Here is a 70,232-nt window from a genome sequence, read left to right as displayed (position 1 = left end):
AGCCCTGGGCTGACTCATTGACCAGTGATGTCATCTGCTGGCCATTAAGTACCTGCTTGAATGCCCATGGGAAGGAGTTGAGTTTCCCAGCTGAAAGACTTTGACTGAAAGTTCTCTGATAATGGGCCCGCAGCTGCCCCTCCCTCTGCTGGTTGATGTTCCCAGCTGTTCCTCCTCATTATCTGGCCAATGACTCATCCCAGGTGCTGTTCCCATGCCCACAGCTGGTTCCCTGGGCAGCAATCTCCTCTTATCACTCATCTGCTTCCCTGTCTTGGACAGAATGTGTTTGGCAATGAGTTTACTGATGGTTTTGTTTCCCCAAAACTGAGCCTTCAACCTTATCAGCAGATGCTCTTCCTCCTTAGACCAACACCTTTTGTGGGCGAAACATAGATTTAAAAGAAACATAAAGAGTTTAGTTATAGGCTAGCTGTGTTGCAATTAGTTAGAAGAGGAAGGAATTTGGGCCCAGCTAGAGTTAATTAAAATGGTTAAGAGAGCTGGACCTGAAACAGTTTTCAAGATGTTAGGAATTGCTTATGGAATAATTGCTGATCTGTCATTTGTATGTTTGCTTAGCTGTGCTTAGAATGAGGAACAGAAACATTGATAAGTTGGTCTGGGGAACAAGGGCAATTACCAGTTTCCTCCCTCTGTGGGAACCTATTCAAAAGTCACGCAAGAGGAAACTTAGAGATGTGGGTGGGGATGTTGCTGGCAGGTTGTTCTCCAGCTCAGGAGGCAATGTTTCCAATATTCCTTCCCTCTCCTTGCTGCTTTTTCCCCCTGTTGTTTAGTAAAAAAGTCTCGGGAGACAGCTGTCTTCTCCCACACTTGGTTGAGGTTTAAGATGTTCTTACACCTCCCATAGCCTGGGAAAACCCTCCCAAACCGTAGGAAAACAAACACACTCCTTAGTGTCAAACACACCCGATGTGTAAAACTCCAGTGTCACCAGTTCAAATGCATTTTCTGCTAAGTTAGGGAGGCCAGATGGTAAATTTAGAGAACACAGGTAGGCCCTGTTTTTACACAAGGAATCTAGATTAAAAGTTTTAGATGCCAGGTGCAGCCAATCAAAACGGGAAGTTTGGGTGCCGGTCAATGCCTGGTACAGGTTTATCGATGGACACATTTTAGGGATCCGGATAGTTAAAGTGTCCAAAATTTTCAGAGAGGAGGAATAAGATCGGCAGTAGACCCCTCAATAAATTACCGGATCTTGCCAGGCACAAATCCCTGGGCCAGAATTCGGGTAAAAAGCTGCACGGTCCTTACATAAAATTTGTTTTACAGTTTAGCAGGAGATTGTTGACTGGAGATTCCAATGATATCATGCTGGGGCAGAAGTCGGCTTCGTTACACTTCAAAGGGCATACAGTGGTACCATGAAGAGGAGTGACCTTTGCAGCAGTGCCCACTTCGTAACAGGTATCTCCTCAGAAGATGGTAGTTACGCTGGCCGCTTACCCGCGCTTCATTGAATTTCTTCACTTTGGCATTCAGAGCACTGGGCAGAAATCACATGGCGTCAACACCCGCCTCGGGCCTTCGCGATGCTTTGTTTTAATTAAACAGTCGGATTCCCCTGGTCCACACCAGTTCTAAGCTGGCTGCTTGGCGCCGGCCGAGGCGGGGCGCCGGCCCGGGGACCCCATCCGGGGACCCTCTGCTGCGCAATTGGACCAGGTGGGGAAAACCATGTCCTGTCCCTCTCCAGTGGCATGAGGAGATGATGATCATCCCTGGAGGAATTGCCTGATCCCCTGTGAGCCCTGGGCCTTTTTCCTCAAATGCTCAATAAACCCCTTCAGCAAATTTACACTCCGTGTCCATGTAACTGTATCCGTGTGTGCTTTCCAAAGGAAATTCCCCCAAATCTCCAAGAAGTTGATCCCAGAAGTGTTGTCCTGTCCCCGTGACCATCTGCACACCCCATCACTGTCTCACTGTCACATCCACACATCTCTGAGCCTGCTGGCACCTCCCAGGTTTGCTCTGAACTCCTCCCTCCTGCTCCCCACCACCAGGAATGACCATGGGAGCTCAGACCAGGAGCACCCAGGCTAGGGATGGATAAGAAGCACCTGGCAGAGGCGGGAGGAATCCCCCATTTCAGGGGGGTTGTGGGGTGCAGGGGGAGCAGCTGAGTCCTCTCCCAGATCCAAGGCTACAAACCGGGGACAAGATGCCTCAAGTGCCTCAGCTGAATCGTTTCCCTCAGCCCTTGGCCCGGCAAGTCTCTGGCTGCAGCACAACCTGTGCAGGAGACTTTGCAATGGGAAGACAAAAGGAAGGAATTGGTCCTTCCCTCTCCCTCAGCCTTCCTCCTTGTGCTGATCTTCTTGTCATCCCTTAGCAAAACCAACCAAAACTCATCTGCAGTGAGGTGTTTCCGAGGGTCCGTTCCCAAACAGGGCCACAGGAGGGTTTTCTGCCAGGGCAGAAGTGGGATTTGGTCAGACAGTTTAAAACATGACCATTTCTAAATGCTGGAAATCCAGAGGCTCCAAAAAGGAAGTCTGCAGTGGGAATGGTCCATTACCCTCCTGCTTCCCGCTGCTCAGCTGGCCAAGCCCAACTCCAGAGGAGCAGATCATGGAAAGCACAGCCGCAGGGAGTGTTGGAGACTCATTCCCAGAGAGAGAGGGAGAAAGAGTGAAATAGGGACAAGAATTCCAATTGTTTTCTTGATCACAACCACCACAAACAGCTCTGTACTCAGTGTGCAACATCCCAATGCTGAGGCACGTTCCTGGTTTTTCACCACAAATTGCATCATTTTGGAAACTGTCCCTGGATTACAACAAAACCACAGGCCAAAAATTGACTCCGTTTGCTTCCTACATCAGAAATCATTAAACCTCTACCAAGATGTGTTTCCCTGCAGTAGCAAAGGCCGTTTGATTCCTTTTGTGCTGACTTTCTCCTGAGTTCACGACTTCAGATCAACTGAAAGTGTCCCGCTACCACCAAAGGTGGCTGCCAACAACCAGGATCCAACCCCTGAGTCACCATCAAACGCGCTGGATCCGCGCCTTCCGCAGCCCAGCAGCAATTCCTGCCACTGCCCCCTGCTCTGGGTCAGCCTGACGGGCATGGTTCTGGTGTGTGGGGCTGGTTCCCACAGGACACAGCGCTCAGACCCGCTCTGTGTCCCGCAGCTTGGCCATCTCAGGCACTGCTCCACAGCTGCGGGGCCTTTCCCACTCTTTTTCCACCAAGGTTCCACCACTGCTGCACTGAATCACAGAATCCCAGAATTAACCAGCTTGGAAAAGATCTGTGAGATCATCCAGTCCCACCTATGACCCAACACCACCTTGTCACCAGACCATGGCAGTGAGTGCCACATCCAGTCTTTCCTTAAATACCTCCAGGGACGGCAACTCCACCACCTCCCTGGGCAGCCCATTCCAATGCCCAATCACCCTTGCTGTGAAGAAACTCTTTCTAATCTCCAGCCTAAACCTCCTCTGCTGCAGCTCAAGGCTGTGTCCTCTTGTCCTGTCTGTGTTCCCTGGGAGAAGAGACCGAGCCCCACCTGGCTGCCCCCTCCTGTCTGGGACTTGTAGAGAGTGAGAAGGTCCCCCCTCAGCCTCCTCTTCTCCAGGATAAACAACCCCAGCTCCCTCAGCCGCTGCTCACGGGACTTGCATTCCACCGCTGTTCCACTGTTGCTCCGTGGCTGCTGCTGCTGCCGCTGCTGTTCCAGCGCAGCTGCAAAACCTCCCCTGGTGCTGCTCCCACTCCAGTGCTGCTCGTCTGTGACACTGCGGGGCCTCCTGGAACCGTGGGGACATTGTGACACCGCGGGGACACGTGGAAGCAAAGGAACCCTGTGCCACTCCAGGATCTTGTGGAATCCACAGGCCCTGGGGCACTGTGGGGCCTCCTGGAACCAAGGATCCATTGTGATCCCTGAGGGCCTCGTGGTTCCCAGGGATCCTTGTGACACTGTGGGGCCTCATGGAACCAAAGAGACCCCGGGACAATGTGAGACCTGATGGCAGAAAGGGGGGAACCTGTGACAATGTGGGGCCTCATGGAGCCAAGGCGACCCTGAGACAATGTGGGACATCACAGCAGAAAGGGGACTCTGTAACAATGTGGGGCCTCGTGGAACCAAGGACCATTGTGACACCACAAGGGCTCATGGCACCAGAGGGATCCTGTGACACCATGCGACCTCGTGGCCCAAAGGAGAACCTGTGACACTGTGGGGCCTCAGGGAATCAAGGGGACTCAGAGACAAGGTGGGGGCTCCTGGTTCTCAGTCTCTTCTGACACTTGTCTCCATCTACACAGAAGCCAAACAGGGCAGCCTGAGCCTCTGCATCCAGAATATTCCCGTCTCCATGGCAGGATGCTCCTGCTCCCAGTGGTGCTGTGTGTTCCCTCTGCTCCCTGGGGGAATTGCATCCTACAAGAGACACAGCGAGCACTCCGGTACCCGACACCATAGGGCAGGGCCTCCTTCTGGGTGGCAGCAGAGACATCTTTCACTCCATCAGAATGCTCAGAGCCCCGTCCAATGTGGTCTGGAATGTTTCCAGGCACGGGGCATCCACCAGCTCGCTGGGAAATCTGTGCCAGTGTTTCACCACTCTCAGCATCAAGAATTTTCCCTTATCTCTGCTCTGAACCCACTCTCTCTTAGTTGAAAACAATCTCCCCTTGTCCCCTTGACAAAGGCCCCACGGAAACATTTCTCCACATGTTTCCGAGGAGGTGCTTTGAAGTCTGAAAGGTCACACTGGGGTGTCCCCACGGCCTTTTCTGCTCCAGGCTGAACATGTCCAACTGTCCCAGCCTGTCTCTGTCACAGAGCTGCTCCAGTCCCCTGAGCATCTTGGTGGCCTCCTCTGGAAGTGCTCCACGAGCTCCGAGTCTTTCCAGTGCTGAGGACTCTCTTGTCAATTGTCTTTACAGAAGACGCAGTCGCTAGGAGAGGGGAAACTCATCCTTCCTGAAATGCTGGCACAAGAGCAGGGACAGTTTCTGCAGGGCTGAGACACAGCCCCGAGGGAGGCAGGGACATTCCCTTGGCATCCCTGCAGCTGGGGGCCAATCTGCCGGCACTGGGAGCCTCTGTGTGTGTCCAGCTCATTCTCCCACGGCCGTTGGCACGTGGTCAGCGGCCGTCCAATGCCATCCCCCTGATTGGCACTGATCTCCAAGGCAGCCTGGAGCCCTCCTGGGCCAACGTTCCCTAATTAGGACCCTGCGGACACTTCCTCAATTCTTGTCCAAACCAACTTCAGCACACCAAAGACGTCACAGCACTTGTCCATGAGGACAAGTATCCCCCATGGGGACGCTCTGCTCTCTCCTCCATGGGGCACAAAGCAGCAACACTCCCAAGGAAAATCTTCCCCTGTGGGCCCTGCGGCTCCTTGGGAAGTTCCAGAGCAAACAGTCAAGGCAGGCGCCTGAAATGCTTTCCCAGCTGGCCCACAACACATCTCAAACGGATCCACAGTGTCCCTGGGAAAGACAGATGCAGAACCCTTCACTAATGCCCTGGAACGTCCAACAGGAACCACAGCCATGAACAGCTCTCAGGAACCACTTCTCAGAGGATTTTAACTTCTTGGAAGCCCAAGGAGTCGGAATGTCTTCCTGGTGCCTCGGGCCCTGGGCAAACAGGGCTTATCAGAGATGCTGGCAGGGGACCATCATCCCTCCTCCTCCCAGGACACCTCTCTTTGCCCAATTAGCTCCAAGTGGCTGCCTGGGGACAAGCTCCTCTTTCTCCACTTCCCCTTGGATGGGCACTTCCTGCTCAGGTCCAGCGCTGGCCTGGGCCCAGGGCCAGGACATTGCAGAGACCCTCTGTGGGGACAAGGGCCTTGGGGAGCTGTGGGCATGTCCCAGGCAGGGACAGTGCTGGCGTCTGAGCCTTGTTGGGGATGGGTATTACAGGTGGGCATATCCCACAGATGGGGTCCTGGAAGCACACATGTGTGGGGCAGCTGTGCAGAGCGGGCCCCAGGTGCTCTGGTGTGCCCAGGTGTGACAGTGTGAGGGTCTGGGTAGGGCATCTTCCCCTCTGGACTCTGCTCTGGGGCTGGAGATGGGACCGGTTTGAGGCCTGCAATGCAAGAAAACGAGGTGGTGTGAATTTAGGAACTGCCACACCTGAGTCATTCCCCAAGCCTCAGCATTGTATGCAGCTGATCACCACCCCCAGTGCTCCCCAGTGCTCGCCAGTGTCTCCAGTGACTGGAGATCCCAGTTATGGGGTTGATCACATTGCCCATGACACTGTTCTTCTCCCACATATTGGGTCTGGGGCTGGGCTCAGCTCTGGGATGTCCCACAGGGAAAGCTCAGGGAGGGAAGGGGCAGTGGGAGATGGGGGATCTGGCTGTGGGGGCTGCAGGAGGATGGATTGTGGTGGAGTGGGGGTTGTCCCCACAGGGTCCCCAGCTGCCTTTGGCTCCCTGCCCCCCCCAGGGCCTTGGCCCCCGCAGGTGCCTGGGCCATTCCAGGGGCAGCTGCCCTGTGCAGGAAGCTGGAGGGATGCCAGGCAAGGGGGCTGGATGCGTGCCGCAGGTGGGATGGACTCTGTGCCAGGGCCGGGCTTGTGGCCAGGGCTGGGGGCTGTGCCAAGCCGGGCTTTGGCCTGGGGGCTGTCGGGGAGGGTGCAGGGAGGAGTCCTGGCAGGGATAAAGGTGCTCCTGGCCCGGTGCAGCCTCAGCCAGCGCTGCCCAGTGCGAGAGGAAGATGAAGGTGGCTGTGCTCAGCGTGGCCCTGCTCTTCTCCATCCTGCTGTGCCTCCCAGCACAGGCCAAGGTGAGGCACCAGCCAAACATGTCCCCACACCCTGCCCTTTCTGGCCTCTCATCCCACCCTTTTGGTGTCCCTTCAGGAATTTCCTCCCGGCTCTCTCCTCTATGTCCTAGTCAGCCTCCCCAAACGCCCTCCCACTGACCATTCCCAAGCCCTTTCCTTCCATGCCCCCCCCCCAGTCCTTTGCCTTTCTTCCTGGCCACTGCAGTGCTGTCTCCTGATACCATTCCTGGACTCACCCCCAGCTCCCAAACCCTCTCTCAGTCCTGTCGCTTTTGTCCTCGCCCATCCCCGTTCTTCTTTCCCCACCAAGCCCCTCCCTTGCACTGCCATGTCCCTACACCACAATTCCTTTCTCCTGCCCTGTACCTTACACCGGGCCCCTTCCACGGCCCCAGCCACGTCCCTTGGCTCCTCAATTTACCCCAGGTCAGTGTCTTTGGGTCTCCCCCAGCTCCAAACAGATCTCCTTGGAGGCCCTGAATTCCCATCCCTTTGCCTCCGCCCTGCTCCCTGCACCCGTGTTCCCCCCTCAGCCCCACAAGGTCCAATCCAGACCAAGCCTTTGTTGTCCTTTCCCAGGCACTCCTGGAAGGAACCCAAGATGATCTCCAGGAGGTGAGTGGGGGGCTGGGACTGGAGGGCATCCCCTCTGGTAATTGGGGGGCACTTTGGTTCCCCCCATCCCTTGCTGGCACCGGGGACACCCCAGTGACCAGCGAGATCACCTGGTCTCTCTGCAGGTGGATGTAGTCAATGTCGACATCCTGAAGACACCTCAGGTGGGTACCAGGAGTTCTGCCGGTGTCAGACCCTCCCCTCGCACGCCCACCACACCCCAGGCCATCCCATGCTGCCCCAGCACAGCCCAGTGCAGCCCTGCTGACACCCCAGACACCTCCCCTGCCCCACGGATCCTTCCCAGGGAACCCCTTGCCCAGGGCCCCTGTTGCATTCCCATCCCAGGCCCCCCAGCACCCTCTGCAAGGCCCAGGCCGCAGCCCCTGCCCCAGCTGTGCCTCTTGGCCAGGACCCCACTGCCTCTGGGCAGGAGCCCAGCAGCTCCTGCACCCCATTGCTGCCCGCAGGCCCCTTCCCCAAGGACCCCTTTGCTTTCCCTTTTCCTCCCAGTGCAGCCCAGTGCCCCCAGTGTGTCTCTAACGCTGCCTTTGTCCCCAGCCTGCTCTGCATAAAAAGCTGGAGGAAGTTCTGCGGGTGAAGCTCCTGGCTGCCTCTCTGGATGCCTAGGTGAGCAGTGCCTGCAGGGAGAGGGCTGGGGCCAAGGCCCCTCTCATGTCCCAGTGGGCACCAGAGGTCACCTTCTGCGAATGTCTTTTAGGATTGCAAGTTGTGGGGACAACCGTGTCCTTTTCCCACCACTGGAATGAGGAGATGATCATCCCTGGAGGAATCCTCTGAACCCTTTGAGCCCAGGGCCATTTCCCCTGACTAATCAATACACCCTTTTGGCAAAGCTACGCTCTGTGTCCGTGTGTCTGTGTCCGTGTGTGCTTTCCAAAGCAAATTCCCCCAAATCTCCAAGAAGTTGATCCCCGAGGTGTTGTCCTGTCCCCGTGACCATCTGCACATCCCGTCACTGTCTGACTGTCACCTCCACACATCTCTGAGCCTGCTGGCACCTCCCAGGTTTGCTCTGAACTCCTCCCTCCTGCTCCCCACCACCAGAATGACCATGGGAGCTCAGACCAGGAGCACCCAGGCTAGGGATGGATAAGAAGCACCTGGCAGAGGCGGGAGGAATCCCCCATTTCAGGGGGGTTGTGGAGTACAGGGGGGGCAGCTGAGTCCCCTCCCAGATCCAGGGCTACAAACCGGGGACAAGATGCCTCAAGTGCCTCAGCTGAATCGTTTCCTTCAGCCCTTGGCCCGGCAAGTCTCTGGCTGCAGCACAACCTGTGCAGGAGATTTTCCAATGGGAAGACAAAAGGAAGGAATTGGTCCTTCCCTCTCCCTCAGCCTTCCTCCTTGTGCTGATCTTCTTGTCATCCCTTAGCAAAACCAACTAAAAATCATCTGCAGTGAGGTGTTTCCGAGGGTCCGTTCCCAAATAGGGCCACAGGAGGGTTTTCTGCCAGGGCAGAAGTGAGACCTGTGGGATTTGGTCAGACAGTTTAAAACATGACCATTTCTAAGCGCTGGAAATCCAGAGGCTACAAAAAGGAAGTCTGCAGTTGGAATGGTCCATTATCCTCTCTCTCCCCGCTGCTCAGCTGGCCAAGCCCAACTCCAGAGGAGCAGATCATGGAAAGCAGAGCTGCAGGGAGTGTTGGAGACTCATTCCCAGAGAGAGAGAGGGAGAAAGAGTGAAATAGGGACAAGAATTCCAATTGTTTTCTTGATCATAACCACCACAAACAGCTCTGTACTCAGTGTGCAACATCCCGATGCTGAGGCACACTCCTGGTTTTTCACCACAAATTGCATCATTTTGGAAACTGTCCCTGGATTACAACAAAACCACAGGCCAAAAATTGACTCTGTTTGCTTCCTACATCAGAAATCATTAAACCTCTACCAAGATGCGTTTCCCTGCAGCAGAAAAGGCCACTTGATTCCTTTTGTGCTGACTTTCTCCTGAGTTCACGACGTCAGATCAACTGAAAGTGTCCCGCTACCACCAAAGGTGGCCACCAACAACCAGGATCCAACCCCCGAGTCACCATCAAATGCGCTGGATCCGCGCCTTCCGCAGCCCAGCAGCAATTCCTGCCGCTGCCCTCTGCTCTGGGTCAGCCTGACGGGCATGGTTCTGGTGTGTGGGGCTGGTTCCCACAGGACACAGCGCTCAGACCCGCTCTGTGTCCCGCAGCTTGGGCATCTCAGGCGCTGCTCCACAGCTGTGGGGTCATTTCCCACTCTTTTTCCACCAAGGTTCCACCGCTGCTGCACTGAATCACAGAATCCCAGAATTACCCAGGTTGGAAAAGACCTGTGAGATCATCCAGTCCAACCTATGACCCAACACCACCTTGTCACCAGACCATGGCAGCGAGTGCCACATCCAGTCTTTCCTTAAATACCTCCAGGGACGGCAACTCCACCACCTCCCTGGGCAGCCGAATTCCAGTGCCCAATCACCCTTGCTGTGAAGAAACTCTTTCTAATCTCCAGCCTAAACCTCCTCTGCTGCAGCTCAAGGCTGTGTCCTCTTGTCCTGTCTGTGGTCCCTGGGAGAAGAGACCGAGCCCCACCTGGCTGCCCCCTCCTGTCAGGGAGTTGTAGAGAGTGAGAAGGTCCCCCCTGAGCCTCCTCTTCTCCAGGATAAACAACCCCAGCTCCCTCAGCCGCTGCTCACGGGACTTGCATTCCACCGCTGTTCCACTGTTGCTCCGTGGCTGCTGCTGCTGCTGCTGCTGTTCCAGCGCAGCTGCAAAACCTCCCCTGGTGCTGCTCCCACTCCAGTGCTGCTCGTCTGTGACACTGCGGGGCCTCCTGGAACCGTGGGGACATTGTGACACCGCGGGGACACGTGGAAGCAAAGGAACCCTGTGCCACTCCAGGATCTTGTGGAATCCACAGGCCCTGGGGCACTGTGGGGCCTCCTGGAACCAAGGATCCATTGTGATCCCTGAGGGCCTCGTGGTTCCCAGGGATCCTTGTGACAATGCGGGGCCTCAAGGAACCAAAGATCCATTGTGACACTGCAGGGCCTCAAGGAACCAAAGGGACCCTGGGACAATGTGAGACCTGATGGCAGAAAGGGGGGAACCTGTGACAATGTGGGGCCTCATGGAGCCAAGGCAACCCTGAGACAATGTGGGACCTCACAGCAGGAAGGGGACTCTGTAACAATGTGGGGCCTCGCTGAACCAAGGACCATTGTGACACCACAAGGGCTCATGGCACCAGAGGGATCCTGTGACACTGCAGGGCCTCAAGGAACCAAAGGGACCCTGGGACAATGTGAGACCTGATGGCAGAAAGGGGAGAACCTGTGACACTGTGGGGCCTCATGGAGCCAAGGCAACCCTGAGACAATGTGGGACCTCACAGCAGAAAGGGGACTCTGTAAAATTGTGGGGCCTCGTGGAACCAAGGACCATTGTGACACCACAAGGGCTCATGGCACCAGAGGGATCCTGTGACACCGGGGGACCTCGTGGCCCAAAGGAGAACCTGTGACACTGTGGGGCCTCAGGGAATCAAGGGGACTCAGAGACACAGTGGGGGCTCCTGGTTCTCAGTCTCTTCTGACACTTGTCTCCATCTACACAGAAGCCAAACAGGGCAGCCTGAGCCTCTGCATCCAGAATATTCCCGTCTCCATGGCAGGATGCTCCTGCTCCCAGTGGTGCTGTGTGTTCCCTCTGCTCCCTGGGGGAATTGCATCCTACAAGGGACACCGAGCACTCCAATACCCGACACCACAGGGCAGGGCCTCCTTCTGGATGGGAGCAGAGACATCTTTCACTCCATCAGAATGCTCAGAGCCCCGTCCAATGTGGTCTGGAATGTTTCCAGGCACGGGGCATCCATCAGCTCGCTGGGAAATCTGTGCCAGTGTTTCACCACTCTCAGCATCAAGAATTTTCCCTTATCTCTGCTCTGAACCCACTCTCTTTCAGTTGAAAACAATCTCCCCTTGTCAGTTTGACACAGGCCCCACGGAAACATTCCTCCACATGTTTCCGAGGAGGTGCTTTGAAGTCTGAAAGGTCACACTGGGGTGTCCCCACGGCCTTTTCTGCTCCAGGCTGAACAGGTCCAACTGTCCCAGCCTGTCTCTGTCACAGAGCTGCTCCAGTCCCCCGAGCATCTTGGTGGCCTCCTCTGGAAGTGCTCCACGAGCTCCGAGTCTTTCCTGTGCTGAGGACCCTCTTGTCAGTTGTTTTTACAGAAGACGCAGTCGCTAGGAGAGGGGAAACTCATCCTTCCTGAAATGCTGGCACAAGAGCAGGGACAGTTTCTGCAGGGCTGAGACACAGCCCCGAGGGAGGCAGGGACATTCCCTTGGCATCCCTGCAGCTGGGGGCCAATCTGCTGGCACTGGGAGCCTCTGTGTGTGTCCAGCTCATTCTCCCACGGCCGTTGGCACGTGGTCAGCGGCCATCCAATGCCATCCCCCTGATTGGCACTGATCTCCAAGGCAGCCTGGAGCCCTCCTGGGCCAACGTTCCCTAATTAGGACCCTGCGGACACTTCCTCAATTCTTGTCCAAACCAATGTCAGCACACCAAAGACATCACAGCACTTGTCCATGAGGTCAAGAATCCCCCATGGGGGCACTCTGCTCTCTCCTCCATGGGGCACAAAGCAGCAACACTCCCAAGGAGAATCTTCTCCCATGGGCCCTGCGGCTCCTTGGGAAGTTCCAGAGCAAAGAGTCAAGGCAGGCGCCTGAAATGCTTTCCCAGCATGCCCACAACACATCTCGGATGGATCCACAGTGTCCCTGGGAAAGACAAAAGCAGAACCCTTCACTAATGCCCTGGAACGTCCAACAGGAATCACAGCCATGAACAGCTCTCAGGAACCACTTCTCAGAGGATTTTAACAGCTTGGAAGCCCAAAATGTCTGAATATCTTCCTGGAGCCTTGGGCCCTGGGCAAACAGGGCTTATCAGAGATGCTGGCAGGGGACCATCATCCCTCCTCCTCCCAGGACACCTCTCTTTGCCCAATTAGCTCCAAGTGGCTGCCTGGGGACAAGCCCCTCTTTCTCCACGTCCCTTTGGATGGGCACATCCTACTCAGGTCCAGCGCTGGCCTGGGCCCAGGGCCAGGGTACTGCAGAGACTCTCTGTGTGGACAAGGGCCTTTGGGGAGCTGCAGCAAATTGCATCCAGGCACAGTGCTGGAGTTTGAGCCTTACTGGGGATGGGGTCCCTGGCACCCTGCATGTGGAGCAGCTGTGCAGAGCTGGAGCCAGGTGCTCTGTGTGGGCACGGTGGCTGTGGGTGGGACAAGGTGAGGGTCAGGGCAGGACATTTTCCCCTCTGAACTCTGCTCTGGGGCTGCAGGTGGAACTGTTTTGGGGCCTGTGAGGAAAGGGAATGGAGTGGTTTGGCTGTGGGAAGAAGCACACCTGAGCCATTTCCCAAGCCTCAGCCTTGTCTTGGGGTGATCAACATTGCCCAGTGCTCCCCAGTGTCTCCAGTGACTGCAGATCCCAATCACCTGCCTACCCTTGACTCAAAGTCCTCCCACATTCCTGTTTTCCCTGATTCCGGGGTCCTGGAAGAGGGGTCAGTGCCCAGCCCTGTTTTCTCAAAGTGCCTGAGTGGGAATAGGGGCAACTGTGCTGGGACCCAAGAGAGTTTGGGATGGGCTCAGCTCTGGGCTGTCCCACAGGGAAAGCTCTGGGAGGGAAGGGGCAGCAGGAGATGGGGGATCTGGCTGTGGGGGCTGCAGGAGGATGGATTGTGGTGGAGTGGGCGCTGTTCTCACATTGGGATCCAGCTGCCTTTGGCTCCCTGCCCTGCAGGCTGAGAGTTGCCCCTGGCAGCTGGCAGATCCCCTGTCCTGGCAAAGACAGGGATGCAGGACGGCTCTGCAGGACAGCTCTGGGCACCCCTGGCTGCACCCCCACCTTCACACCCTGCAGCCATCCCTGGGAGAGGAGGCATTTGGGCTTTTCACAGGGAGAGGGCTGCATTGGAGGGGATCCTATGGATGTCACCCCAAGACAGGAGACCTCTCAACTCTCCTGACACAACATTTCTGGGTTTCATTTTCTGTCATTCCCTGATCTTATCTCTGCTTCCTGGAGATTTTCCTCCTGGACTTGTTTGCCTGGGCCTTATCTGTCCCTGCCACCACTCACAGACCCCAAATCTCTGTGCACTCTCCTTGACCCTGCAGGAACCTGCCTCTTTGCAGGGCACTGGCTGGGGGCAGTTTCTGTTTGTGGGTTGGAAAAACAACAGGCCAAACTAAGACTGATCACTAAAAGTAAGACTTCAGATGTCTCAGGGACTTGTCAAAATTCATCATACCTTTTATTGATATCCCCTCCCTGCCATTCTCCACTAGTAGGAAACTGAAAACAAAGTCTCAGGAAATGTCCTCATTTTTATCAAAATCCTTGCCTTGGAAATATTCTGGGACAGATCAGAAACCCTCAGCATTGTCAGAGCTTCATGAGCATTTCACTCCCCCTGCACTCGAGATGTTCTGAGCTGTACTCACAGAATCTGTAGACACTGGGATGTTCCAGCTTCAGGAGATCCCTCCAGGAGCTGCAGCTGCCTTGTCCTGCAGCCAGAGGCTTCCTGAGTCAAGAGCTGGCAATGATTCTGCTCCAGCAACTTCTCAGCACCTTTGCAGCCTTGGCTGAGTTTAAGCCCTGTGTGCCTGTGTGCTGTGCCCGGGCTGGCTGCAGGCAGTGCCCCAGCCCTGCTGGGCTGGGCCCAGGAGCTGCTCCTGGCCACAGCTGTCTCTCTGCAGCGCTGCCGCTTGTCAGGAGCCGCCTCTGTGCCAGGAGCCCGGCCCAGCTCAGCAGCACAGACACAGCACAAGGACTCTGATGACCCTCTTGGGGCTTGGTGCTGAGGCCCTGAACATCAGTCCCTGAGAGGGAGCTGAAGCAATCTCTCAAGAATTCAAAGTCAATATCAATCTCCAAAGTTTCCTGAAGTTTTCATGGGTCCCACTGAGGAACACTGAGGATGAGAAAGTGTCCCCAGGTTCCAGTTAGAGCAGAACACTGGAGGCAGTGATGGCAGGTGGGGACAAGCAAAGGAAGGTGTCTGTGAGGCTGAGGAAACCTGGATGTGTTCCATGACTCCAAAGGGCCAAGGCCTGAGCCCCAGCCCCTGGCAAGGCAGATCCTGTCCCTCCCTCAGTGCGCAGGGCTCTTCCCGGGGCACTGGGATGTGGGGATGTGCAGTGCCAAGGGCAGCACCATGGGGCGGCCCCTGCCAGGCCGCTGAGCAGGGACAAGGAGGCGCTGAGGACGCAGGGCTGCAAGGGTCACTTGTCTCCTGCTGGCCTCAGGGCCAGGGCCAGCAGCCGTGGCCCAAGTGCTGCACAAGTTGGCTCTGTCAGGGCCTTGCAGCTGCTGCCCATCCCTCTGCCCTCTGCAGCCCAGGCTGTCCCACGCTGTCCCTGCCCTGCGCCTCTGTCCCTGCAGGCTGTCCTCATCCCCCCGGCTGCCCCACCTTGCCGGCCCCTTCCTTTGCTGGCAGCTCTGTGTCCTGCCTGCCTCTGCCTGGGCACACAAAGCCTTGGGCTGCTCCAGACTCCTTCTGGGGGACGTGTTGCAGCACAGCACTTCCCTGGGAGGGAAAGACCTTTCTCCTGGTGTCCAGTCTGGAGCTGCCCAGCTGCCCTTGGTGCCATTATTTCTTTGTCAGGCTGTTTTATACAATGAAGAAAAGCTCCTCCATCTTTGAAACCTCCCTTCAAGCCCTCCCAGGCTACTTCTCTTCTGTCCTCAGTCTCCACAGAACTGAGCCCAGGGCCCTCAGCTTCCACCTGCTGGTTTTGTGATGAGGCCTCCAAAGCCCATCTTGGGAGATTTTTGGGTTCTCTCGAAGGTCTTTGAAAATGGAAACATAGTGATCGAGGTCCAAGAAAAATGGAGTGTTATTTTTTCCCAAACCTTGCAGTGACAGAACAAGGGGCAATAGCTTTAAACTGAATGAGAGGGAATTTAGATTTGATCTAAGGAGGAAATATCTTACAGTGAGAGAGGCACAGAACTGCAGCTGTGCAAGGCAGAGAGCGATGCTCCATCCCAAAATTCTTCAAGGTCAGGAGGTTTGTGCCAACCCCTCCACTCCCCAAGGATGGAATTCCTGTTGTGGGGGTTCTCTGATGTGCTGCGTGACCTCACAAAGCTTCTGGCCAGAATGTCTGCTGGGGGCCAGCCAGGCTGCTGCAGTGGCAGTGACCTCACAGCCATCACCATTCCAGCCCTGTCCCCTGGGCGTGGCTCTCCCCTTTCCTCTGTCCTGGTCTTGTCTCTGCAGGGATGGGTGGTTTTGTGATGAACACCTTGTCCCCAAGATATTCCTGAGACCAATCATTTGTCAGTCAGGCCCATGTCACAGCAGTGACCTCATATTCAACTCGCTCAACTCCTCATCTCTGCTGGAGCCCACATTGAGCAGCCAAAGCCAGCCCCTGCTCTGGCCTTTCCCTCTGCCCTGCCCCAGGGCCTGACAGAGCCACGCTGCCGCAGGTGACCTTGAGGTTGTGCAGGGCTCAGGCACAAGGGCTGTGCCAGACTCAGTGCCCAGCTCACACTCTGTGGGGTGGAGCAGAGCCCAGCCAGAATCACCCCCTGAAGCAGCAGCTCTGCCGTGCTGGCCACTGGGCCGGCTTGGCCAGGGAGGCTTCTGGCCATGCCCTGCAAGGAGCTGCTGCTGCCAAGGTGCCTTTGGTGGCTCAGGCTCTCCCTGGCACAGCTCCCACTCCGGCACTCTGCACTGAGGCCTTCAATGTCTTGGGCTGGCCTGGGGCTTCTCCTGCAGCAGGGTCTGCCCTGGTCATGGCACAGGAAAGGCAGTTCCTGCTGGAGCAGGAGGCTCTGCCCTGGAATGGGCTCAAACAGCTCCAACAAGGCCCTGTTGGCAAAGCCCCCAGTGGGGAATGCAGAAGGGAGGTCCCGCTGCTTTTGGGGTGAAGAATGCAGAACCCAACCTGACTCCTCCATTTCAAAGTTCAACATCCTGAGAGGGAGCTGCAGCTGTGGCAGAGCTGGTAAAATCCCTGAAGAAAGGAACAACCAACCAAGCGACGCCACTGAGAGCTTCTCCAGAGCTCTGGAGTTGGCACAGCCTGGGCACATCTGACTGACAGGGCAGCACGTCAGACTAGAAAAGCCCCGTCCCAAATTTTAATGGCAATGTCTTCTGACATTTCCCTTCTTGGGGGTGGTGGAGATTCCTCCCTGGAGTGGGGACACTCCTCAAGGTCACTGCTCAAGGCCGAGTCACAGAGATTTGCCTACGGTCATTGATCTGGGTGAGTGACATCAATCTCTGCTTAAGGACTGGTTTTGCTTTAATACAAGTGCTTCAAAATTGCGTCCTAGAGCACTAGATTGTAATAGTTGTTATAGCTCCTATACTGTGCAGTAAATAATTCTGATTAAGATCTTTTTCTCTAATCATGAGGGTAATCAATTAGATCTGTATTTATATAAATAGATCAAGTTTGCTATTACTCATCCTGTGGGACAATTTACACAAAGCTTCAATTCCACCTGTCCAATCCTTGCCAAATAAACCATAAACCCTTGCCAAAATCTGGGGCTGGGATTGGATCCGGCCGTTCCCAGGCTCCCCTCACTGAAGGAGTTTAGAAAGCCTGGGGGTCCTGGAGGGATTTGGGGATCTATGGGGAGTGTTTGGGGGTCCCTGCTGCACCTCATGACCCAGTGGCAGCTTCTCTAATAAACATCGCCTGAAGCTCCCACTCTGCCCATGACAGGCACGCTGTGAGTGTCTGTGACATCCCGGCTCTAGGGCAGCCTGGGGACTCCTGGATGTCACCATGGAACCCCTGGGAGTGTCCGTCACCTCACGGTTCTTTAGGAGCACGGGGATTTCACCACTGGACTCCTGCCACTGACTGTGACATCCCGGCTCCTTGTCAGCATACAGACACGTCTGTTGTCACCATGGAGCCCCTGTGAGTATGTGTGAGCTCATGGCCCTTTGGAAGAAGACACCCTTTGCATTTCACATGAAACCCCTGTGACCGGGTCTTTAGCAGCCCAGAGACCCCTGAGATGTCACTGTGGAGCCCCTGCGCTTGTCTGTGAGCTCTCAGCTTCAGAGCAGGCTGAAGACAACTGTGATGTCACCGTGGAGTCCCTGTGGCTGTGTGTGACTAATGCATCTTTAGGAGCCTAGAGACCCCTGGGATATCACCGTGGAGCCTCTGTCACTGCCAGTGACCTCGTGGCTCTTTAGCAGCCTGGGGACACTTGGAATGTCACCGTGGAGCCCTTGTGAGTACCTGTGACAGATCAATGCCCCAGCAACATGAAGTCCCCTGGGATGTCACCATGCAATGGCTTTGACTGCCTCTGACCCCACGGCTTTTTATCATCCCAGGAAAAGCCTGGGATGTCACCACGGAACCCCTTTGACTGCTTGTGCCGTGGTTTAGGAATGATATTCCCCCATTTCATGCTCCTACTAAAACCGCGGCGCCTCTCACTCCCCTACTGCCTCCCATGGAAAGCACAAAAGACAAAGATCCTGGGCTGGGATAAGAACAATTTACTGGGAACAGCAATGAGATAAGGAACAAACAGGAACAGCAACAATATTGATAACAGAAGGGATAAGACAAAGAAGTTACTTACAGGGAAAACTGCAACACCACCAACCCTGCCCCTGTGTTCACCCAGGTGCCTGTGGAAAACCAGAATAAGGAGATCACCATCCAGGTGTCTTCCCAACGTGGATCACCAGGAATGTGGGTCACCAGGTCTCTTTGCAAAGTGGGTCCTCTGATGGAGGATGATGATGGGGCAGCGGACAAAGCTTTTCCTGCAGTTGGGGCGGTCCCAGGGCTTCCTTTACCGGTGGCTCTGCCGGTGATTAGTCAAGTAAGAACTCCGAGTGAAGCTCTTCCCACACTCAGGACACTTGTAGGGCCTCTCCCCAGTGTGGATGCGCTGATGGGGGACGAGGCTAGAGTTGCGGCAGAAGCCCTTCCCACAGTCGGGGCAGCGGAAGGGCCTCTCGTCTGTGTGAATCCGCTGATGCAGGAGGAGAGTGGAGCTGTCCCGACACCTCTTGCCACACTCGGGACACTCGTAGGGCTTCTCCCCGGTGTGGATCCTCTGGTGGTGAATCAGGGCCAAGCTCCTGCTGAACCTCTTCCCACATTCCCCACACTTGTAGGGCCGTTCCCCTGTGTGGGTCATCTGGTGGCGGATCAGGCTGGAGCTGACATTGAAGTCCTTCCCACATTCCAAGCACTTGTAGGGCCGTTCCCCGGTATGGATCCTCTCATGGCGGATCAGGTCAGGACTTCCAGCGGAAGCTCTTCCCACATTCACCACACTTCATAGGGCTTCTCCCTATCATGAAGCTGCTCATGGACCACTAGGTCTGAGCTCTGGCTGGAGCTCCAGCTGCCATCCCGGCACACAGTGGGTCTTTCCTCCTTGGAGCACCCTGGCCTGGGTTTGGAGCCCCTCTTTGTGTGGGATCTTTGGGGCTTCACCTTCCCGTTGGATTCCTGTGGACGTGGAGCCACTCAAAACGACCTCTTCCACAAGACTCTGTCGGGGGAATTTGCCCTTCCTGGTCTCCATCCTCAGCTCATTGTCTGGAGGAGGAAGAACAAAGAGAGGATGGGATTTGCTTCCATGTCAGAGGGAAGGGGAAGGAGATCCCCCAGTTCATCTTTGGCAGGATAGTGTCGGCAGCAGGGTTGTCCTGCAGCCAGGGGTGATGCTGGGCTGAGAGATGGAGCAGAAGAGAGGGGGAAAGGGGCAGTGACTTCCGCCTCACCTGTCTGGCTGTCCTGGGGCATCTTCCTCTTCCTCACAGCTTTCTCCTCCATCCGGCCAAGGTTTGGGAATGGGAACTCCTGCAATGGGGAAAAACAAGGTGTGAGCGCATTGGGTTGGGCGTTCCTCCTGCCCAAGTCCATCTCTAGAAGTCACCGGGCCTCTGGTGTCCAGAAAAACCTCCAAAACACCAAGATTCAGTTCAAAAGAAGCCTCCTGAGAGTTCCCCCTCTCTGGTCCCTCTACTTTGAGCTTCTGGGGGCTCCCTCCTGTCCCAGCTGCTGGGGGTCCTGAATGTATTGGGTTTCCCCCATCTGCTTGGTCCCCACCCACCCCAGGCTGCCTGGCGTCCCTGGAATTCCAAGGCTCCCTCCACTTTGGTCTCCAAACTTGGAGATCCTTTGTGTCCCTCTTCTATGGCTTCCCCTCACTTAGGAATGCTGGGGGGCTTTGGGAGTCCTGGGGTCCCTTCTCCCCTTATTCTCTGCTTCAGGGAGCCAGGGCTCCAAGGCATCCCCCCTTTCCCACTTGAGGGTCCTGGCAATCCTTGAGGTCCCCCCTCTCTGAGGTCCCCACTTCAGGGTGCAGGCAATCACAGGGTTCACCCTCTCCAGATTCCCTCTCCTCCAGGTTGCTGGGGTTCCCCCAGTCCCGATATTGTTCCTCTCTGCTCTCCTCACTCTGCGGGTCCCAAGGTGCCCCTGCTCTGGCTCTTCTGGGGGGTCCCACAACCCCCTGGCTCTGGGCTGAAAGCAGCAGTGCCTGACCCAGGAAGGCCAACTCTCACTGCGGGGTAGGGACCCAGCATCCCCCCGCCCACCTTGGGGGCTCTGCTGGCAGCAGCTACCAGGACTGCCAGAAAAACCCTTCCTGGGGACACCCCAGCATCCCCCAGAGGATCTTTTTGCCTCAGCTTTGGAGTCCTGCAAGCTCCAAACAGCCCCTCCCAAAAAACACTGTGCTGCTTTTAAGGGAAACTGGCAGGAGAAATGAACCCGGCTCAACCACCTCAAGAGAGATTTCCCGTCGGGTTTACAATTCATTAAAGAGATTACAATAAACACAGCAATCAAGAGAAAACGGGTTTTAAGCCACAAAGACTGAGTACAACCTGGCACCGTGCTGGTCAGAGTGATGGTGGAGATCCTACCACGTGGTGGTCACAGTCTTGTCAAAAGTGCTGGTCCTGTGGAAGTTCTGCTCCTCCTCTGGATCCCTTGAGCAGCAGTGGTTTCCTAGTTCCCCCAAGCCAGGTTTTATATGCTCAGGTTCAGGTGGAAATGCTCAGTACCTCCCCCAGGTCAGGGAGGTTCACAATGGAATGATGTCATTCTCTGAGTCACAGGATATTTTGGGAGTCCTTGATTGTCTAAGTCCTTGCAGCTGCCCATTCTGCTGGTTGATAATGACCAATTAGCAGAGAAGTCCCCTCAGGCTGGATGTGACTGCTGGTTGTTGTGGGTTTGTTTTTCTTTTCAGGAATTTTGTCCCATCTGAAAGGAAGAGGCAGTGAGGGCAGGGAGTTGCCCAGGAGACAATTAGGGGCAATTAGGAAACCAAAGAAATGGCCACGCCTCCTCACATACCATGGTGATGGCTCAGCCAGAGAAACCAGAGTTTGGAAGTGGTGGCTGGGGAGTGAGCTCTCTGGCTGGGGGGTTGGTTCTCAGCAATCGCAGAGATAGCATGAGAGGTTGGGGGCAAACCGAGACTTTGCTGATGTGTGGGGTCTGGGCTCTGCCCCCTTTGCTCGGCAATCGGAGGCACAGCGGTCACCTGTGGTGCTCGCAGTGGGTGCCTGTCCTTACCAAGATGGGGCTGCACTGTGCCTTGCTCTTGGCGTCTGCCCTCTTGTTTTACTGCTTCTCCTGGCTGCCGACACCAACTGCTGCTCAATCAGATCTGCTGCCTTCACCACTTCTGCCAGCTGCCGGTGAGTGACGCTGAGGTCCAGTGCTGCCTGATGGGACCTGCCTGCCTTTGCTGTTTGCTGCCCGCTGCCGGGGTTGGTGCTGAGACACATTGCTGTCCCGTGAGGCTGCAAAAGGAGAGCTGTCCCCTGTGCCCTCTTGCCCCAGCTGCCACTGCCAGCTGGAGAGGCTGCTGCATGGAGTTACCGAGGAAGCTGCCGCTGCTGCATCGCGTGAGCAAGAATGCTGAGAAGCGTGGAAGAAAGCTGATTACACAGGATCTGCAAACAGGAAAGGCGTCCTGTTTGTCAGGCTGCAAGCCTTGAGAAAAGAATGACAAACTGTCAAGACAACAGATTTATTAGGGGACTGTAACTGGTTTTTGAGCGAGCAGCTAAAACAGTTTCTCACACTCCAAAGTATGAACGCTCTCTAACTTTACAATAAACCCGATTCACTTACACTTGCCTTGTGTCTCTCGCATCCATACATCACAATACCCAACCCGTCATCCTTCATGCTCAAGTACAAGATGGCATCACAGGTACATGCAGGTAAGTGCAGCCATCCCTTGAGGGTTGATCAAACTTTTAGGTCAAGGGCCTTGAGGAATCCCGGTGTTGGGGTCCCTCCCCCTGCCGTGTAGCCCTGGGAGAGGGGCCCTGAGGGCACAGACACGGGGCTTCCCTGCCCCTGCTCAGCCTCGTTCCCATTGGTTGGTTTGTGTTCCCTGCGCGGGCAGAAGGACCCTTGGTCCCGTGACTGGCTTTCAGCTCTGAATGGTCAGCCAGGTAGGTCACTTGAGGGATGGTATATATTTTTGGGCTATCCATTTTTTGATTCCTAGAGTTTGAAGAGGGACTTCACCAATTCACTGTAACCAGAATGTGAGTTTTGTAGATAGGATGGATTTTGCTACACCAATCCAAGGGTCAATCTGCAGGCCCAGATCTTTTTCAGAGTCACCGGGGCCAGTCATGTTCAGGACTGTGCCGGTGATGGTCCAAGCAGTGCAGTTGTTGATGCTAGAAGAGTCCTTTGTTTGCTTGATGGAAAAGCCGTGGCACTCTTCCCCTTGTGTTTTGAGACCGGGGAGATTGCAGAAGGTCTCTAATATCTTGATGTTCTGCTTCATGTTTTCCCAGGAATCGCTCAATAAGACCACATCGTCTGCAAATGCCATCGCTGTGATGCTGTTCATTCCCTGGTTGTACCCTCTGCCACTCTCTTCCAGCTTGCAAAAGGCAACATTGGGTTGCCCTGTTTGACTCACACCTGGATCTGGATGTGGTCTGTCTGTGTTCTCTTTGTGGTGATATATGTACGGATGTTCTCATACATATTGCTCACCAAGCTGATGACATGAGGCTCCACTTCCCTTTGCTGCAGACCATGTAGAATGTGCTGGTGGCTGACGGTGTCAAAAGCCTTAGTGATGTCCACAAATACAACCCCCAGCGGTTTGTGATATTTTTTGGCAGATCCGAATTACTGTTTGCAGGAGTTTCACATTTTCAGAGCATCCTGCCATTCTGATAAAGCCTCTTTGCCTTGGGTTGAGGGAGCATGCTTTAGTCAACCTTGCTGTTAATATTCTGGAGAACAGTCTTAACAGGATGGAGCCAATCATGATGGGTCTCCAGTTATTAATGTCTTGGAAATGTTCTGGTTTGGTTGACTTTGGTGTTAATACAGTCCTGCATCCCCTCACCATGTCCGAGATTTTACCTGATGTTAACCAAAGGTTGAATATCTCCATGGTCTGGGCAAACTCAGGGTCTGTCTTCTCGAGGTCCTTTAGGGTAATCCCGTCTGGACCAGGAGCTCAGCTTTTGCTCATCTCCTGCACGTTCTTCTCAGTTTCTTTGGCTGTAATTAAGTCCCTGAAAGCGCTATTGTCAGCTTTCCCATTGAATTTGCAAGTTCCCAAGGCTCTTAAACTTTCCAGGTGTTTCCCATCTGTCTTTAAATGCCACACAAATTTCACTGGGTAGAATTTTGCAGGACAGGCATTCAATGTCATGCAGAGTAATCTTGGCTGATTTCCCCCAATCTAGATGGAATAGGTGCTGGAAGTGCACCTCTCCTGATTGCTCTCTTAGTCAGCCACTTCTGGCAAGGTCTTCAGGAGTTTTCTTCCTGGGTCCCTGCTTTGTTCTTATCTCGGGCTGATGTTCTTATCTGGCTTATCATATTGAGGCATCTGAAGCAGCCCTGGGCTGACTCATTGACCAGTGATGTCATCTGCTGGCCATTAAGTACCTGCTTGAATGCCCATGGGAAGGAGTTGAGTTTCCCAGCTGAAAGACTTTGACTGAAAGTTCTCTGATAATGGGCCCGCAGCTGCCCCTCCCTCTGCTGGTTGATGTTCCCAGCTGTTCCTCCTCATTATCTGGCCAATGACTCATGCCAGGTTCTGTTCCCATGCCCACAGCTGGTTCCCTGGGCAGCAATCTCCTCTTATCACTCATCTGCTTCCCTGTCTTGGACAGAATGTGTTTGGCAATGAGTTTACTGATGGTTTTGTTTCCCCAAAACTGAGCCTTCAACCTTATCAGCAGATGCTCTTCCTCCTTAGACCAACACCTTTTGTGGGCGAAACATAGATTTAAAAGAAACATAAAGAGTTTAGTTATAGGCTAGCTGTGTTGCAATTAGTTAGAAGAGGAAGGAATTTGGGCCCAGCTAGAGTTAATTAAAATGGTTAAGAGAGCTGGACCTGAAACAGTTTTCAAGATGTTAGGAATTGCTTATGGAATAATTGCTGATCTGTCATTTGTATGTTTGCTTAGCTGTGCTTAGAATGAGGAACAGAAACATTGATAAGTTGGTCTGGGGAACAAGGGCAATTACCAGTTTCCTCCCTCTGTGGGAACCTATTCAAAAGTCACGCAAGAGGAAACTTAGAGATGTGGGTGGGGATGTTGCTGGCAGGTTGTTCTCCAGCTCAGGAGGCAATGTTTCCAATATTCCTTCCCTCTCCTTGCTGCTTTTTCCCCCTGTTGTTTAGTAAAAAAGTCTCGGGAGACAGCTGTCTTCTCCCACACTTGGTTGAGGTTTAAGATGTTCTTACACCTCCCATAGCCTGGGAAAACCCTCCCAAACCGTAGGAAAACAAACACACTCCTTAGTGTCAAACACACCCGATGTGTAAAACTCCAGTGTCAGCAGTTCAAATGCATTTTCTGCTAAGTTAGGGAGGCCAGATGGTAAATTTAGAGAACACAGGTAGGCCCTGTTTTTACACAAGGAATCTAGATTAAAAGTTTTAGATGCCAGGTGCAGCCAATCAAAACGGGAAGTTTGGGTGCCGGTCAATGCCTGGTACAGGTTTATCGATGGACACATTTTAGGGATCCGGATAGTTAAAGTGTCCAAAATTTTAGGAGAGGAGGAATAAGATCGGCAGTAGACCCCTCAATAAATTACCGGATCTTGCCAGGCACAAATCCCTGGGCCAGAATTCGGGTAAAAAGCTGCACGGTCCTTACATAAAATTTGTTTAACAGTTTAGCAGGAGATTGTTGACTGGAGATTCCAATGATATCATGCTGGGGCAGAAGTCGGCTTCGTTACACTTCAAAGGGCATACAGTGGTACCATGAAGAGGAGTGACCTTTGCAGCAGTGCCCACTTCGTAACAGGTATCTCCTCAGAAGATGGTAGTTACGCTGGCCGCTTACCCGCGCTTCATTGAATTTCTTCACTTTGACATTCAGAGCACTGGGCAGAAATCACATGGCGTCAACACCCGCCGCGGGCCTTCGCGATGCTTTGTTTTAATTAAACAGTCGGATTCCCCTGGTCCGCACCAGTTCTAAGCTGGCTGCTGGGCGCCGGCCAAGGCGGGGCGCCAGCCTGGGGACCCCATCCGGGGACCCTCTGCTGCGCGATTGGACCAGGTGGTGAAAACCATGTCCTGTCCCTCTCCAGTGGCATGAGGAGATGATGATCATCCCTGGAGGAATTGCCTGATCCCCTGTGAGCCCTGGGCCTTTTTCCTCAAATGCTCAATAAACCCCTTCAGCAAATTTACACTCCGTGTCCATGTAACTGTATCCGTGTGTGCTTTCCAAAGCAAATTCCCCCAAATCTCCAAGAAGTTGATCCCAGAAGTGTTGTCCTGTCCCCGTGACCATCTGCACACCCCATCACTGTCTCACTGTCACATCCACACATCTCTGAGCCTGCTGGCACCTCCCAGGTTTGCTCTGAACTCCTCCCTCCTGCTCCCCACCACCAGGAATGACCATGGGAGCTCAGACCAGGAGCACCCAGGCTAGGGATGGATAAGAAGCACCTGGCAGAGGCGGGAGGAATCCCCCATTTCAGGGGGGTTGTGGGGTGCAGGGGGAGCAGCTGAGTCCCCTCCCAGATCCAAGGCTACAAACCGGGGACAAGATGCCTCAAGTGCCTCAGCTGAATCGTTTCCCTCAGCCCTTGGCCCGGCAAGTCTCTGGCTGCAGCACAACCTCTGCAGGAGACTTTGCAATGGGAAGACAAAAGGAAGGAATTGGTCCTTCCCTCTCCCTCAGCCTTCCTCCTTGTGCTGATCTTCTTGTCATCCCTTAGCAAAACCAACCAAAACTCATCTGCAGTGAGGTGTTTCCGAGGGTCCGTTCCCAAACAGGGCCACAGGAGGGTTTTCTGCCAGGGCAGAAGTGAGATTTGGTCAGACAGTTTAAAACATGACCATTTCTAAATGCTGGAAATCCAGAGGCTCCAAAAAGGAAGTCTGCAGTTGGAATGGTCCATTATCCTCCTGCTTCCCGCTGCTCAGCTGGCCAAGCCCAACTCCAGAGGAGCAGATCATGGAAAGCAGAGCTGCAGGGAGTGTTGGAGACTCATTCCCAGAGAGAGAGGGAGAAAGAGTGAAATAGGGACAAGAATTCCAATTGTTTTCTTGATCATAACCACCACAAACAGCTCTGTACTCAGTGTGCAACATCCCGATGCTGAGGCACGTTCCTGGTTTTTCACCACAAATTGCATCATTTTGGAAACTGTCCCTGGATTACAACAAAACCACAGGCCAAAAATTGACTCCGTTTGCTTCCTACATCAGAAATCATTAAACCTCTACCAAGATGCATTTCCCTGCAGCAGAAAAGGCCGCTTGATTCCCTTTGTGCTGACTTTCTCCTGAGTTCACGACTTCAGATCAACTGAAAGTGTCCCGCTACCACCAAAGGTGGCCGCCAACAACCAGGATCCAACCCCTGAGTCACCATCAAACGCGCTGGATCTGCGCCTTCCGCAGCCCAGCAGCAATTCCTGCCGCTGCCCCCTGCTCTGGGTCAGCCTGACGGGCATGGTTCTGGTGTGTGGGGCCGGCTCCCACAGGACACAGCGCTCAGACCCGCTCTGTGTCCCGCAGCTTGGGCATCTCAGGCACTGCTCCACAGCTGCGGGGCCATTTCCCACTCTTTTTCCACCAAGGTTCCACCACTGCTGCACTGAATCACAGAATCCCAGAATTAACCAGGTTGGAAAAGACCTGTGAGATCATCCAGTCCAACCTATGACCCAACACCACCTTGTCACCAGACCATGGCAGTGAGTGCCACATCCAGTCTTTCCTTAAATACCTCCAGGGATGGCGAATCCACCACCTCCCTGGGCAGCCCATTCCAATGCCCAATCACCCTTGCTGTGAAGAAACTCCTTCTAATCTCCAGCCTAAACCTCCTCTGCTGCAGCTCAAGGCTGTGTCCTCTTGTCCTGTCTGTGTTCCCTGGGAGAAGAGACCGAGCCCCACCTGGCTGCCCCCTCCTGTCAGGGACTTGTAGAGAGTGAGAAGGTCCCCCCTCAGCCTCCTCTTCTCCAGGATAAACAACCCCAGCTCCCTCAGCTGCTGCTCACGGGACTTGCATTCCACCGCTGTTCCACTGTTGCTCCGTGGCTGCTGCTGCTGCCGCTGCTGTTCCAGCGCAGCTGCAAACCCTCCCCTGGTGCTGCTCCCACTCCAGTGCTGCTCGTCTGTGACACTGCGGGGCCTCCTGGAACCGTGGGGACATTGTGACACCGCGGGGATACGTGGAAGCAAAGGAACCCTGTGCCACTCCAGGATCTTGTGGAATCCACAGGCCCTGGGGCACTGTGGGGCCTCCTGGAACCAAGGATCCATTGTGATCCCTGAGGGCCTCGTGGTTCCCAGGGATCCTTGTGACACTGTGGGGCCTCATGGAACCAAAGATCCATTGTGACACTGCAGGGCCTCAAGGAACCAAAGGGACCCTGTTACAATGTGAGACCTGATGGCAGAAAGGGGGAACCTGTGACAATGTGGGGCCTCATGGAGCCAAGGCAACCCTGAGACAATGTGGGACCTCACAGCAGAAAGGGGACTCTGTAACAATGTGGGGCCTCGTGGAACCAAGGACCATTGTGACACCACAAGGGCTCACGGCACCAGAGGGATCCTGTGACACCATGCGACCTCGTGGCCCAAAGGAGAACCTGTGACACTAGTGGGGCCTCAGGGAATCAAGGGGACTCAGAGACACGGGGGGGGCTCCTGGTTCTCAGTCTCTTCTGACACTTGTCTCCATCTACACAGAAGCCAAACAGGGCAGCCTGAGCCTCTGCATCCAGAATATTCCCGTCTCCATGGCAGGATGCTCCTGCTCCCAGTGGTGCTGTGTGTTCCCTCTGCTCCCTGGGGGAATTGCATCCTACAAGAGACACAGCGAGCACTCCAGTACCCGACACCACAGGGCAGGGCCTCCTTCTGGGTGGCAGCAGAGACATCTTTCACTCCATCAGAATGCTCAGAGCCCCGTCCAATGTGGTCTGGAATGTTTCCAGGGACGGGGCATCCACCAGCTCGCTGGGAAATCTGTGCCAGTGTTTCACCACTCTCAGCATCAAGAATTTTCCCTTTTCTCTGCTCTGAACCCACTCTCTCTTAGTTGAAAACAATCTCCCCTTGTCCCCTTGACACAGGCCCCACGGAAACATTTCTCCACATGTTTCCGAGGAGGTGCTTTGAAGTCTGAAAGGTCACACTGGGGTGTCCCCACGGCCTTTTCTGCTCCAGGCTGAACATGTCCAACTGTCCCAGCCTGTCTCTGTCACAGAGCTGCTCCAGTCCCCCGAGCATCTTGGTGGCCTCCTCTGGAAGTGCTCCACGAGGCCCGAGTCTTTCCTGTGCTGAGGACTCTCTTGTCAATTGTTTTTACAGAAGACGCAGTCGCTAGGAGAGGGGAAACTCATCCTTCCTGAAATGCTGGCACAAGAGCAGGGACAGTTTCTGCAGGCTGAGACACAGCCCCGAGGGAGGCAGGGACATTCCCATGGCGTCCCTGCAGCTGGGGGCCAATCTGCCGGCACTGGGAGCCTCTGTGTGTGTCCAGCTCATTCTCCCACGGCCGTTGGCACGTGGTCAGCAGCTGTCCAATGCCATCCCCCTGATTGGCACTGATCTCCACGGCAGCCTGGAGCTCTCCTGGGCCAACGTTCCCTAATTAGGACCCTGTGGACACTTCCTCAATTTATGTCCAAACCAATGTCAGCACACCAAAGACATCACAGCACTTGTCCATGAGGTCAAGTATCCCCCGTGGGGACACTCTGCTCTCTCCTCCATGGGGCACAAAGCAGCAACACTCCCAAGGAAAATCTTCTCCCATGGGCCCTGCGGCTCCTTGGGAAGTTCCAGAGCAAAGAGTCAAGGCAGGTGCCTGAAATGCTTTCCCAGCATGCCCACAACACATCTCGGATGGATCCACAGTGTCCCTGGGAAAGAGAGAAGCAGAACCCTTCACTAATACCCTGGAACGTCCAACAGGAATCACAGCCATGAACAGCTCTCAGGAATCACTTCTCAGTGGATTTTAACTTCTTGGAAGCCCAAGGAGTCGGAATGTCTTCCTGGAGCCTTGGGCCCTGGGCAAACAGGACTTATCAGAGATGCTGGCAGGGGACCATCATCCCTCCTCCTCCCAGGACACTTCTCTTTGCCCAATTAGCTCCGAGTGGCTGCCTGGGGACAAGCCCCTCTTTCTCCACGTCCCTTTGGATGGGCACATCCGACTCAAGTCCAGCGCTGGCCTGGGCCCAGGGCCAGGGAACTGCAGAGACTCTCTGTGTGGACAAGGGCCTTTGGGGAGCTGCAGCAAATTGCATCCAGGCACAGTGCTGGAGTTTGAGCCTTACTGGGGATGGGGTCCCTGGCACCCTGCATGTGGAGCAGCTGTGCAGAGCTGGAGCCAGGTGCTCTGTGTGGGCACGGTGGCTGTGGGTGGGACAAGGTGAGGGTCAGGGCAGGACATTTTCCCCTCTGAACTCTGCTCTGGGGCTGCAGGTGGAACTGTTTTGGGGCCTGCGAGGAAAGGGAATGGAGTGGTCTGGCTGTTGGAAGAAGCACACCTGAGCCATTTCTCAAGCCTCAGCCTTGTCTTGGGGTGATCAACATTGCCCAGTGCTCCCCAGTGTCTCCAGTGACTGCAGATCCCAATCACCTGCCTACCCTTGACTCAAAGTCCTCCCACATTCCTGTTTTCCCTGATTCCGGGGTCCTGGAAGAGGGGTCAGTGCCCAGCCCTGTTTTCTCAAAGTGCCTGAGTGGGAATAGGGGCAACTGTGCTGGGACCCAAGAGAGTTTGGGATGGGCTCAGCTCTGGGCTGTCCCACAGGGAAAGCTCTGGGAGGGAAGGGGCAGCAGGAGATGGGGGATCTGGCTGTGGGGGCTGCAGGAGGATGGATTGTGTGGGAGTGGGGGTTGTCCCCACTGGGGATCCATCTGCTTTCAGGTCTGCCATGCACAGACCACCCTGCATCAGGCAGTCCCAGGAAGCACAAGATGTCTGTCAGGCCCTGGGTAAACAGGGCTTAACAGAGATGCTGGCAAGGATCCAGCATCCCTCCTCCTCACAGGACACCTCTGTTTGCCCAGTTAGCTCCAAGTGGCTACCTGGGGACAAGTCCCACATGCCCATGTTCCTCGGGATGTGCACATCCTGCTCAGGGCCAGCACTGGCCTGGGCCCAGGGCCACGGAATTGACCGAGGTGCTCTGGGAGGGCCCAGTGGCTGCAGGTGGGACAGGATTATGGTCAGGCCAGGGCATATTCCCCTCTGGACACTGCTCTATTGCTGGAAATTGAACCAGTTAGGGATCTGCAGGGAAAGGGATATAGGGTTGTCTGGACGTGAGAATTGTCACACCTGAGCCGTTCCCCAAGGCTCAGCCTTGTCTGCAGCTGATCACCACCCCCCGGTGCTCCCCAGTGTCTCCAGCGACTGGAGATCCCAATCACTCACCGGATCACATGTCCCTTGTTTCTCTTGTTCTCCCACACGTTGGGGCTGGTGCTGGGCTCAGCTCTGGGCTGTCCCACAGGGAAAGCTCTGGGAGGGAAGGGGCAGCTGAATGGGGGATCTGGCTGTGGGGGCTGCAGGAGGATGGATTGTGGTGGAGTGGGCGCTGTTCTCACATTGGGATCCAGCTGCCTTTGGCTCCCTGCCCTGCAGGCTGAGAGTTGCCCCTGGCAGCTGGCAGATCCCCTGTCCTGGCAAAGACAGGGATGCAGGACGGCTCTGCAGGACAGCGCTGAGGCACCCCTGGCTGCACCCCCACCTTCACACCCTGCAGCCATCCCTGGGAGAGGAGGCATTTGGGCTTTTCACAGGGAGAGGGCTGCATTGGAGGGGATCCTATGGATGTCACCCCAAGACAGGAGACCTCTCAACTCTCCTGACACAACATTTCTGGGTTTCATTTTCTGTCATTCCCTGATCTTATCTCTGCTTCCTGGAGATTTTCCTCCTGGACTTGTTTGCCTGGGCCTTATCTGTCCCTGCCACCACTCACAGACCCCAAATCTCTGTGCACTCTCCTTGACCCTGCAGGAACCTGCCTCTTTGCAGGGCACTGGCTGGGGGCAGTTTCTGTTTGCAGCTTGGAAAAAGGACAGGTCACACTAAGACTGATCACTAAAAGTAAGACTTCAGATGTCTCAGGGACTTGTCAGAATTCATCATACCTTTTATTGATATCCCCTCCCTGCCATTCTCCACTAGTAGGAAACTGAAAACAAAGTCTCAGGAAATGTCCTCATTTTTATCAAAATCCTTGCCTTGGAAATATTCTGGGACAGATCAGAAACCCTCAGCATTGTCAGAGCTTCATGAGCATTTCACTCCCCCTGCACTCGAGATGTTCTGAGCTGTACTCACAGAATCTGTAGACACTGGGATGTTCCAGCTTCAGGAGATCCCTCCAGGAGCTGCAGCGGCCTTGTCCTGCAGCCAGAGGCTTCCTGAGTCAAGAGCTGGCAATGATTCTGCTCCAGCAACTTCTCAGCACCTTTGCAGCCTTGGCTGAGTTTAAGCCCTGTGTGCCTGTGTGCTGTGCCCGGGCTGGCTGCAGGCAGTGCCCCAGCCCTGCTGGGCTGGGCCCAGGGGCTGCTCCTGGCCACAGCTGTCTCTCTGCAGCGCTGCCGCTTGTCAGGAGCCGCCTCTGTGCCAGGAGCCCGGCCCAGCTCAGCAGCACAGACACAGCACAAGGACTCTGATGACCCTCCTGGGGCTTGGTGCTGAGGCCCTGAACATCAGTCCCTGAGAGGGAGCTGAAGCAATCTCTCGAGAATTCAAAGTCAATATCAATCTCCAGAGTTTCCTGAAGTTTTCATGGGTCCCACTGAGGAAGACTGAGGATGAGAAAGTGTCCCCAGGTTCCAGTTAGAGCAGAACACTGGAGGCAGTGGTGGCAGGTGGGGACAAGCAAAGGAAAGGTGTCTGTGAGGCTGAGGAAACCTGGATGTGTTCCATGACTCCAAAGGGCCAAGGCCTGAGCCCCAGCCCCTGGCAAGGCAGATCCTGTCCCTCCCTCAGTGCGCAGGGCTCTTCCCGGGGCACTGGGATGTGGGGATGTGCAGTGCCAAGGGCAGCACCATGGGGCGGCCCCTGCCAGGCCGCTGAGCAGGGACAAGGAGGCGCTGAGGACGCAGGGCTGCAAGGGTCACTTGTCTCCTGCTGGCCTCAGGGCCAGGGCCAGCAGCCGTGGCCCAAGTGCTGCACAAGTTGGCTCTGTCAGGGCCTTGCAGCTGCTGCCCATCCCTCTGCCTTCTGCAGCCCAGGCTGTCCCACGCTGTCCCTGCCCTGCGCCTCTGTCCCTGCAGGCTGTCCTCATCCCCCCGGCTGCCCCACCTTGCCGGCCCCTTCCTTTGCTGGCAGCTCTGCGTCCTGCCTGCCTCTGCCTGGGCACACAAAGCCTTGGGCTGCTCCAGACTCCTTCTGGGGGACGTGTTGCAGCACAGCACTTCCCTGGGAGGGAAAGACCTTTCTCCTGGTGTCCAGTCTGGAGCTGCCCAGCTGCCCTTGGTGCCATTATTTCTTTGTCAGGCTGTTTTATACAATGAAGAAAAGCTCCTCCATCTTTGAAACCTCCCTTCAAGCCCTCCCAGGCTACTTCTCTTCTGTCCTCAGTCTCCACAGAACTGAGCCCAGGGCCCTCAGCCTCCACCTGCTGGTTTTGTGATGAGGCCTCCAAAGCCCATCTTGGGAGATTTTTGGGTTCTCTCGAAGGTCTTTGAAAATGGAAACATAGTGATCGAGGTCCAAGAAAAATGGAGTGTTATTTTTTCCCAAACCTTGCAGTGACAGAACAAGGGGCAATAGCTTTAAACTGAATGAGGGGGAATTTAGATTTGATCGAAGGAGGGAATATTTGACAGTGAGAGAGGCACAGAACTGCAGCTGTGCAAGCCAGAGAGCGATGTTCCATCCCAAAATTCTTCAAGGTCAGGAGGTTTGTGCCAACCCCTCCACTCCCCAAGGATGGAATTCCTGTTGTGGGGGTTCTCTGATGTGCTGCGTGACCTCACAAAGCTTCTGGCCAGAATGTCTGCTGGGGGCCAGCCAGGCTGCTGCAGTGGCAGTGACCTCACAGCCATCACCATTCCAGCCCTGTCCCCTGGGCGTGGCTCTCCCCTTTCCTCTGTCCTGGTCTTGTCTCTGCAGGGATGAGTGGTTTTGTGATGAACACCTTGTCCCCAAGATATTCCTGAGACCAATCATTTGTCAGTCAGGCCCATGTCACAGCAGTGACCTCATATTCAACTCGCTCAACTCCTCATCTCTGCTGGAGCCCACATTGAGCAGCCAAAGCCAGCCCCTGCTCTGGCCTTTCCCTCTGCCCTGCCCCAGGGCCTGACAGAGCCACGCTGCCGCAGGTGACCTTGAGGTTGTGCAGGGCTCAGGCACAAGGGCTGTGCCAGACTCAGTGCCCAGCTCACACTCTGTGGGGTGGAGCAGAGCCCAGCCAGAATCACCCCCTGAAGCAGCAGCTCTGCCGTGCTGGCCACTGGGCCGGCTTGGCCAGGGAGGCTTCTGGCCATGCCCTGCAAGGAGCTGCTGCTGCCAAGGTACCTTTGGTGTCTCAGGCTCTCCCTGGCACAGCTCCCACTCCGGCACTCTGCACTGAGGCCTTCAATGTCTTGGGCTGGCCTGGGGCTTCTCCTGCAGCAGGGTCTGCCCTGGTCATGGCACAGGAAAGGCAGTTCCTGCTGGAGCAGGAGGCTCTGCCCGGAATGGGCTCAAACAGCTCCAACAAGGCCCTGTTGGCAAAGCCCCCAGTGGGGAATGCAGAAGGGAGGTCCCGCTGCTTTTGGGGTGAAGAATGCAGAACCCAGCCTGACTCCTCCATTTCAAAGTTCAACATCCTGAGAGGGAGCTGCAGCTGTGGCAGAGCTGGTAAAATCCCTGGAGAAAGGAACAACCAACCAAGTGACGCCACTGAGAGCTTCTCCAGAGCTCTGGAGTTGGCACAGCCTGGGCACATCTGACTGACAGGGCAGCACGTCAGACTAGAAAAGCCCCGTCCCAAATTTTAATGGCAACGTCTTCTGACATTTCCCTTCTTGGGGGTGGTGGAGATCCCTCCCTGGAGTGGGGACACTCCTCAAGGTCACTGCTCAAGGCCGAGTCACAGAGATTTGTCCACGGTCATTGATCTGGGTGAGTGACATCAATCTCTGCTTAAGGACTGGTTTTGCTTTAATACAAGTGCTTCAAAATTGCGTCCTAGAGCACTAGATTGTAATAGTTGTTATAGCTCCTATACTGTGCAGTAAATAATTCTGATTGAGATCTTTTTCTCTAATCATGAGGGTAATCAATTAGATCTGTATTTATATAAATAGATCTGGTTTGCTGTTACTCATCCTGTGGGACAATTTGCATAAAGCTTCAATTCCACCTGTCCAATCCTTGCCAAATAAACATAAACCCTTGCCAAAATCTGGGGCTGGGATTGGATCCAGCCGTTCCCAGGCTCCCCTCACTGAAGGAGTTTAGAAAGCCCGGGGGTCCTGGAGGGATTTGGGGATCTATGGGGAGTGTTTGGGGGTCCCTGCTGCACCTCATGACCCAATGGCAGCTTCTCTAATAAACATCGCCTGAAGCTCCCACTCTGCCCATGACAGGCACGTTGTGAGTGTCTGTGACATCCCGGCTCTAGGGCAGCCTGGGGACTCCTGGATGTCACCATGGAACCCCTGGGAGTGTCCGTCACCTCACGGTTCTTTAGGAGCACGGGGATTTCACCACTGGACTCCTGCCACTGACTGTGACATCCCGGCTCCTTGTCAGCATACAGACACGTCTGTTGTCACCATGGAGCCCCTGTGAGTATGTGTGAGCTCATGGCCCTTTGGAAGAAGACACCCTTTGCATTTCACATGAAACCCCTGTGACCGGGTCTTTAGCAGCCCAGAGACCCCTGAGATGTCACTGTGGAGCCCCTGCGCTTGTCTGTGAGCTCTCAGCTTCTGAGCCGGCTGAAGACAACTGTGATGTCACCGTGGAGTCCCTGTGGCTGTGTGTGACTAATGCATCTTTAGGAGCCTAGAGACCCCTGGGATATCACCGTGGAGCCTCTGTCACTGCCAGTGACCTCGTGGCTCTTTAGCAGCCTGGAGACACTTGGAATGTCACCATGGAGCCCTTGTGAGTACCTGTGACAGATCAATGCCCCAGCAACATGAAGTCCCCTGGGATGTCACCATGCAATGGCTTTGACTGCCTCTGACCCCACGGCTTTTTATCATCCCAGGAAAAGCCTGGGATGTCACCATGGAACCCCTTTGACTGCTTGTGCCGTGGTTTAGGAATGATATTCCCCCATTTCATGCTCCTACTAAAACCGCGGCGCCTCTCACTCCCCTACTGCCTCCCATGGAAAGCACAAAAGACAAAGATCCTGGGCTGGGATAAGAACAATTTACTGGGAACAGCAATGAGATAAGGAACAAACAGGAAGGGCAACAATACTGATAACAGAAGGGATAAGACAAAGAAGTTACTTACAGGGAAAACAGCAACACCACCAACCCTGCCCCTGTGTTCACCCAGGTGCCTGTGGAAAACCAGAATAAGGAGATCACCATCCAGGTGTCTTCCCAATGTGGATCACCAGGAATGTGGGTCACCAGGTCTCTTTGCAAAGTGGGTCCTCTGATGGAGGATGATGATGGGGCAGCAGACAAAGCTTTTCCTGCAGTTGGGGCGGTCCCAGGGCTTCCCTTACCGGTGGCTCTGCCGGTGATTAGTCAAGTAAGAACTCCGAGTGAAGCTCTTCCCACACTCAGGACACTTGTAGGGCCTCTCCCCAGTGTGGATGCGCTGATGGGGGACGAGGCTAGAGTTGCGGCAGAAGCCCTTCCCACAGTCGGGGCAGCGGAAGGGCCTCTCGTCTGTGTGAATCCGCTGATGCAGGAGGAGTTTGGAGCTGTCCCGACACCTCTTGCCACACTCGGGACACTCGTAGGGCTTCTCCCCGGTGTGGATCCTCTGGTGGTGAATCAGGGCCAAGCTCCTGCTGAACCTCTTCCCACATTCCCCACACTTGTAGGGCCGTTCCCCTGTGTGGGTCATCTGGTGGCGGATCAGGCTGGAGCTGACATTGAAGTCCTTCCCACATTCCAAGCACTTGTAGGGCCGTTCCCCGGTATGGATCCTCTCGTGGCGGATCAGGTGGGACCTCCAGCGGAAGCTCTTCCCACATTCACCACATTCATAGGGCTTCTCCCTATCATGAAGCTGCTCATGGACCACCAGGTCTGAGCTCTGGCTGGAGCTCCAGCTGCCATCCCGGCACACAGTGGGTCTTTCCTCCTTGGAGCACCCTGGCCTGGGTTTGGAGCCCCTCTTTGTATGGGATCTTTGGGGCTTTTCCTTCCCGTTGGATTCCTGTGACGTGGAGCCACTCAAAACGACCTCTTCCACAAGACTCTGTCGGGGGAATTTGCCCTTCCTGGTCTCCATCCTCAGCTCGTTGTCTGGGGGAGGAAGAACAAAGAGAGGATGGGATTTGCTTCCATGTCAGAGGGAAGGGGAAGGAGATCCCCCAGTTCATCCTTGGCAGGATGGCGTCGGCAGCAGGGTTGTCCTGCAGCCAGGGGTGATGCTGGGCTGAGAGATGGAGCAGAAGAGAGGGGGAAAGGGGCAGTGACTTCCGCCTCACCTGTCTGGCTGTCCTGGGGCATCTTCCTCTTCCTCACAGCTTTCTCCTCCATCTGGCCAAGGTTTGGGAATGGGAACTCCTGCAATGGGGAAAAACAAGGTGTGAGCGCATTGGGTTGGGCGTTCCTCCTGCCCAAGTCCATCTCTAGAAGTCACCGGGCCTCTGGTGTCCAGAAAAACCTCCAAAACACCAAGATTCAGTTCAAAAGAAGCCTCCTGCGAGTTCCCCCTCTCTGGTCCCTCTACTTTGAGCTTCTGGGGGCTCCCTCCTGTCCCTGCTGCTGGGGGTCCTGAATGTATTGGGTTTCCCCCATCTGCTTAGTCCCCACCCACCCCAGGCTGCCTGGGATCCCTGGAATTCCAAGGCTCCCTCCACTTTGGTCTCCAAACTTGGAGATCCTTTGTGTCCCTCTTCTCTGGCTTCCCCTCACTTAGGAATGCTGGGGGGCTTTGGGAGTCCTGGGGTTTCCCCTTATTCTCTGCTTCAGGGAGCCAGGGCTCCAAGGCATCCCCCCTTTCCCACTTCAGGGTCCTGGCAATCCTTGAGGTCCCCCCTCTCTGAGGTCCCCACTTCAGGGTGCAGGCAATCACAGGGTTCACTCTCTCCAGATTCCCTCTCCTCCAGGTTGCTGGGGTTCCCCCAGTCCCGATATTGTTCCTCTCTGCTCTCCTCACTCTGCGGGTCCCAAGGTGCCCCTGCTCTGGCTCTTCTGGGGGGTCCCACAACCCCCTGGCTCTGGGCTGAAAGCAGCAGTGCCTGACCCAGGAAGGCCAACTCTCACTGCGGGGTAGGGACCCAGCATCCCCCCGCCCACCTTGGGGGCTCTGCTGGCAGCAGCTACCAGGACTGCCAGAAAAACCCTTCCTGGGGACACCCCAGCATCCCCCAGAGGATCTTTTTGCCTCAGCTTTGGAGTCCTGCAAGCTCCAAACAGCCCCTCCCAAAAAACACTGTGCTGCTTTTAAGGGAAACTGGCAGGAGAAATGAACCCGCCTCAACCACCTCAAGAGAGAGTTCCGGTCGGGCTTACAATTCATTAAAGAGATTACAATAAACACAGCAATCAAGAGAAAACGGGTTTTAAGCCACAAAGACTGAGTACAACCTGGCACCGTGCTGGTCAGAGTGATGGTGGAGATCCTACCACGTGGTGGTCACAGTCTTGTCAAAAGTGCTGGTCCTGTGGAAGTTCTGCTCCTCCTCTGGATCCCTTGAGCAGCAGTGGTTTCCTAGTTCCCCCAAGCCAGGTTTTATATGCTCAGGTTCAGGTGGAAATGCTCAGTACCTCCCCCAGGTCAGGGAGGTTCACAATGGAATGATGTCATTCTCTGAGTCACAGGATATTTTGGGAGTCCTTGATTGTCTAAGTCCTTGCAGCTGCCCATTCTGCTGGTTGATAATGACCAATTAGCAGAGAAGTCCCCTCAGGCTGGATGTGACTGCTGGTTGTTGTGGGTTTGTTTTTCTTTTCAGGAATTTTGTCCCATCTGAAAGGAAGAGGATGTGAGGGCAGGGGGTTGCCCAGGAGACAATCAGGGGCAATTAGGAAACCAAAGAAATGGCCACGCCTCCTCACATACCATGGTGATGGCTCAGCCAGAGAAACCAGAGTTTGGAAGTGGTGGCTGGGGAGTGAGCTCTCTGGCTGGGGGGTTGGTTCTCAGCAATCGCAGAGATAGCATGAGAGGTTGGGGGCAAACCGAGACTTTGCTGATGTGTGGGGTCTGGGCTCTGCCCCCTTTGCTCAGCAATCGGAGGCACAGCGGTCACCTGTGGTGCTCGCAGTGGGTGCCTGTCCTTACCAAGATGGGGCTGCACTGTGCCTTGCTCTTGGCGTCTGCCCTCTTGTTTTACTGCTTCTCCTGGCTGCCAACACCAACTGCTGCTCAATCAGATCTGCTGCCTTCACCACTTCTGCCAGCTGCCGGTGAGTGACGCTGAGGTCCAGTGCTGCCTGATGGGACCTGCCTGCCTTTGCTGTTTGCTGCCCGCTGCCAGGGTTGGTGCTGAGACCGATTGCTGTCCCGTGAGGCTGCAAAAGGAGAGCTGTCCCCTGTGCCCTCTTGCCCCAGCTGCCACTGCCAGCTGGAGAGGCTGCTGCATGGAGTTACCGAGGAAGCTGCCGCTGCTGCATCGCGTGAGCAAGAATGCTGAGAAGTGTGGAAGAAAGCTGATTACACAGGATCTGAAAACAGGAAAGGCATCCTGTTTGTCAGGCTGCAAGCCTTGAGAAAAGAATGACAAACTGTCAAGACAACAGATTTATTAGGGGACTGTAACCGGTTTTTGAGCGAGCAGCTAAAACAGTTTCTCACACTCCAAAGTATGAACGCTCTCTAACTTTACAATAAACCCGATTCACTTACACCTACCTTGTGTCTCTCGCATCCATACATCACAATACCCAACCCGTCATCCTTCATGCTCAAGTACAAGATGGCAGCACAGGTACCTGCAGGTAAGTGCAGCCATTCCTTGAGGGTTGATCAAACTTTTAGGTCAAGGGCCTTGAGGAACCCTGATTTCAGCTCTGAATGGTCAGCCAGGTAGGTCACTTGAGGGATGGTATATATTTTTGGGCTATCCATTTTTTGATTCCTAGAGTTTGAAGAGGGACTTTACCAATTCACTGTAACCAGAATGTGAGTTTTGTAGATAGGATGCATTTTGCTACACCAATCCAAGGGTCAATCTGCAGGCCCAGATCTTTTTCAGAGTCACCGGGGCCAGTCATGTTCGGGCTGTGCCAGTGATGGTCCAAGCAGTGCAGTTGTTGATGCTAGAAGAGTCCTTTGTTTGCTTGATGGAAAAGCCGTGGCACTGTTCCCCTTGTGTTTTGAGACCGGGGAGATTGCAGAAGGTCTCTAATATCTTGATGTTCTGCTTCATGTTTTCCCAGGAATCGCTCAATAAGACCACATCGTCTGCAAATGCCATCGCTGTGATGCTGTTCATTCCCCAGTGGTTGTACCCTTTGCCACTCTCTTCCAGCTTGCAAAAGGCAACATTGGGTTGCCCTGTTTGACTCACACCTGGATCTGGATGTGGTCTGTCTGTGTTTTCTTTGTGGTGATATATGTACGGATGTTCTCATACATATTGCTCACCAAGCTGATGACATGAGGCTCCACTTCCCTTTACTGCAGACCATGTAGAATGTGCTGGTGGCTGACTGTGTCAAAAGCCTTAGTAATGTCCACAAATACAACCCCCAGCGGTTTGTGATATTTTTTGGTAGATTGAATTACTGTTTGCAGGAGTTTCACATTTTCAGAGCATCCTGCCATTCTTATAAAGCCTCTTTGCCTTGGGTTGAGGGGCCATGCTTTAGTCAACCTTGCTGTTAGTATTCTGGAGAACAGTCTTAGCAGGATGGAGCCAATCATGATGGGTCTCCAGTTATTAATGTCTTGGAAACGTTCTGGTTTGGTTGACTTTGGTGTTAATACAGTCCTGCATCCCCTCACCATGTCCGAGATTTTACCTGATGTTAACCAAAGGTTGAATATCTCCATGGTCTGGGCAAACTCAGGGTCTGTCTTCTCGAGGTCCTTTAGGGTAATCCCGTCTGGACCAGGAGCTCAGCTTTTGCTCATCTCCTGCACGTTCTTCTCAGTTTCTTTGGCTGTAATTAAGTCCCTGGAAGCGCTATTGTCAGCTTTCCCATTGAATTTGCAAGTTCCCAAGGCTCTTAAACTTTCCAGGTGTTTCCCATCTGTCTTTAAATGCCACACAAATTTCACTGGGTAGAATTTTGCAGGACAGGCATTCAATGTCATGCAGAGTAATCTTGGCTGATTTCCCCCAATCTAGATGGAATAGGTGCTGGAAGTGCACCTCTCCTGATTGCTCTCTTAGTCAGCCACTTCTGGCAAGGTCTTCAGGAGTTTTCTTCCTGGGTCCCTGCTTTGTTCTTATCTCGGGCTGATGTTCTTATCTGGCTTATCATATTGATGCATCTGAAGCAGCCCTGGGCTGACTCATTGACCAGTGATGTCATCTGCTGGCCATTAAGTACCTGCTTGAATGCCCATGGGAAGGAGTTGAGTTTCCCAGCTGAAAGACTTTGACTGAAAGTTCTCTGATAATGGGCCCGCAGCTGCCCCTCCCTCTGCTGGTTGATGTTCCCAGCTGTTCCTCCTCATTATCTGGCCAATGACTCATGCCAGGTTCTGTTCCCATGCCCACAGCTGGTTCCCTGGGCAGCAATCTCCTCTTATCACTCATCTGCTTCCCTATCTTGGACAGAATGTGTTTGGCAATGAGTTTACTGATGGTTTTGTTTCCCCAAAACTGAGCCTTCAACCTTATCAGCAGATGCTCTTCCTCCTTAGACCAACACCTTTTGTGGGCGAAACATAGATTTAAAAGAAACATAAAGAGTTTAGTTATAGGCTAGCTGTGTTGCAATTAGTTAGAAGAGGAAGGAATTTGGGCCCAGCTAGAGTTAATTAAAATGGTTAAGAGAGCTGGACCTGAAACAGTTTTCAAGATGTTAGGAATTGCTTATGGAATAATTGCTGATCTGTCATTTGTATGTTTGCTTAGCTGTGCTTAGAATGAGGAACAGAAACATTGATAAGTTGGTCTGGGGAACAAGGGCAATTACCAGTTTCCTCCCTCTGTGGGAACCTATTCAAAAGTCACGCAAGAGGAAACTTAGAGATGTGGGTGGGGATGTTGCTGGCAGGTTGTTCTCCAGCTCAGGAGGCAATGTTTCCAATATTCCTTCCCTCTCCTTGCTGCTTTTTCCCCCTGTTGTTTAGTAAAAAAGTCTCGGGAGACAGCTGTCTTCTCCCACACTTGGTTGAGGTTTAAGATGTTCTTACACCTCCCATAGCCTGGGAAAACCCTCCCAAACCGTAGGAAAACAAACACACTCCTTAGTGTCAAACACACCCGATGTGTAAAACTCCAGTGTCAGCAGTTCAAATGCATTTTCTGCTAAGTTAGGGAGGCCAGATGGTAAATTTAGAGAACACAGGTAGGCCCTGTTTTTACACAAGGAATCTAGATTAAAAGTTTTAGATGCCAGGTGCAGCCAATCAAAACGGGAAGTTTGGGTGCCGGTCAATGCCTGGTACAGGTTTATCGATGGACACATTTTAGGGATCCGGATAGTTAAAGTGTCCAAAATTTTCAGAGAGGAGGAATAAGATCGGCAGTAGACCCCTCAATAAATTACCGGATCTTGCCAGGCACAAATCCCTGGGCCAGAATTCGGGTAAAAAGCTGCACGGTCCTTACATAAAATTTGTTTTACAGTTTAGCAGGAGATTGTTGACTGGAGATTCCAATGATATCATGCTGGGGCAGAAGTCGGCTTCGTTACACTTCAAAGGGCATACAGTGGTACCATGAAGAGGAGTGACCTTTGCAGCAGTGCCCACTTCGTAACAGGTATCTCCTCAGAAGATGGTAGTTACGCTGGCCGCTTACCCGCGCTTCATTGAATTTCTTCACTTTGACATTCAGAGCACTGGGCAGAAATCACATGGCGTCAACACCCGCCTCGGGCCTTCACGATGCTTTGTTTTAATTAAACAGTCAGATTCCCCTGGTCCACACCAGTTCTAAGCTGGCTGCTTGGCGCCGGCCGAGGCGGGGCGCCGGCCCGGGGACCCCATCCGGGGACCCTCTGCTGCGCGATTGGACCAGGTGGTGAAAACCATGTCCTGTCCCTCTCCAGTGGCATGAGGAGATGATGATCATCCCTGGAGGAATTGCCTGATCCCCTGTGAGCCCTGGGCCTTTTTCCTCAAATGCTCAATAAACCCCTTCAGCAAATTTACACTCCGTGTCCATGTAACTGTATCCGTGTGTGCTTTCCAAAGGAAAATCCCCCAAATCTCCAAGAAGTTGATCCCCGAGGTGTTGTCCTGTCCCCGTGACCATCTGCACACCCCATCACTGTCTCACTGTCACCTCCACACATCTCTGAGCCTGCTGGCACCTCCCAGGTTTGCTCTGAACTCCTCCCTCCTGCTCCCCACCACCAGGAATGACCATGGGAGCTCAGACCAGGAGCACCCAGGCTAGGGATGGATAAGAAGCACCTGGCAGAGGCGGGAGGAATCCCCCATTTCAGGGGGGTTGTGGGGTGCAGGGGGAGCAGCTGAGTCCCCTCCCAGATCCAAGGCTACAAACCGGGGACAAGATGCCTCAAGTGCCTCAGCTGAATCGTTTCCCTCAGCCCTTGGCCCGGCAAGTCTCTGGCTGCAACACAACCTTCTGCAGGAGACTTTGCAATGGGAAGACAAAAGGAAGGAATTGGTCCTTCCCTCTCCCTCAGCCTTCCTCCTTGTGCTGATCTTCTTGTCATCCCTTAGCAAAACCAACCAAAACTCATCTGCAGTGAGGTGTTTCCGAGGGTCCGTTCCCAAACAGGGCCACAGGAGGGTTTTCTGCCAGGGCAGAAGTGAGACCTGTGGGATTTGGTCAGACAGTTTAAAACATGACCATTTCTAAATGCTGGAAATCCAGAGGCTCCAAAAAGGAAGTCTGCAGTTGGAATGGTCCATTATCCTCCTGCTTCCCGCTGCTCAGCTGGCCAAGCCCAACTCCAGAGGAGCAGATCATGGAAAGCAGAGCTGCAGGGAGTGTTGGAGACTCATTCCCAGAGAGAGAGGGAGAAAGAGTGAAATAGGGACAAGAATTCCAATTGTTTTCTTGATCATAACCACCACAAACAGCTCTGTACTCAGTGTGCAACATCCCGATGCTGAGGCACGTTCCTGGTTTTTCACCACAAATTGCATCATTTTGGAAACTGTCCCTGGATTACAACAAAACCACAGGCCAAAAATTGACTCCGTTTGCTTCCTACATCAGAAATCATTAAACCTCTACCAAGATGCATTTCCCTGCAGCAGAAAAGGCCGCTTGATTCCCTTTGTGCTGACTTTCTCCTGAGTTCACGACTTCAGATCAACTGAAAGTGTCCCGCTACCACCAAAGGTGGCCGCCAACAACCAGGATCCAACCCCTGAGTCACCATCAAACGCGCTGGATCTGCGCCTTCCGCAGCCCAGCAGCAATTCCTGCCGCTGCCCCCTGCTCTGGGTCAGCCTGACGGGCATGGTTCTGGTGTGTGGGGCCAGCTCCCACAGGACACAGCGCTCAGACCCGCTCTGTGTCCCGCAGCTTGGGCATCTCAGGCACTGCTCCACAGCTGCGGGGCCATTTCCCACTCTTTTTCCACCAAGGTTCCACCACTGCTGCACTGAATCACAGAATCCCAGAATTACCCAGGTTGGAAAAGACCTGTGAGATCATCCAGTCCAACCTATGACCCAACACCACCTTGTCACCAGACCATGGCAGTGAGTGCCACATCCAGTCTTTCCTTAAATACCTCCAGGGACTGGCGAACTCCACCACCTCCCTGGGCAGCCCATTCCAATGCCCAATCACCCTTGCTGTGAAGAAACTCCTTCTAATCTCCAGCCTAAACCTCCTCTGCTGCAGCTCAAGGCTGTGTCCTCTTGTCCTGTCTGTGTTCCCTGGGAGAAGAGACCGAGCCCCACCTGGCTGCCCCCTCCTGTCAGGGAGTTGTAGAGAGTGAGAAGGTCCCCCCTGAGCCTCCTCTTCTCCAGGATAAACAACCCCAGCTCCCTCAGCTGCTGCTCACGGGACTTGCATTCCACCGCTGTTCCACTGTTGCTCCGTGGCTGCTGCTGCTGCCGCTGCTGTTCCAGCGCAGCTGCAAACCCTCCCCTGGTGCTGCTCCCACTCCAGTGCTGCTCGTCTGTGACACTGCGGGGCCTCCTGGAACCGTGGGGACATTGTGACACCGCGGGGACACGTGGAAGCAAAGGAACCCTGTGCCACTCCAGGATCTTGTGGAATCCACAGGCCCTGGGGCACTGTGGGGCCTCCTGGAACCAAGGATCCATTGTGATCCCTGAGGGCCTCGTGGTTCCCAGGGATCCTTGTGACACTGTGGGGCCTCATGGAACCAAAGATCCATTGTGACACTGCAGGGCCTCAAGGAACCAAAGGGACCCTGTTACAATGTGAGACCTGATGGCAGAAAGGGGGAACCTGTGACAATGTGGGGCCTCATGGAGCCAAGGCAACCCTGAGACAATGTGGGACCTCACAGCAGAAAGGGGACTCTGTAACAATGTGGGGCCTCGTGGAACCAAGGACCATTGTGACACCACAAGGGCTCACGGCACCAGAGGGATCCTGTGACACCATGCGACCTCGTGGCCCAAAGGAGAACCTGTGACACTATGGGGCCTCAGGGAATCAAGGGGACTCAGAGACACGGGGGGGGCTCCTGGTTCTCAGTCTCTTCTGACACTTGTCTCCATCTACACAGAAGCCAAACAGGGCAGCCTGAGCCTCTGCATCCAGAATATTCCCGTCTCCATGGCAGGATGCTCCTGCTCCCAGTGGTGCTGTGTGTTCCCTCTGCTCCCTGGGGGAATTGCATCCTACAAGAGACACCAAGCACTCCGGTACCCGACACCACAGGGCAGGGCCTCCTTCTGGGTGGCAGCAGAGACATCTTTCACTCCATCAGAATGCTCAGAGCCCCGTCCAATGTGGTCTGGAATGTTTCCAGGGACAGGGCATCCACCAGCTCGCTGGGAAATCTGTGCCAGTGTTTCACCACTCTCAGCATCAAGAATTTTCCCTTTTCTCTGCTCTGAACCCACTCTCTCTTAGTTGAAAACAATCTCCCCTTGTCCCCTTGACACAGGCCCCATGGAAACATTTCTCCACATGTTTCCGAGGAGGTGCTTTGAAGTCTGAAAGGTCACACTGGGGTGTCCCCACGGCCTTTTCTGCTCCAGGCTGAACATGTCCAACTGTCCCAGCCTGTCTCTGTCACAGAGCTGCTCCAGTCCCCTGAGCATCTTGGTGGCCTCCTCTGGAAGTGCTCCACGAGGCCCGAGTCTTTCCTGTGCTGAGGACTCTCTTGTCAATTGTTTTTACAGAAGACGCAGTCGCTAGGAGAGGGGAAACTCATCCTTCCTGAAATGCTGGCACAAGAGCAGGGACAGTTTCTGCAGGACTGAGACACAGCCCCGAGGGAGGCAGGGACATTCCCATGGCGTCCCTGCAGCTGGGGGCCAATCTGCCGGCACTGGGAGCCTCTGTGTGTGTCCAGCTCATTCTCCCACGGCCGTTGGCACGTGGTCAGCAGCTGTCCAATGCCATCCCCCTAATTGGTACCGATCTCCAAGGCAGCCTGGAGCTCTCCTGGGCCAACGTTCCCTAATTAGGACCCTGTGGACACTTCCTCAATTTATGTCCAAACCAATGTCAGCACACCAAAGACATCACAGCACTTGTCCATGAGGTCAAGTATCCCCCGTGGGGACACTCTGCTCTCTCCTCCATGGGGCACAAAGCAGCAACACTCCCAAGGAAAATCTTCTCCCATGGGCCCTGCGGCTCCTTGGGAAGTTCCAGAGCAAAGAGTCAAGGCAGGTGCCTGAAATGCTTTCCCAGCATGCCCACAACACATCTCGGATGGATCCACAGTGTCCCTGGGAAAGAGAGAAGCAGAACCCTTCACTAATACCCTGGAACGTCCAACAGGAATCACAGCCATGAACAGCTCTCAGGAACCACTTCTCAGTGGATTTTAACAGCTTGGAAGCCCAAGGAGTCGGAATGTCTTCCTGGAGCCTTGGGCCCTGGGCAAACAGGGCTTATCAGAGATGCTGGCAGGGGACCATCATCCCTCCTCCTCCCAGGACACTTCTCTTTGCCCAATTAGCTCCGAGTGGCTGCCTGGGGACAAGCCCCTCTTTCTCCACGTCCCTTTGGATGGGCACATCCGACTCAAGTCCAGCGCTGGCCTGGGCCCAGGGCCAGGGAACTGCAGAGACTCTCTGTGTGGACAAGGGCCTTTGGGGAGCTGCAGCAAATTGCATCCAGGCACAGTGCTGGAGTTTGAGCCTTACTGGGGATGGGGTCCCTGGCACCCTGCATGTGGAGCAGCTGTGCAGAGCTGGAGCCAGGTGCTCTGTGTGGGCACGGTGGCTGTGGGTGGGACAAGGTGAGGGTCAGGGCAGGACATTTTCCCCTCTGAACTCTGCTCTGGGGCTGCAGGTGGAACTGTTTTGGGGCCTGCGAGGAAAGGGAATGGAGTGGTCTGGCTGTTGGAAGAAGCACACCTGAGCCATTTCTCAAGCCTCAGCCTTGTCTTGGGGTGATCAACATTGCCCAGTGCTCCCCAGTGTCTCCAGTGACTGCAGATCCCAATCACCTGCCTACCCTTGACTCAAAGTCCTCCCACATTCCTGTTTTCCCTGATTCCGGGGTCCTGGAAGAGGGGTCAGTGCCCAGCCCTGTTTTCTCAAAGTGCCTGAGTGGGAATAGGGGCAACTGTGCTGGGACCCAAGAGAGTTTGGGATGGGCTCAGCTCTGGGCTGTCCCACAGGGAAAGCTCTGGGAGGGAAGGGGCAGCAGGAGATGGGGGATCTGGCTGTGGGGGCTGCAGGAGGATGGATTGTGTGGGAGTGGGGGTTGTCCCCACTGGGGATCCATCTGCTTTCAGGTCTGCCATGCACAGACCACCCTGCATCAGGCAGTCCCAGGAAGCACAAGATGTCTGTCAGGCCCTGGGTAAACAGGGCTTAACAGAGATGCTGGCAAGGATCCAGCATCCCTCCTCCTCACAGGACACCTCTGTTTGCCCAGTTAGCTCCAAGTGGCTACCTGGGGACAAGTCCCACATGCCCATGTTCCTCGGGATGTGCACATCCTGCTCAGGGCCAGCACTGGCCTGGGCCCAGGGCCACGGAATTGACCGAGGTGCTCTGGGAGGGCCCAGTGGCTGCAGGTGGGACAGGATTATGGTCAGGCCAGGGCATATTCCCCTCTGGACACTGCTCTATTGCTGGAAATTGAACCAGTTAGGGATCTGCAGGGAAAGGGATATAGGGTTGTCTGGACGTGAGAATTGTCACACCTGAGCCGTTCCCCAAGGCTCAGCCTTGTCTGCAGCTGATCACCACCCCCCGGTGCTCCCCAGTGTCTCCAGCGACTGGAGATCCCAATCACTCACCGGATCACATGTCCCTTGTTTCTCTTGTTCTCCCACACGTTGGGGCTGGTGCTGGGCTCAGCTCTGGGCTGTCCCACAGGGAAAGCTCTGGGAGGGAAGGGGCAGCTGAATGGGGGATCTGGCTGTGGGGGCTGCAGGAGGATGGATTGTGGTGGAGTGGGCGCTGTTCTCACATTGGGATCCAGCTGCCTTTGGCTCCCTGCCCTGCAGGCTGAGAGTTGCCCCTGGCAGCTGGCAGATCCCCTGTCCTGGCAAAGACAGGGATGCAGGACGGCTCTGCAGGACAGCGCTGAGCACCCCTGGCTGCACCCCCACCTTCACACCCTGCAGCCATCCCTGGGAGAGGAGGCATTTGGGCTTTTCACAGGGAGAGGGCTGCATTGGAGGGGATCCTATGGATGTCACCCCAAGACAGGAGACCTCTCAACTCTCCTGACACAACATTTCTGGGTTTCATTTTCTGTCATTCCCTGATCTTATCTCTGCTTCCTGGAGATTTTCCTCCTGGACTTGTTTGCCTGGGCCTTATCTGTCCCTGCCACCACTCACAGACCCCAAATCTCTGTGCACTCTCCTTGACCCTGCAGGAACCTGCCTCTTTGCAGGGCACTGGCTGGGGGCAGTTTCTGTTTGCAGCTTGGAAAAAGGACAGGTCACACTAAGACTGATCACTAAAAGTAAGACTTCAGATGTCTCAGGGACTTGTCAGAATTCATCATACCTTTTATTGATATCCCCTCCCTGCCATTCTCCACTAGTAGGAAACTGAAAACAAAGTCTCAGGAAATGTCCTCATTTTTATCAAAATCCTTGCCTTGGCAATATTCTGGGACAGATCAGAAACCCTCAGCATTGTCAGAGCTTCATGAGCATTTCACTCCCCCTGCACTCGAGATGTTCTGAGCTGTACTCACAGAATCTGTAGACACTGGGATGTTCCAGCTTCAGGAGATCCCTCCAGGAGCTGCAGCGGCCTTGTCCTGCAGCCAGAGGCTTCCTGAGTCAAGAGCTGGCAATGATTCTGCTCCAGCAACTTCTCAGCACCTTTGCAGCCTTGGCTGAGTTTAAGCCCTGTGTGCCTGTGTGCTGTGCCCGGGCTGGCTGCAGGCAGTGCCCCAGCCCTGCTGGGCTGGGCCCAGGAGCTGCTCCTGGCCACAGCTGTCTCTCTGCAGCGCTGCCGCTTGTCAGGAGCCGCCTCTGTGCCAGGAGCCCGGCCCAGCTCAGCAGCACAGACACAGCACAAGGACTCTGATGACCCTCCTGGGGCTTGGTGCTGAGGCCCTGAACATCAGTCCCTGAGAGGGAGCTGAAGCAATCTCTCGAGAATTCAAAGTCAATATCAATCTCCAGAGTTTCCTGAAGTTTTCATGGGTCCCACTGAGGAAGACTGAGGATGAGAAAGTGTCCCCAGGTTCCAGTTAGAGCAGAACACTGGAGGCAGTGGTGGCAGGTGGGGACAAGCAAAGGAAAGGTATCTGTGAGGCTGAGGAAACCTGGATGTGTTCCATGACTCCAAAGGGCCAAGGCCTGAGCCCCAGCCCCTGGCAAGGCAGATCCTGTCCCTCCCTCAGTGCGCAGGGCTCTTCCCGGGGCACTGGGATGTGGGGATGTGCAGTGCCAAGGGCAGCACCATGGGGCGGCCCCTGCCAGGCCGCTGAGCAGGGACAAGGAGGCGCTGAGGACGCAGGGCTGCAAGGGTCACTTGTCTCCTGCTGGCCTCAGGGCCAGGGCCAGCAGCCGTGGCCCAAGTGCTGCACAAGTTGGCTCTGTCAGGGCCTTGCAGCTGCTGCCCATCCCTCTGCCTTCTGCAGCCCAGGCTGTCCCACGCTGTCCCTGCCCTGCGCCTCTGTCCCTGCAGGCTGTCCTCATCCCCCCGGCTGCCCCACCTTGCCAGCCCCTTCCTTTGCTGGCAGCTCTGCGTCCTGCCTGCCTCTGCCTGGGCACACAAAGCCTTGGGCTGCTCCAGACTCCTTCTGGGGGACGTGTTGCAGCACAGCACTTCCCTGGGAGGGAAAGACCTTTCTCCTGGTGTCCAGTCTGGAGCTGCCCAGCTGCCCTTGGTGCCATTATTTCTTTGTCAGGCTGTTTTATACAATGAAGAAAAGCTCCTCCATCTTTGAAACCTCCCTTCAAGCCCTCCCAGGCTACTTCTCTTCTGTCCTCAGTCTCCACAGAACTGAGCCCAGGGCCCTCAGCTTCCACCTGCTGGTTTTGTGATGAGGCCTCCAAAGCCCATCTTGGGAGATTTTTGGGTTCTCTCGAAGGTCTTTGAAAATGGAAACATAGTGATCGAGGTCCAAGAAAAATGGAGTGTTATTTTTTCCCAAACCTTGCAGTGACAGAACAAGGGGCAATAGCTTTAAACTGAATGAGGGGGAATTTAGATTTGATCGAAGGAGGGAATATTTGACAGTGAGAGAGGCACAGAACTGCAGCTGTGCAAGCCAGAGAACGATGTTCCATCCCAAAATTCTTCAAGGTCAGGAGGTTTGTGCCAACCCCTCCACTCCCCAAGGATGGAATTCCTGTTGTGGGGGTTCTCTGATGTGCTGCGTGACCTCACAAAGCTTCTGGCCAGAATGTCTGCTGGGGGCCAGCCAGGCTGCTGCAGTGGCAGTGACCTCACAGCCATCACCATTCCAGCCCTGTCCCCTGGGCGTGGCTCTCCCCTTTCCTCTGTCCTGGTCTTGTCTCTGCAGGGATGAGTGGTTTTGTGATGAACACCTTGTCCCCAAGATATTCCTGAGACCAATCATTTGTCAGTCAGGCCCATGTCACAGCAGTGACCTCATTTTCAACTCGCTCAACTCCTCATCTCTGCTGGAGCCCACATTGAGCAGCCAAAGCCAGCCCCTGCTCTGGCCTTTCCCTCTGCCCTGCCCCAGGGCCTGACAGAGCCACGGCTGCCGCAGGTGACCTTGAGGTTGTGCAGGGCTCAGGCACAAGGGCTGTGCCAGACTCAGTGCCCAGCTCACACTCTGTGGGGTGGAGCAGAGCCCAGCCAGAATCACCCCCTGAAGCAGCAGCTCTGCCGTGCTGGCCACTGGGCCGGCTTGGCCAGGGAGGCTTCTGGCCATGCCCTGCAAGGAGCTGCTGCTGCCAAGGTACCTTTGGTGTCTCAGGCTCTCCCTGGCACAGCTCCCACTCCGGCACTCTGCACTGAGGCCTTCAATGTGTTGGGCTGGCCTGGGGCTTCTCCTGCAGCAGGGTCTGCCCTGGTCATGGCACAGGAAAGGCAGTTCCTGCTGGAGCAGGAGGCTCTGCCCGGAATGGGCTCAAACAGCTCCAACAAGGCCCTGTTGGCAAAGCCCCCAGTGGGGAATGCAGAAGGGAGGTCCCGCTGCTTTTGGGGTGAAGAATGCAGAACCCAGCCTGACTCCTCCATTTCAAAGTTCAACATCCTGAGAGGGAGCTGCAGCTGTGGCAGAGCTGGTAAAATCCCTGGAGAAAGGAACAACCAACCAAGTGACGCCACTGAGAGCTTCTCCAGAGCTGTGGAGTTGGCACAGCCTGGGCACATCTGACTGACAGGGCAGCACGTCAGACTAGAAAAGCCCCGTCCCAAATTTTAACGGCAACGTCTTCTGACATTTCCCTTCTTGGGGGTGGTGGAGATCCCTCCCTGGAGTGGGGACACTCCTCAAGGTCACTGCTCAAGGCCGAGTCACAGAGATTTGTCCACGGTCATTGATCTGGGTGAGTGACATCAATCTCTGCTTAAGGACTGGTTTTGCTTTAATACAAGTGCTTCAAAATTGCGTCCTAGAGCACTAGATTGTAATAGTTGTTATAGCTCCTATACTGTGCAGTAAATAATTCTGATTGAGATCTTTTTCTCTAATCATGAGGGTAATCAATTAGATCTGTATTTATATAAATAGATCTGGTTTGCTGTTACTCATCCTGTGGGACAATTTGCATAAAGCTTCAATTCCACCTGTCCAATCCTTGCCAAATAAACATAAACCCTTGCCAAAATCTGTGGCTGGGATTGGATCCGGCCGTTCCCAGGCTCCCCTCACTGAAGGAGTTTAGAAAGCCCGGGGGTCCTGGAGGGATTTGGGGATCTATGGGGAGTGTTTGGGGGTCCCTGCTGCATCTCATGACCCAATGGCAGCTTCTCTAATAAACATCGCCTGAAGCTCCCACTCTGCCCATGACAGGCACGTTGTGAGTGTCTGTGACATCCCGGCTCTAGGGCAGCCTGGGGACTCCTGGATGTCACCATGGAACCCCTGGGAGTGTCCGTCACCTCACGGTTCTTTAGGAGCACGGGGATTTCACCACTGGACTCCTGTCACTGACTGTGACATCCCGGCTCCTTGTCAGCATACAGACACGTCTGTTGTCACCATGGAGCCCCTGTGAGTATGTGTGAGCTCATGGCCCTTTGGAAGAAGACACCCTTTGCATTTCACATGAAACCCCTGTGACCGGGTCTTTAGCAGCCCAGAGACCCCTGAGATGTCACTGTGGAGCCCCTGCGCTTGTCTGTGAGCTCTCAGCTTCTGAGCAGGCTGAAGACAACTGTGATGTCACCGTGGAGTCCCTGTGGCTGTGTGTGACTAATGCATCTTTAGGAGCCTAGAGACCCCTGGGATATCACCGTGGAGCCTCTGTCACTGCCAGTGACCTCGTGGCTCTTTAGCAGCCTGGAGACTCTTGGAATGTCACCGTGGAGCCCTTGTGAGTACCTGTGACAGATCAATGCCCCAGCAACATGAAGTCCCCTGGGATGTCACCATGCAATGGCTTTGACTGCCTCTGACCTCATGGCTTTTTATCATCCCAGGAAAAGCCTGGGATGTCACCATGGAACCCCTTTGACTGCTTGTGCCGTGGTTTAGGAATGATATTCCCCCATTTCATGCTCCTACTAAAACCGCGGCGCCTCTCACTCCCCTACTGCCTCCCATGGAAAGCACAAAAGACAAAGATCCTGGGCTGGGATAAGAACAATTTACTGGGAACAGCAATGAGATAAGGAACAAACAGGAAGGGCAACAATACTGATAACAGAAGGGATAAGACAAAGAAGTTACTTACAGGGAAAACAGCAACACCACCAACCCTGCCCCTGTGTTCACCCAGGTGCCTGTGGAAAACCAGAATAAGGAGATCACCATCCAGGTGTCTTCCCAATGTGGATCACCAGGAATGTGGGTCACCAGGCTCTCTTTGCAAAGTGGGTCCTCTGATGGAGGATGATGATGGGGCAGCAGACAAAGCTTTTCCTGCAGTTGGGGCGGTCCCAGGGCTTCCCTTACCGGTGGCTCTGCCGGTGATTAGTCAAGTAAGAACTCCGAGTGAAGCTCTTCCCACACTCAGGACACTTGTAGGGCCTCTCCCCAGTGTGGATGCGCTGATGGGGGACGAGGCTAGAGTTGCGGCAGAAGCCCTTCCCACAGTCGGGGCAGCGGAAGGGCCTCTCGTCTGTGTGAATCCGCTGATGCAGGAGGAGAGTGGAGCTGTCCCGACACCTCTTGCCACACTCGGGACACTCGTAGGGCTTCTCCCCGGTGTGGATCCTCTGGTGGTGAATCAGGGCCAAGCTCCTGCTGAACCTCTTCCCACATTCCCCACACTTGTAGGGCCGTTCCCCTGTGTGGGTCATCTGGTGGCGGATCAGGCTGGAGCTGACATTGAAGTCCTTCCCACATTCCAAGCACTTGTAGGGCCGTTCCCCGGTATGGATCCTCTCGTGGCGGATCAGGTGGGACCTCCAGCGGAAGCTCTTCCCACATTCACCACATTCATAGGGCTTCTCCCTATCATGAAGCTGCTCATGGACCACCAGGTCTGAGCTCTGGCTGGAGCTCCAGCTGCCATCCCGGCACACAGTGGGTCTTTCCTCCTTGGAGCACCCTGGCCTGGGTTTGGAGCCCCTCTTTGTATGGGATCTTTGGGGCTTTTCCTTCCCGTTGGATTCCTGTGACGTGGAGCCACTCAAAACGACCTCTTCCACAAGACTCTGTCGGGGGAATTTGCCCTTCCTGGTCTCCATCCTCAGCTCATTGTCTGGAGGAGGAAGAACAAAGAGAGGATGGGATTTGCTTCCATGTCAGAGGGAAGGGGAAGGAGATCCCCCAGTTCATCCTTGGCAGGATGGCGTCGGCAGCAGGGTTGTCCTGCAGCCAGGGGTGATGCTGGGCTGAGAGATGGAGCAGAAGAGAGGGGGAAAGGGGCAGTGACTTCCGCCTCACCTGTCTGGCTGTCCTGGGGCATCTTCCTCTTCCTCACAGCTTTCTCCTCCATCTGGCCAAGGTTTGGGAATGGGAACTCCTGGAATGGGGAAAAACAAGGTGTGAGCGCATTGGGTTGGGCGTTCCTCCTGCCCAAGTCCATCTCTAGAAGTCACCGGGCCTCTGGTGTCCAGAAAAACCTCCAAAACACCAAGATTCAGTTCAAAAGCAGCCTCCTGCGAGTTCCCCCTCTCTGGTCCCTCTACTTTGAGCTTCTGGGGGCTCCCTCGTGTCCCTGCTGCTGGGGGTCCTGAATGTATTGGGTTTCCCCCATCTGCTTAGTCCCCACCCACCCCAGGCTGCCTGGGATCCCTGGAATTCCAAGGCTCCCTCCACTTTGGTCTCCAAACTTGGAGATCCTTTGTGTCCCTCTTCTATGGCTTCCCCTCACTTAGGAATGCTGGGGGGCTTTGGGAGTCCTGGGGTTTCCCCTTATTCTCTGCTTCAGGGAGCCAGGGCTCCAAGGCATCCCCCCTTTCCCACTTGAGGGTCCTGGCAATCCTTGAGGTCCCCCCTCTCTGAGGTCCCCACTTCAGGGTGCAGGCAATCACAGGGTTCACTCTCTCCAGATTCCCTCTCCTCCAGGTTGCTGGGGTTCCCCCAGTCCCGATATTGTTCCTCTCTGCTCTCCTCACTCTGCAGGGTCCCAAGGTGCCCCTGCTCTGGCTCTTCTGGGGGGTCCCACAACCCCCTGGCTCTGGGCTGAAAGCAGCAGTGCCTGACCCAGGAAGGCCAACTCTCACTGCGGGGTAGGGACCCATGCATCCCCCCGCCCACCTTGGGGGCTCTGCTGGCAGCAGCTACCAGGACTGCCAGAAAAACCCTTCCTGGGGACACCCCAGCATCCCCCAGAGGATCTTTTTGCCTCAGCTTTGGAGTCCTGCAAGCTCCAAACAGCCCCTCCCAAAAAACACTGCGCTGCTTTTAAGGGAAACTGGCAGGAGAAATGAACCCGGCTCAACCACCTCAAGAGAGATTTCCCGTCGGGTTTACAATTCATTAAAGAGATTACAATAAACACAGCAATCAAGAGAAAACGGGTTTTAAGCCACAAAGACTGAGTACAACCTGGCACCGTGCTGGTCAGAGTGATGGTGGAGATCCTACCACGTGGTGGTCACAGTCTTGTCAAAAGTGCTGGTCCTGTGGAAGTTCTGCTCCTCCTCTGGATCCCTTGAGCAGCAGTGGTTTCCTAGTTCCCCCAAGCCAGGTTTTATATGCTCAGGTTCAGGTGGAAATGCTCAGTACCTCCCCCAGGTCAGGGAGGTTCACAATGGAATGATGTCATTCTCTGAGTCACAGGATATTTTGGGAGTCCTTGATTGTCTAAGTCCTTGCAGCTGCCCATTCTGCTGGTTGATAATGACCAATTAGCAGAGAAGTCCCCTCAGGCTGGATGTGACTGCTGGTTGTTGTGGGTTTGTTTTTCTTTTCAGGAATTTTGTCCCATCTGAAAGGAAGAGGATGTGAGGGCAGGGGGTTGCCCAGGAGACAATCAGGGGCAATTAGGAAACCAAAGAAATGGCCACGCCTCCTCACATACCATGGTGATGGCTCAGCCAGAGAAACCAGAGTTTGGAAGTGGTGGCTGGGGAGTGAGCTCTCTGGCTGGGGGGTTGGTTCTCAGCAATCGCAGAGATAGCATGAGAGGTTGGGGGCAAACCGAGACTTTGCTGATGTGTGGGGTCTGGGCTCTGCCCCCTTTGCTCGGCAATCGGAGGCACAGCGGTCACCTGTGGTGCTCGCAGTGGGTGCCTGTCCTTACCAAGATGGGGCTGCACTGTGCCTTGCTCTTGGCGTCTGCCCTCTTGTTTTACTGCTTCTCCTGGCTGCCAACACCAACTGCTGCTCAATCAGATCTGCTGCCTTCACCACTTCTGCCAGCTGCCGGTGAGTGACGCTGAGGTCCAGTGCTGCCTGATGGGACCTGCCTGCCTTTGCTGTTTGCTGCCCGCTGCCAGGGTTGGTGCTGAGACACATTGCTGTCCCGTGAGGCTGCAAAAGGAGAGCTGTCCCCTGTGCCCTCTTGCCCCAGCTGCCACTGCCAGCTGGAGAGGCTGCTGCATGGAGTTACCGAGGAAGCTGCCGCTGCTGCATCGCGTGAGCAAGAATGCTGAGAAGCGTGGAAGAAAGCTGATTACACAGGATCTGAAAACAGGAAAGGCATCCTGTTTGTCAGGCTGCAAGCCTTGAGAAAAGAATGACAAACTGTCAAGACAACAGATTTATTAGGGGACTGTAACCGGTTTTTGAGCGAGCAGCTAAAACAGTTTCTCACACTCCAAAGTATGAACGCTCTCTAACTTTACAATAAACCCGATTCACTTACACCTACCTTGTGTCTCTCGCATCCATACATCACAATACCCAACCCGTCATCCTTCATGCTCAAGTACAAGATGGCAGCACAGGTACCTGCAGGTAAGTGCAGCCATTCCTTGAGGGTTGATCAAACTTTTAGGTCAAGGGCCTTGAGGAACCCTGATTTCAGCTCTGAATGGTCAGCCAGGTAGGTCACTTGAGGGATGGTATATATTTTTGGGCTATCCATTTTTTGATTCCTAGAGTTTGAAGAGGGACTTTACCAATTCACTGTAACCAGAATGTGAGTTTTGTAGATAGGATGCATTTTGCTACACCAATCCAAGGGTCAATCTGCAGGCCCAGATCTTTTTCAGAGTCACCGGGGCCAGTCATGTTCGGGCTGTGCCAGTGATGGTCCAAGCAGTGCAGTTGTTGATGCTAGAAGAGTCCTTTGTTTGCTTGATGGAAAAGCCGTGGCACTGTTCCCCTTGTGTTTTGAGACCGGGGAGATTGCAGAAGGTCTCTAATATCTTGATGTTCTGCTTCATGTTTTCCCAGGAATCGCTCAATAAGACCACATCGTCTGCAAATGCCATCGCTGTGATGCTGTTCATTCCCCAGTGGTTGTACCCTTTGCCACTCTCTTCCAGCTTGCAAAAGGCAACATTGGGTTGCCCTGTTTGACTCACACCTGGATCTGGATGTGGTCTGTCTGTGTTTTCTTTGTGGTGATATATGTACGGATGTTCTCATACATATTGCTCACCAAGCTGATGACATGAGGCTCCACTTCCCTTTACTGCAGACCATGTAGAATGTGCTGGTGGCTGACGGTGTCAAAAGCCTTAGTAATGTCCACAAATACAACCCCCAGCGGTTTGTGATATTTTTTGGCAGACCGAATTACTGTTTGCAGGAGTTTCACATTTTCAGAGCATCCTGCCATTCTTATAAAGCCTCTTTGCCTTGGGTTGAGGGAGCATGCTTTAGTCGACCTTGCTGTTAATATTCTGAAGAACAGTCTTAACAGGATGGAGCCAATCATGATGGGTCTCCAGTTATTAATGTCTTGGAAACGTTCTGGTTTGGTTGACTTTGGTGTTAATACAGTCCTGCATCCCCTCACCATGTCCGAGATTTTACCTGATGTTAACCAAAGGTTGAATATCTCCATGGTCTGGGCAAACTCAGGGTCTGTCTTCTCGAGGTCCTTTAGGGTAATCCCGTCTGGACCAGGAGCTCAGCTTTTGCTCATCTCCTGCACGTTCTTCTCAGTTTCTTTGGCTGTAATTAAGTCCCTGAAAGCGCTATTGTCAGCTTTCCCATTGAATTTGCAAGTTCCCAAGGCTCTTAAACTTTCCAGGTGTTTCCCATCTGTCTTTAAATGCCACACAAATTTCACTGGGTAGAATTTTGCAGGACAGGCATTCAATGTCATGCAGAGTAATCTTGGCTGATTTCCCCCAATCTAGATGGAATAGGTGCTGGAAGTGCACCTCTCCTGATTGCTCTCTTAGTCAGCCACTTCTGGCAAGGTCTTCAGGAGTTTTCTTCCTGGGTCCCTGCTTTGTTCTTATCTCGGGCTGATGTTCTTATCTGGCTTATCATATTGATGCATCTGAAGCAGCCCTGGGCTGACTCATTGACCAGTGATGTCATCTGCTGGCCATTAAGTACCTGCTTGAATGCCCATGGGAAGGAGTTGAGTTTCCCAGCTGAAAGACTTTGACTGAAAGTTCTCTGATAATGGGCCCGCAGCTGCCCCTCCCTCTGCTGGTTGATGTTCCCAGCTGTTCCTCCTCATTATCTGGCCAATGACTCATGCCAGGTGCTGTTCCCATGCCCACAGCTGGTTCCCTGGGCAGCAATCTCCTCTTATCACTCATCTGCTTCCCTATCTTGGACAGAATGTGTTTGGCAATGAGTTTACTGATGGTTTTGTTTCCCCAAAACTGAGCCTTCAACCTTATCAGCAGATGCTCTTCCTCCTTAGACCAACACCTTTTGTGGGCGAAACATAGATTTAAAAGAAACATAAAGAGTTTAGTTATAGGCTAGCTGTGTTGCAATTAGTTAGAAGAGGAAGGAATTTGGGCCCAGCTAGAGTTAATTAAAATGGTTAAGAGAGCTGGACCTGAAACAGTTTTCAAGATGTTAGGAATTGCTTATGGAATAATTGCTGATCTGTCATTTGTATGTTTGCTTAGCTGTGCTTAGAATGAGGAACAGAAACATTGATAAGTTGGTCTGGGGAACAAGGGCAATTACCAGTTTCCTCCCTCTGTGGGAACCTATTCAAAAGTCACGCAAGAGGAAACTTAGAGATGTGGGTGGGGATGTTGCTGGCAGGTTGTTCTCCAGCTCAGGAGGCAATGTTTCCAATATTCCTTCCCTCTCCTTGCTGCTTTTTCCCCCTGTTGTTTAGTAAAAAAGTCTCGGGAGACAGCTGTCTTCTCCCACACTTGGTTGAGGTTTAAGATGTTCTTACACCTCCCATAGCCTGGGAAAACCCTCCCAAACCGTAGGAAAACAAACACACTCCTTAGTGTCAAACACACCCGATGTGTAAAACTCCAGTGTCAGCAGTTCAAATGCATTTTCTGCTAAGTTAGGGAGGCCAGATGGTAAATTTAGAGAACACAGGTAGGCCCTGTTTTTACACAAGGAATCTAGATTAAAAGTTTTAGATGCCAGGTGCAGCCAATCAAAACGGGAAGTTTGGGTGCCGGTCAATGCCTGGTACAGGTTTATCGATGGACACATTTTAGGGATCCGGATAGTTAAAGTGTCCAAAATTTTCAGAGAGGAGGAATAAGATCGGCAGTAGACCCCTCAATAAATTACCGGATCTTGCCAGGCACAAATCCCTGGGCCAGAATTCGGGTAAAAAGCTGCACGGTCCTTACATAAAATTTGTTTTTACAGTTTAGCAGGAGATTGTTGACTGGAGATTCCAATGATATCATGCTGGGGCAGAAGTCGGCTTCGTTACACTTCAAAGGGCATACAGTGGTACCATGAAGAGGAGTGACCTTTGCAGCAGTGCCCACTTCGTAACAGGTATCTCCTCAGAAGATGGTAGTTACGCTGGCCGCTTACCCGCGCTTCATTGAATTTCTTCACTTTGACATTCAGAGCACTGGGCAGAAATCACATGGCGTTAACACCCGCCTCGGGCCTTCGCGATGCTTTGTTTTAATTAAACAGTCAGATTCCCCTGGTCCACACCAGTTCTAAGCTGGCTGCTTGGCGCCGGCCGAGGCGGGGCGCCGGCCCGGGGACCCCATCCGGGGACCCTCTGCTGCGCAATTGGACCAGGTGGTGAAAACCATGTCCTGTCCCTCTCCAGTGGCATGAGGAGATGATGATCATCCCTGGAGGAATTGCCTGATCCCCTGTGAGCCCTGGGCCTTTTTCCTCAAATGCTCAATAAACCCCTTCAGCAAATTTACACTCCGTGTCCATGTAACTGTATCCGTGTGTGCTTTCCAAAGGAAAATCCCCCAAATCTCCAAGAAGTTGATCCCCGAGGTGTTGTCCTGTCCCCGTGACCATCTGCACACCCCATCACTGTCTCACTGTCACCTCCACACATCTCTGAGCCTGCTGGCACCTCCCAGGTTTGCTCTGAACTCCTCCCTCCTGCTCCCCACCACCAGGAATGACCATGGGAGCTCAGACCAGGAGCACCCAGGCTAGGGATGGATAAGAAGCACCTGGCAGAGGCGGGAGGAATCCCCCATTTCAGGGGGGTTGTGGGGTGCAGGGGGAGCAGCTGAGTCCCCTCCCAGATCCAAGGCTACAAACCGGGGACAAGATGCCTCAAGTGCCTCAGCTGAATCGTTTCCCTCAGCCCTTGGCCCGGCAAGTCTCTGGCTGCAACACAACTTCTGCAGGAGACTTTGCAATGGGAAGACAAAAGGAAGGAATTGGTCCTTCCCTCTCCCTCAGCCTTCCTCCTTGTGCTGATCTTCTTGTCATCCCTTAGCAAAACCAACCAAAACTCATCTGCAGTGAGGTGTTTCCGAGGGTCCGTTCCCAAACAGGGCCACAGGAGGGTTTTCTGCCAGGGCAGAAGTGAGACCTGTGGGATTTGGTCAGACAGTTTAAAACATGACCATTTCTAAATGCTGGAAATCCAGAGGCTCCAAAAAGGAAGTCTGCAGTTGGAATGGTCCATTATCCTCCTGCTTCCCGCTGCTCAGCTGGCCAAGCCCAACTCCAGAGGAGCAGATCATGGAAAGCAGAGCTGCAGGGAGTGTTGGAGACTCATTCCCAGAGAGAGAGGGAGAAAGAGTGAAATAGGGACAAGAATTCCAATTGTTTTCTTGATCATAACCACCACAAACAGCTCTGTACTCAGTGTGCAACATCCCAATGCTGAGGCACGTTCCTGGTTTTTCACCACAAATTGCATCATTTTGGAAACTGTCCCTGGATTACAACAAAACCACAGGCCAAAAATTGACTCCGTTTGCTTCCTACATCAGAAATCATTAAACCTCTACCAAGATGCATTTCCCTGCAGCAGAAAAGGCCGCTTGATTCCCTTTGTGCTGACTTTCTCCTGAGTTCACGACTTCAGATCAACTGAAAGTGTCCCGCTACCACCAAAGGTGGCCGCCAACAACCAGGATCCAACCCCTGAGTCACCATCAAACGTGCTGGATCTGCGCCTTCCGCAGCCCAGCAGCAATTCCTGCCGCTGCCCCCTGCTCTGGGTCAGCCTGACGGGCATGGTTCTGGTGTGTGGGGCTGGCTCCCACAGGACACAGCGCTCAGACCCGCTCTGTGTCCCGCAGCTTGGGCATCTCAGGCACTGCTCCACAGCTGCGGGGCCTTTCCCACTCTTTTTCCACCAAGGTTCCACCACTGCTGCACTGAATCACAGAATCCCAGAATTACCCAGGTTGGAAAAGACCTGTGAGATCATCCAGTCCAACCTTTGACCCAACACCACCTTGTCACCAGACCATGGCAGTGAGTGCCACACCCAGTCTTTCCTTAAATACCTCCAGGGACGGCAACTCCACCACCTCCCTGGGCAGCCCATTCCAATGCCCAATCACCCTTGCTGTGAAGAAACTCCTTCTAATCTCCAGCCTAAACCTCCTCTGCTGCAGCTCAAGGCTGTGTCCTCTTGTCCTGTCTGTGGTCCCTGGGAGAAGAGACCGAGCCCCACCTGGCTGCCCCCTCCTGTCAGGGACTTGTAGAGAGTGAGAAGGTCCCCCCTGAGCCTCCTCTTCTCCAGGATAAACAACCCCAGCTCCCTCAGCTGCTGCTCACGGGACTTGCATTCCACCGCTGTTCCACTGTTGCTCCGTGGCTGCTGCTGCCGCTGCTGTTCCAGCGCAGCTGCAAACCCTCCCCTGGTGCTGCTCCCACTCCAGTGCTGCTCGTCTGTGACACTGCGGGGCCTCCTGGAACCGTGGGGACATTGTGACACCGCGGGGATACGTGGAAGCAAAGGAACCCTGTGCCACTCCAGGATCTTGTGGAATCCACAGGCCCTGGGGCACTGTGGGGCCTCCTGGAACCAAGGATCCATTGTGATCCCTGAGGGCCTCGTGGTTCCCAGGGATCCTTGTGACACTGTGGGGCCTCATGGAACCAAAGAGACCCTGGGACAATGTGAGACCTGATGGCAGAAAGGGGGGAACCTGTGACAATGTGGGGCCTCATGGAGCCAAGGCAACCCTGAGACAATGTGGGACCTCACAGCAGAAAGGGGACTCTGTAACAATGTGGGGCCTCGTGGAACCAAGGACCATTGTGACACCACAAGGGCTCATGGCACCAGAGGGATCCTGTGACACCGGGGGACCTCGTGGCCCAAAGGAGAACCTGTGACACTGTGGGGCCTCAGGGAATCAAGGGGACTCAGAGACACGGTGGGGGCTCCTGGTTCTCAGTCTCTTCTGACACTTGTCTCCATCTACACAGAAGCCAAACAGGGCAGCCTGAGCCTCTGCATCCAGAATATTCCCGTCTCCATGGCAGGATGCTCCTGCTCCCAGTGGTGCTGTGTGTTCCCTCTGCTCCCTGGGGGAATTGCATCCTACAAGAGACACAGCGAGCACTCCGGTACCCGACACCACAGGGCAGGGCCTCCTTCTGGGTGGCAGCAGAGACATCTTTCACTCCATCAGAATGCTCAGAGCCCCGTCCAATGTGTTCTGGAATGTTTCCAGGGACGGGGCATCCACCAGCTCGCTGGGAAATCTGTGCCAGTGTTTCACCACTCTCAGCATCAAGAATTTTCCCTTATCTCTGCTCTGAACCCACTCTCTTTCAGTTGAAAACAATCTCCCCTTGTCCCCTTGACAAAGGCCCCACGGAAACATTTCTCCACATGTTTCCGAGGAGGTGCTTTGAAGTCTGAAAGGTCACAATGGGGTGTCCCCACGGCCTTTTCTGCTCCAGGCTGAACATGTCCAACTATCCCAGCCTGTCTCTGTCACAGAGCTGCTCCAGTCCCCCGAGCATCTTGGTGGCCTCCTCTGGAAGTGTTCCACGAGGTCCGAATCTTTCCTGTGCTGAGGACCCTCTTGTCAATTGTTTTTACAGAAGACGCAGCATGGGGCGGCCCCTGCCAGGCCGCTGAGCAGGGACAAGGAGGCGCTGAGGCCCCAGGGCTGCAAGGGTCACTTGTCTCCTGCTGGCCTCAGGGCCAGGGCCAGCAGCCGTGGCCCAAGTGCTGCACAAGTTGGCTCTGTCAGGGCCTTGCAGCTGCTGCCCATCCCTCTGCCTTCTGCAGCCCAGGCTGTCCCACGCTGTCCCTGCCCTGCGCCTCTGTCCCTGCAGGCTGTCCTCATCCCCCCGGCTGCCCCACCTTGCCGGCCCCTTCCTTTGCTGGCAGCTCTGTGTCCTGCCTGCCTCTGCCTGGGCACACAAAGCCTTGGGCTGCTCCAGACTCCTTCTGGGGGACGTGTTGCAGCACAGCACTTCCCTGGGAGGGAAAGACCTTTCTCCTGGTGTCCAGTCTGGAGCTGCCCAGCTGCCCTTGGTGCCATTATTTCTTTGTCAGGCTGTTTTATACAATGAAGAAAAGCTCCTCCATCTTTGAAACCTCCCTTCAAGCCCTCCCAGGCTACTTCTCTTCTGTCCTCAGTCTCCACAGAACTGAGCCCAGGGCCCTCAGCCTCCACCTGCTGGTTTTGTGATGAGGCCTCCAAAGCCCATCTTGGGAGATTTTTGGGTTCTCTCGAAGGTCTTTGAAAACGGAAACATAGTGATCGAGGTCCAAGGAAAATGGAGTGTTATTTTTTCCCAAACCTTGCAGTGACAGAACAAGGGGCAATAGCTTTAAACTGAATGAGGGGGAATTTAGATTTGATCTAAGGAAGAAATATTTGACAGTGAGAGTGGCACAGAAGTGCAGCTGTGCAAGCCAGAGAGCGATGCTCCATCCCAAAATTCTTCAAGATCAGGAGGTTTGTGCCAACCCCTCCACTCCCCAAGGATGGAATTCCTGTTGTGGGGGTTCTCTGATGTGCTGCGTGACCTCACAATGCTTCTGGCCAGAATGTCTGCTGGGGGCCAGCCAGGCTGCTGCAGTGGCAGTGACCTCACAGCCATCACCATTCCAGCCCTGTCCCCTGGGCGTGGCTCTCCCCTTTCCTCTGTCCTGGTCTTGTCTCTGCAGGGATGAGTGGTTTTGTGATGAACACCTTGTCCCCAAGATATTCCTGAGACCAATCATTTGTCAGTCAGGCCCATGTCACAGCAGTGACCTCATATTCAACTCGCTCAACTCCTCATCTCTGCTGGAGCCCACATTGAGCAGCCAAAGCCAGCCCCTGCTCTGGCCTTTCCCTCTGCCTTGCCCCAGGGCCTGACAGAGCCAGGCTGCTGCAGGTGACCTTGAGGTTGTGCAGGGCTCAGGCACAAGGGCTGTGCCAGACTCAGTGCTCAGCTCACACTCTGTGGGGTGGAGCAGAGCCCAGCCAGAATCACCCCCTGAAGCAGCAGCTCTGCCGTGCTGGCCACTGGGCCGGCTTGGCCAGGGAGGCTTCTGGCCATGCCCTGCAAGGAGCTGCTGCTGCCAAGGTGCCTTTGGTGTCTCAGGCTCTCCCTGGCACAGCTCCCACTCCGGCACTCTGCACTGAGGCCTTCAATGTCTTGGGCTGGCCTGGGGCTTCTCCTGCAGCAGGGTCTGCCCTGGTCATGGCACAGGAAAGGCAGTTCCTGCTGGAGCAGGAGGCTCTGCCTGGAATGGGCTCAAACAGCTCCAACAAGGCCCTGTTTGCAGAGCCCCCAGTGGGGAATGCAGAAGGGAGGTCCCGCTGCTTTTGGGGTGAAGAATGCAGAACCCAACCTGACTCCTCCATTTCAAAGTTCAACATCCTGAGAGGGAGCTGCAGCTGTGGCAGAGCTGGTAAAATCCCTGGAGAAAGGAACAACCAACCAAGTGACGCCACTGAGAGCTTCTCCAGAGCTCTGGAGTTGGCACAGCCTGGGCACATCTGACTGACAGGGCAGCACGTCAGACTAGAAAAGCCCCGTCCCAAATTTTAACGGCAACGTCTTCTGACATTTCCCTTCTTGGGGGTGGTGGAGATCCCTCCCTGGAGTGGGGACACTCCTCAAGGTCACTGCTCAAGGCCGAGTCACAGAGATTTGCCTACGGTCATTGATCTGGGTGAGTGACATCAATCTCTGCTTAAGGACTGGTTTTGCTTTAATACAAGTGCTTCAAAATTGCGTCCTAGAGCACTAGATTGTAATAGTTGTTATAGCTCCTATACTGTGCAGTAAATAATTCTGATTGAGATCTTTTGCTCTAATCATGAGGGTAATCAATTCGATCTGTATTTATATAAATAGATCTGGTTTGCTGTTACTCATCCTGTGGGACAATTTGCATAAAGCTTCAATTCCACCTGTCCAATCCTTGCCAAATAAACATAAACCCTTGCCAAAATCTGGGGCTGGGATTGGATCCGGCCGTTCCCAGGCTCCCCTCACTGAAGGAGTTTAGAAAGCCCGGGGGTCCTGGAGGGATTTGGGGATCTATGGGGAGTGTTTGGGGGTCCCTGCTGCATCTCATGACCCAATGGCAGCTTCTCTAATAAACTTTGCCTGAAGCTCCCACTCTGCCCATGGCAGGAACGTGTCTGTGACATCCCGGCTCTAGGGCAGCCTGGGGACTCCTGGATGTCACCATGGAACCCCTGGGAGTGTCCGTCACCTCACGGTTCTTTAGGAGCACGGGGATTTCACCACTGGACTCCTGTCACTGACTGTGACATCCCGGCTCCTTGTCAGCATACAGACATGTCTGTTGTCACCATGGAGCCCCTGTGAGTATATGTGAGCTCATGGCCCTTTGGAAGAAGACACCCTTTGCATTTCACATGAAGCCCCTGTGACCGGGTCTTTAGCAGCCCAGAGACCCCTGAGATGTCACTGTGGAGCCCCTGCGCTTGTCTGTGAGCTCTCAGCTTCTGAGCCGGCTGAAGACAACTGTGATGTCACCGTGGAGTCCCTGTGGCTGTGTGTGACTAATGCATCTTTAGGAGCCTAGAGACCCCTGGGATATCACCGTGGAGCCTCTGTCACTGCCAGTGACCTCGTGGCTCTTTAGCAGCCTGGGGACTCTTGGAATGTCACCGTGGAGCCCTTGTGAGTACCTGTGACAGATCAATGCCCCAGCAACATGAAGTCCCCTGGGATGTCACCATGCAATGGCTTTGACTGCCTCTGACCTCATGGCTTTTTATCATCCCAGGAAAAGCCTGGGATGTCACCACGGAACCCCTTTGACTGCTTGTGCTGTGGTTTAGGAATGATATTCCCCCATTTCATGCTCCTACTAAAACCGCGGCGCCTCTCACTCCCCTACTGCCTCCCATGGAAAGCACAAAAGACAAAGATCCTGGGCTGGGATAAGAACAATTTACTGGGAACAGCAATGAGATAAGGAACAAACAGGAAGGGCAACAATACTGATAACAGAAGGGATAAGACAAAGAAGTTACTTACAGGGAAAACTGCAACACCACCAACCCTGCCCCTGTGTTCACCCAGGTGCCTGTGGAAAACCAGAATAAGGAGATCACCATCCAGGTGTCTTCCCAGCATGGATCACCAGGAATGTGGGTCACCAGCTCTCTTTGCAAAGTGGGTTCTCGGATGGGGAATGAAGTTGGGGCAGCAGACAAAGCTTTTCCTGCGGTTGGGGCGGTCCCAGGGCTTCCTTTACCGGTGGCTCCGTCGGTGTTTAGTCAAGTGAGAGCTCTGGATGAAGCTCTTCCCACACTCAGGACACTTGTAGGGCCTCTCCCCAGTGTGGATGCGCTGATGGGGGACGAGGCTAGAGTTGCGGCAGAAGCCCTTCCCACAGTCAGGGCAGCGGAAGGGCCTCTCGTCTGTGTGAACCCGCTGATGCAGGAGGAGAGTGGAGCTGTCCCGACACCTCTTGCCACACTCGGGACACTCGTAGGGCTTCTCCCCGGTGTGGATCCTCTGGTGGTGAATCAGGGCCAAGCTCCTGCTGAACCTCTTCCCACATTCCCCACACTTGTAGGGCCGTTCCCCTGTGTGGGTCATCTGGTGGCGGATCAGGCTGGAGCTGACATTGAAGTCCTTCCCACATTCCAAGCACTTGTAGGGCCGTTCCCCGGTATGGATCCTCTCATGGCGGATCAGGTCAGACTTCCAGCGGAAGCTCTTCCCACATTCACCACACTCATAGGGCTTCTCCCTATCATGAAGCTGCTCATGGACCACTAGGTCTGAGCTCTGGCTGGAGCTCCAGCTGCCATCCCGGCACAGGGTGGGTCTTTCCGCCTTGGAGCACCCTGGCCTGGGTTTGGAGCCCCTCTTTGTGTGGGATCTTTGGGGCTTCACCTTCCCGTTGGATTCCTGTGGCGTGGAGCCACTCAAAACGACCTCTTCCACAAGACTCTGTCGGGGGAATTTGCCCTTCCTGGTCTCCATCCTCAGCTCATTGTCTGGAGGAGGAAGAACAAAGAGAGGATGGGATTTGCTTCCATGTCAGAGGGAAGGGGAAGGAGATCCCCCAGTTCATCTTTGGCAGGATAGTGTCGGCAGCAGGGTTGTCCTGCAGCCAGGGGTGATGCTGGGCTGAGAGATGGAGCAGAAGAGAGGGGGAAAGGGGCAGTGACTTCCGCCTCACCTGTCTGGCTGTCCTGGGGCATCTTCCTCTTCCTCACAGCTTTCTCCTCCATCCGGCCAAGGTTTGGGAATGGGAACTCCTGCAATGGGGAAAAACAAGGTGTGAGCGCATTGGGTTAGGCGTTCCTCCTGCCCAAGTCCATCTCTAGAAGTCACCGGGCCTCTGGTGTCCAGAAAAACCTCCAAAACACCAAGATTCAGTTCAAAAGAAGCCTCCTGAGAGTTCCCCCTCTCTGGTCCCTCTACTTTGCGGTTCTGGGGGCTCCCTCCTGTCCCAGCTGCTGGGGGTCCTGAATGTATTGGGTTTCCCCCATCTGCTTGGTCCCCACCCACCCCAGGCTGCCTGGCGTCCCTGGAATTCCAAGGCTCCCTCCACTTTGGTCTCCAAACTTGGAGATCCTTTGTGTCCCTCTTCTCTGGCATCCCCTCACTTAGGAATGCTGGGGGGCTTTGGGAGTCCTGGGGTCCCTTCTCCCCTTATTCTCTGCTTCAGGGAGCCAGGGCTCCAAGGCATCCCCCCTTTCCCACTTGAGGGTCCTGGCAATCCTTGAGGTCCCCCCTCTCTGAGGTCCCCACTTCAGGGTGCAGGCAATCACAGGGTTCACCCTCTCCAGATTCCCTCTCCTCCAGGTTGCTGGGGTTCCCCCAGTCCCGATATTGTTCCTCTCTGCTCTCCTCACTCTGCAGGTCCCAAGGTGCCCCTGCTCTGGCTCTTCTGGGGGGTCCCACAACCCCCTGGCTCTGGGCTGAAAGCAGCAGTGCCTGACCCAGGAAGGCCAACTCTCACTGCGGGGTCGGGACCTGGCATCCCCCCGCCCACCTTGGGGGCTCTGCTGGCAGCAGCTACCAGGACTGCCAGAAAAACCCTTCCTGGGGACACCCCAGCATCCCCCAGAGGATCTTTTTGCCTCAGCTTTGGAGTCCTGCAAGCTCCAAACAGCCCCTCCCAAAAAACACTGCGCTGCTTTTAAGGGAAACTGGCAGGAGAAATGAACCCGGCTCAACCACCTCAAGAGAGATTTCCCGTCGGGTTTACAATTCATTAAAGAGATTACAATAAACACAGCAATCAAGAGAAAACGGGTTTTAAGCCACAAAGACTGAGTACAACCTGGCACCGTGCTGGTCAGAGTGATGGTGGAGATCCTACCACGTGGTGGTCACAGTCTTGTCAAAAGTGCTGGTCCTGTGGAAGTTCTGCTCCTCCTCTGGATCCCTTGAGCAGCAGTGGTTTCCTAGTTCCCCCAAGCCAGGTTTTATATGCTCAGGTTCAGGTGGAAATGCTCAGTACCTCCCCCAGGTCAGGGAGGTTCACAATGGAATGATGTCATTCTCTGAGTCACAGGATATTTTGGGAGTCCTTGATTGTCTAAGTCCTTGCAGCTGCCCATTCTGCTGGTTGATAATGACCAATTAGCAGAGAAGTCCCCTCAGGCTGGATGTGACTGCTGGTTGTTGTGGGTTTGTTTTTCTTTTCAGGAATTTTGTCCCATCTGAAAGGAAGAGGCAGTGAGGGCAGGGGGTTGCCCAGGAGACAATCAGGGGCAATTAGGAAACCAAAGAAATGGCCACGCCTCCTCACATACCATGGTGATGGCTCAGCCAGAGAAACCAGAGTTTGGAAGTGGTGGCTGGGGAGTGAGCTCTCTGGCTGGGGGGTTGGTTCTCAGCAATCGCAGAGATAGCATGAGAGGTTGGGGGCAAACCAAGACTTTGCTGATGTGTGGGGTCTGGGCTCTGCCCCCTTTGCTCGGCAATCGGAGGCACAGCGGTCACCTGTGGTGCTCGCAGTGGGTGCCTGTCCTTACCAAGATGGGGCTGCGCTGTGCCTTGCTCTTGGCGTCTGCCCTCTTGTTTTACTGCTTCTCCTGGCTGCCAACACCAACTGCTGCTCAATCAGATCTGCTGCCTTCACCACTTCTGCCAGCTGCCGGTGAGTGACGCTGAGGTCCAGTGCTGCCTGATGGGACCTGCCTGCCTTTGCTGTTTGCTGCCCGCTGCCGGGGTTGGTGCTGAGACACATTGCTGTCCCGTGAGGCTGCAAAAGGAGAGCTGTCCCCTGTGCCCTCTTGCCCCAGCTGCCACTGCCAGCTGGAGAGGCTGCTGCATGGAGTTACCGAGGAAGCTGCCGCTGCTGCATCGCGTGAGCAAGAATGCTGAGAAGCGTGGAAGAAAGCTGATTACACAGGATCTGAAAACAGGAAAGGCGTCCTGTTTGTCAGGCTGCAAGCCTTGAGAAAAGAATGACAAACTGTCAAGACAACAGATTTATTAGGGGACTGTAACTGGTTTTTGAGCGAGCAGCTAAAACAGTTTCTCACACTCCAAAGTATGAACGCTCTCTAACTTTACAATAAACCCGATTCACTTACACCTACCTTGTGTCTCTCGCATCCATACATCACAATACCCAACCCGTCATCCTTCATGCTCAAGTACAAGATGGCATCACAGGTACATGCAGGTAAGTGCAGCCATCCCTTGAGGGTTGATCAAACTTTTAGGTCAAGGGCCTTGAGGAATCCCGGTGTTGGGGTCCCTCCCCCTGCCGTGTAGCCCTGGGAGAGGGGCCCTGAGGGCACAGACACGGGGCTTCCCTGCCCCTGCTCAGCCTCGTTCCCATTGGTTGGTTTGTGTTCCCTGCGCGGGCAGAAGGACCCTTGGTCCCGTGACTGGAACAGTTCCTCAGCAGAGCTCCGGCCATGCGGCTGGAGAAATAAACATCTCTGAAACATCTAGCAAGAATCTGTCTGTCCATATATATTTCCTTTCCATGGGACTCCTGGTTTGATATATGCGTGTTGCAGGATCCCCACTGCAACAGAATCCTGCTTTCAGCTCTGAATGGTCAGCCAGGTAGGTCACTTGAGGGATGGTATATATTTTTGGGCTATCCATTTTTTGAT

General features: G+C 54.4%; 1 protein-coding gene and 1 long non-coding RNA gene across 2 annotated transcripts; one reads left to right on the top strand and one right to left on the bottom strand.

Annotated features, from left to right (window-relative positions):
* The first annotated feature begins 6,689 nt into the window (after nt 1-6,689).
* Nucleotides 6,690-8,276, top strand: LOC116438836. Its single transcript, XR_004237937.1, has 5 exons — nt 6,690-6,801; nt 7,381-7,416; nt 7,542-7,580; nt 7,978-8,046; nt 8,138-8,276. It is a non-coding gene; the product is annotated as an uncharacterized LOC116438836 (long non-coding RNA).
* Nucleotides 8,277-18,181: 9,905 nt separating this feature from the next.
* Nucleotides 18,182-66,972, bottom strand: LOC116438835 (zinc finger protein 345-like; the record flags this gene model as incomplete). Its single annotated transcript, XM_032097844.1, is given in 10 exon segments — nt 18,182-18,748; nt 18,750-18,788; nt 18,790-18,963; nt 19,228-19,317; nt 22,859-22,942; nt 24,831-24,870; nt 35,677-36,105; nt 52,909-53,409; nt 64,144-64,146; nt 66,392-66,972. Coding segments are annotated over 10 exon segments (2,508 nt in total), but the record flags the coding sequence as incomplete, so codon positions are not given.
* Between the last annotated feature and the right edge of the window lie 3,260 nt (nt 66,973-70,232).

Source organism: Corvus moneduloides, unplaced genomic scaffold (genome assembly GCF_009650955.1).
Source record: "Corvus moneduloides isolate bCorMon1 unplaced genomic scaffold, bCorMon1.pri scaffold_127_arrow_ctg1, whole genome shotgun sequence".
Lineage (NCBI taxonomy): Eukaryota > Metazoa > Chordata > Aves > Passeriformes > Corvidae > Corvus > Corvus moneduloides.
The sequence above is the reverse complement of the archived record's forward strand: the minus strand, read 5'-3'. Positions and strand labels throughout refer to the sequence as shown.